Here is a 72,089-nt window from a genome sequence, read left to right as displayed (position 1 = left end):
TTTCAATTATTCAGTGTTTCTGATATCAAAGACCACTACATCCATCATAGCCTTGTTTCTGCATGATAATAAAGTCAGGTCCATACTTGTTAGGAGATATAAAAGTGAGTTCTTTTTCTTCTTTTTCTTTCACAATACAAATAGATGTACTCTCATAGACATGTTCTTTATGTAGGCCAGCTTTGGTAATGAAATTGAAAGATCTTTATTGCATTGATAGATTAGAACTTGCATTGAGAGAGGATGAAGATAAGTGCCATATTAAGTGTAGATGAAAGATTTATTTAATTTTTTATTTGTTTTAACTCCTTTTTCATCAAAAAGAGATTTAAGTGGGATATTTTATTTAATTAAAAAGGAGCAAGTTCTTTTAATTAAATAGGAAATATTTAATTAAATTAAAAGAGAGGCTTTTCTCTTAATTAATTAAATGTAGATGAATTATTTAATTAAAAGAGAGGTTTTCTTTTAATTAAATGGAGACTTATTTTATTTAATTAAAAGAGAGAAAGTTATTTTAATTAAATAGGAAATATTTAATTAAATTAAAAGAGAGGTTTTTCTCTTAATTAATTAAATGTGGATGAACTATTTAATTAAAAGAGAGGTTTTCTTTTAATTAAACGGGGACTTATTTTATTTAATTAAAAGAGAGCAAGTTCTTTTAATTAAATAAGACTTAGGATAAAATGATCAACCTTAGAAATAAAACAAATTGAATTTGATCAAGGAAATTGATTTAATAAAATATTGCAAACCATTGATTGAAAAAATTTGATAATTGATAAATTAAATAATGAGGACCATAGTCTAGGTGACCATTTTAGGGTACATACATTTTCCCCTCTTTGACTATTGTGTGACCAATTTGGGAATACATGTAGTCAAAGAAAGAAATTGAAGTGTGAGGTCAATTTGGGATCACAAAACAACCCATATGTGTGGTCAATTCAGGAACACATCAGGACAAACAATGCAAATAAATTTTGACTTGAAAAAATCGAGGATAAAATTGATAAATCTGAATCAAGGATTGAAGTTGATAATTACTAACCCCCTCGTGATCGAAATTGAAATGTAATAGAGGAGAAACAACAAATTGGTAAATTTGATCAATCAAACAAAAGATAAAGTTCTTGATGTAAGATGAAAGATATAAGAATCACAGAACTAAGGTAGATCAAGCAAGAAATATTATGCCCCAAAGGTGATTTAGAAGAAAAGAAGTGGGGGAAAAATAAAATGGAAGATAGGAGTTTGGAAGATATGGAAAGAAATAGAAGGAAGAAAAGAAAATGTCGCAAAATCAATCAACTATTTTAGATAGAAATTTTGATTGAGATCATGAAAGAAGATAAGGAAATGAAGATCAAAACATGACCACAATTGATTAAAAGTTCACAATAAAGATGAAGGGAGAACCCTCTCAAACTCATAATGCAACCTAAAAATGCAAACTAATATGAAGTCTAATAATGCAACGGTTTACTTGCAAAAGAGCAACTGTAACATAGGATTTTTGTGTTCATCATTCATTAGAGAATGTAAAAGAACTTATTTTTATCATTGGGCCATTATTAATGGACATCAAAAAATTACACAATCATCACTAGTCACAAGAGCAACTATGAAGATATGAATGTAATTTATATCAGATTGTAATGTGGAAAGATTCTAACATAAGCATAAAAGACATAAAGGTCAAGATGACTTCATTGTTAGCTTACCCAATTTAATGTAGCAAAACCATGCTCGCATCAAGGCATAGATGCCAAGATGACCATAAGAATGGTTGTTCAAAAACAATCAAGAATGATGCCTCAAATCTCCTAAGTGTTTCAAGGGAACAACAAGAGACACTCTAGAGTTTAGGACCACACCCACAAGTAGAAAACAAATAAAAACATGCCCCATGCCCCAAGTCCTCTAGCTATGCATCATGAAGAGAATTATTAGACAAGGACACTCAACAAAAATCAATAACAGTCAGCACACAAAGAAAAGATCATGACATAAGTCAAGTAGTAAGTGTTGCATTTAAAATTTAAGTGTGTTAATTGATATTAAGTTCTAAGGATAAGGATCAAATGCTTGCAAGTAGGTAAGATCACATGACAAAATTGGGTAAGACCAAACAAATAAGTGTTGAAAAACACTTGAAGTTAATGAGTGTTGAAAAACACCATTTGTGAGGTGTCCTAAAGACTAACACATCCAAGAGACCAAAGCTAACATAGTTATGCCCCCTAGACAAAGACCAATTCCAAACCAAGGTAACAAGGACAAGGCATGATGGAGAAAGGCTAAGTGTCGAGGACATGTGCTAAGAAATAGGGGTGCAAAGGCCTCAAGTAGCACTCATTTCCAGGTTTTTACCACTTGGGTTCTTTTTTTTTTTGAAGGACTTTTTATAATTTTTTTGTATTTTTGCTACCAAGGTGGCTATTTCCAAGTTTTCACCAAGGCACTTTTTCAATATTTTTTTTTGGAGATACATCAAAGTGCCTATTGCTAGGTTTTCACTAAGAAGATCATTTTTTCAGGACATTTTTCAATTTTTAGACATTTTTACAATATATCATTTTTTTGGATTTTTGAAATACATCAATTCTTTAAATTTTTTTTCGGGATCAATAAATATATACAAAGATGCCCCTAGATAGAATGGGCATTATGGAGATAACTTCTTCAAGTGCAAGACATTTATAGGATGAGGGAGCTGCTCTCCCTCTACTGTAGATAGTAAATAAGCACCAGAACCAAAATCTGCTATGATAATGTAAGGTCCAAGCCAATTAGGTTCAAACTTACCCTTTTGATCTCTATTTTGTTGATTCTTATGATTCACACATAGGATAAGATCTCCCACTCGGAACTCTATAGGGTGAACCTTTTTGTTAAATGCTTTTGATGTACGCTTTTGATAGACCCTCATAAGGTCAAATGATGCTTGTCGTTTCTCATCTAGAAGTTCTCACTCTTGAAGTCTCATGGCACAGTAGTCTTCATTTGAAACTAGACCTTTGAGAGAAACTCTAAGTGAAGGAATCTCAACCTCTAAAGGTAACAGTGCTTCAACACCATATGGGGAAAAAGGAGTAGCCCCAGTAGGAGTGCGAATACTAATTCTATAGGCCCAAAAAGCTAGATTTATTTGTAAATGCCAATCTTTACTATTCTTATGAACTGTTCTATGCAATATTTTAAGAATGGTTTTGTTTGATGCTTCTGCTTGACCATTTCCTTGCGAGAAATAAATAGAGGACCAATGTTGTTTTATCTTGAAATTCTTATAGAGTTGCTTAAGGTCCTTATTTTTAAATTGACCTCCATTATTAGTGATAATCTCAGAAGGCACTCCATATATACAGATAATATGATTCAAAATAAATAGAGAAATTTCCTTACTTGAGGCAACAAAAAGTGGGACAGTTTCTACCCATTTAGTGAAATAATCAGTGGCAGTGATAATAAACTTGTGTCCAGATGATGAGTTGGGATGAAATTGCCCAACAAGATCAAAGGCACAACGCTGAAATGACCAATAAGAAATAGAAGGAATGAGCTCTCTACTTGGAGTATGTATCAGGTTACCATGTTTTTGACATTTTTCACATGACTTTGCAAAAGCTACTGCATTAATCTGCATTGTGGGCCAATAATATCCCGCCCTAAGCAATCTTTGAGCCATGGAAAGACCATTAGAATGTCCCCCACAGATACCCTCATTGATGTCAACTAACGCTTGATTAGATTCATCCTTTTCTAAGCATCTAAGAAGTGTTCCATCTAGACCCTTCCTATACAAATCACCAGAGATAAGGGAATGATGAGAGGTATTTTGAATAAGGTTTCTATGTTCAGATCAATTAAAGGTTCCAGGTATAATTCCATCACGAATGTATGAGTAAATGGCACCATAGCGAGATGACTCATGACCAACAAGGGTACAAATAACATGACTTTCTTGGGAATCATAGATAGGGTGATGTAGCTCTTCCACCAGGAATTCAAATCTTGATTCATGTTGCTCTAATTGAAGAAGTGAAGCAAGTGTAGCCATAGCATTAATTGCCTTATTTTCTATTTGATAGATTTGTTGAAATGAGATGAATGTGAAGTAGAGTCTCAAGGAATCAACCATTTTCTTGTAAGGTACCAATTTATCATTTTTTGTTAGACAATAATCATTGACTTGGTTGATTATCAGCTATGAATCTCCATAGATGTGTAACTTTGTAATTCTCCATTCTATGGCCATTTTAAGTCCATTTGTTAAAGCTTCATATTCAGCAATATTGTTTGTACATGGAAATAACAGCTTGTAAGATTTAGGAATTGTGTACCCATGAGGAGAAACAAACAATACACCAGCTCCTAAACCACTTTGCATACAGGACCCATTAAAAAACATCTTCCATGTTCTTTCAGTCATACACATGAGGTGTTCATCTGGGAAATCAACTTGAATAGGTGCATCATCTTGTAGTGGGAAATCAACCAATTAATCTGGTATGGCTTGTCCTTTGATTGCTTTACGCTCAATGTACTCTATGTCAAACTCTAAAAGGATCATCATTCATTTAGCAAGTCTACCTGTGAGGGCAGCCTTACATAGTAAGTACTTGAGTGGATCTATTTTTTCTATGAGGTGTATAGTGTGTGCAAGCATATAATATTGCAACTTTTGGGAAGAAAACACAATTGCGAGGCAAGCTTTCTCAATACTGGTGTAATTAACCTCATATGAAACAAGAACATGACTAATGTAATATATTGCTCTTTCTTTCGCATGTTCATCAAGTTGAGCTAATAATGCCCCCAAGTGAGATTCTGTTGCTGAAATGTATAGGATAAGTGGTTTCCCTGGGATAGGAGGCATTAAAATAGGAGGATTTGCCAAGTATTTCTTGATCTTGTCCATGCTCTGTTGACATTCATCATTACATATACATTTGACTCCTTTATGTAAGTTTTTGTTGAAAGGTTGAGCTCTATCTGCCAACTATGAAACAAACCTCCCTATAGATTGAAGAGATCCTTGAAGACTTCTCATTTGACTAATGTTTTTAGGAGGTGGCATATCCACAATTGCTTGAACCTTTTCAGGATCCACCTCTATCCCTTTTGCTGAAATAATGAATCCTAGTAATTTTCCAGAGGTGACTCCAAATGCACACTTTTTAGGATTTAACCTTAGTTGAAATTGTTCCATACGATCTAGAATGACTTCTAAATCATCTAATTGTGTGTCTCTTTTCTTAGACTTGGCCAAGGTTTCATCCACATAATCTTCCATATTTTTATGCATCATATCATGAAAAATAGTTGTCACAGCTCGTTGATAGGTAGCTCCTGTATTTTTTAATCCAAAAGGAATAACATTCCAACAATAGGTACCCCATGCACAAGTAAATGCAGTCTTTTCTTGGTCTTCAGGAGTTATCTTAATTTGATAATATCTAGAAAAACCATCCATTAAGGAATAAATCTCATAACTCGTGGTCATATCCACTATCATGTCTATTTTAGGAAGTGGAAAATCATCCTTTGGGCACGCTTTATTAACATCTCTAAAATCTATGCAAACTCAAATGGTTTTTTCATGTTTTGAAATTGGTACAATTTTTGATATCCATTCAGCATAGGCAATAGCTCTTATGAATTTTGCACCAAGAAGTTTCTCTAATTCTGCCTTGATTAAGAGAGCTATGCGAGAATGCATTTTTCTCAATTTTTACTTAACTGGTTTAACACCTGGAGCTATGGATAAGTGATGCATAATAAGATTAGTGTCCAACCCTGGCATATCTAAATAAGTCAATGCAAAATTAATCTTCTTTTCTTGTAAGAATTTAGTATAGGCTTCTTTTTCTTGTGATGACAAAGACTAAGCCAAATGTACCATGTGCGAAGCTTCATCCGTACCCAAATTGACTGCTTGTGTTGGTTCAATAAGTACTGAAGATCTATCTTGAAAATAACTAGGAAGAGAATCAAGTGCCTCATCCTTAGGTGGCTTAGAGAGGTTTTCACCCTTGGATACATCCTTTCTTTTTACTTTTTTTGGTTTTGACACTGCCACATAGTGGTTTTTGCCATCAGAATTCCTTTTCTTTTTCTTTTCTTTTCTCATTATTTTGTGACTAATGTACTTGATAGCTAGCTCTATCATACTAGCAACTAGTTCACTGGTGGAAGAGACTACAGGTTCAATGGCATTCAAATAACATGCTATTTCATAGTCATTTTGAAATGTTAAGATCTCAGGTTCTTGGTTGCATTGGGACCAATCAATTAGGTCAGGATGAACAAGGGATAAATCAATGATAGGTTTAAGATTGTGAATATAGATGATATCTCTAGTGATTGAAGATTCAAAGTCTGTCAAGTAACTTCCTAAACTACCCAAATCAAGATTCATCCTCAAAAGTGAAGAATCATCCACTAAGGCAACATGTGAGTTCAAATCCTCTAGTCCTACATGACTCATTAAATAACTCAGGTTGAGAACTATATGTATGAACAACATCAACATCCATATCAACTGTGGAAGATTCTGAGAAAGAATCCCATTCATACTCATTGGAATCTGTTTCAAAATCTCGACTAGGATGCTTACACCATGAATTCTTGGGATGTCTGGATGTGGAAGCTTCAATACTATCAAGAGTCACACTTTCTTGTTCTAAATTGGCAACTATCTCATGAGATACTAGATTATCTAAATCTCCCTAAAGGAGATTAGCAGAAGGGACCCAATCTTCACACATATCTTTTTGGTTTTCTAAATTAGGTATGTATTCTTGTTCTTCTTCACTATCTGACTTATCAAGGATAGAAGCACCTTTCTTACTGTGATCCACATACCCTAGGCTGATTGACTTCTTAGACTTGCATCCAAATAGTTGATGATCAAGGGGTTCAGCTCTAGCATCCAATCTATTACTAAGAGGACCATGTCCAGGATAACCCATTTTCTTAACAAAAGAATACCCTCTTTCATAAGTATTAGGTGAAGGAGTGAACTCTTCATTGTGCATATACTTCTCTTCTCTATAAATCCAATCTTTAACAAGCACATCTTCTTTCTCATCTTGAATAAGCACTGATGAATGTACAAATGTGTCAAATAATGTCATAGCTGAGGAGGAAGGTTTCATTTCTTGTGAAGGTTTACCATAAGACCTAGGTGAAACTGGTAATGCAGCGAGGGAGTTAAGTTGATATCCCCCTATGCCAAGGTCCATGGACTTAAACTTGTTCTTGCAATCAACTAAAACTGCATTAAAATCATCTGCTTGTCTATTAAGCAGAACATGAGCACTTGCTGAAATCGAGTTGATAGAGAAAGTGTTATCCCCAGGAATACATATCTCTATTCCATTGTAAGGAAACTTAACACACTGATGATAAGTAGATGGTACTGCTTGCATATCATGAATCCATGTTCTACCAAGAAAAATGTTGTATGCAAGGGGTCCAACATCAACTATTTGGAATAAAACATCTTTTTCCATAGGGCCAATTCTAACAGGAAGGATAGCCAACCCCTTTGAACTTCTCTTTGCCTCATCATAAGCTTTGATAGTAATCTTTCTTTTGCTATCAATAACATGTTTAGAATAAACCAATGTCTTTAAAAGACTCAAAGAACAAATATTAAGCCCAACACCCCCATCTATCAACACACACCTAACACAAGTCCTATGTATCATAACCTCAATATGAAGGGCAAGATTGTGTAGATGACTCAAAGATTTATCATCTTCCTCTAAAAAGGAAAGATAACGAGGGCTTGCAATATGATTAACCATGTTTTGGAATTGATCAATGTCTAAATTATTGGGGGCGTTCACCATGTGCAAAGCATCCTCAAGGACCTGCTTCTGTCTTAGAGACAACTTTAAAAGCTCAAAGATTGAAATCTGAGTAGGAGTTCTTTGCAATTGATCAACAAGATTATAAGTTGACTTGGGATTAACCACTAGTTTTGAATGAACATTCTTGTATTGCACTTGTTTTGGCTTACTTGGTTGGTTTGAACTAGATCCTTTGATAACAAGGGGACCTTGACTTCATGTAACAACATTGAGACTTTTGGAAGACACTTGCTTAGGTTTACTTGACTGGTTTGAATTGGGTCCTCTAATGACAAAGGGAACTTGTGATGACTCTCTAGAGTGAGCACCCCTTAGCACCAAAATAGGTTTTTTGCCAAAGGTAGGAGAGTTCAAATTTAAATTATAACCATTGGGATCTTTATCTTCCATCATGTTGACACTTTCTTCTACAACCTCAAGCATATTGACAACATTTTCTGCATTTGTATAAGTATAATTGATTGCAGCCTTTCCATTCTTAGGTTGGGAAGCTTCCCCTTTCTCATACTTGGGCAAAGGCTCTTTGAATGTTGTGTGATCAGCATTGGTATTTAGTCCATCTATTTTAAGTTTTCCATTCTCAATAAGATCTTGAACAATATGCTTGAATCTCCCACATTTTTCAATATTGTGTCCAATGCCATTGTGAAGCTTGCAATAAGCCTTCTCATCCCACCACCATGGCTTAACTTCAGGTATGTCAAACTTTGCAGCATCATAAGGGTGCACAAGATCACGTGCAAGGAGCTTTGTGAATATCTCTTCATATGTCTCACCTAATTGTGTAAAGTTACGTTTCTCTCCTTTAGACCTTTCTTGATATCTTGGTTTGTTACTCTGTTGATTAGAACTAGCCAAATGGAGAACAACTTGGTCTTTAGGGTTTGAGGAATACACAACTCCATCATTGACCACTTGTTTGTTCTTATTCCAATTTATGCTCTTTCCTTTATCCTTGTTGTTGTTGTTATTATGACCATTATTGTTGTTGTTTCCATTTTTTTATCAAAATACCTTGCTCTCTCAAAACATCCTCAATTCTAAATGCAGCTTCAATCATGGTATCAAAGGATTCAAAAAACATCTTCTTAACTTCATACTTCATCTTAGGAACCATATTACTAATGAGGATTTCAATCTTTTCTTTCTGAGGAATAGTCCTAGAATAACGAGAGCATTGTCATCTCCATCTTTGCAAGAAAGTAACAAAGGGTTCTCCTTGATTTTGCTTTGTGTGACATAAGTCCACTAATGAGACAAATCATGAAATATTGTATGAAAAGTGTTGAACAAATATTTGAATTAACTTAGGGAATGTCTTAACAGGAGGAGTTATATTGGTAAACCATTCCATGGCTTGAGCCTTAAGACTCCTTGGAAATAATCTCATAAGATATGAGTCCTCATGATGAAACTCAAAACTCATAGTATAGAACTAACGCACATGATCATTTGGATCCCCATTTCCATCATATTTATCATATTGGGGGATCTCAACTTTTCTAGGAAAATCTTTCATGTCAACACTCTTATCAAAAGGATTTGGACAAATTGAATCAAATGAAAAAGAACTCTTGGGTGCCGATATTTGCTTCATTTGTTTCTTCAATTCATAAATTTCTTCTTTTATGGAAGGATCATGCTTTTGAATCTTTTTATCCACATCAAAGTTGTAAGGGACCTTAGCACCCTTGTTGATTAAACGTTGAAAGCATGCATCTCTATTTTGGTCCATATATGCTTCCATACGTTGCTGAAAATGTGGATCTTGTGGTATAGCCATGAAATCAAAAGAATTATATTCAAATTTGGAGCTACCACCTCCATATTGTGAACCATGATGAGCTTGTTGTGAAGGTTTTCTTGAAACTCTAGGAGATGTTGGTCTCCTATAATAATACTGTCTTGAAGTTTGCCTTCCTCTAGGAGCAGGAGATTGTGAAGATGTTCTTGAATATCTCCCACATTGTGGAGTCTTGGGAGGGGTAGATGGGGGAGAGTTGTTTCCACCACCAATGTGCACATTGTTGAATTGATTTTCAAGTTGTGAAGTCTTGAACAATTCTTGTTATTCTTGATGGGATTTTCTTTCCATCTCAATAATAACTTGCCTTTCTTCCTCTAGGCATTGAAATTATTCTTACTTCTTAGCTTGTTCTTCTAGAAGGGATTTTTTTTCATGATCAATTGATTTGAGTCTTCCACTTTCATAACCTAAAGGTGTCATGAGTGGTGTACATGGTCTTGATTGTCTAAATTGGTTACTAGTAAATGTTGCATTCATGTGAGCACTAGAAGGCTCACCAATTTGATCATCATGTTGGGCTTCCTCTTCTTGATATGAACAATGTTTAATTTTCTCTTCCCTTTGATGTGCATCCAAATACCTATCCTCAATAAGGAGTGAAGTTGGTCTACTTCCACGAGTGGGATCACCACTCAAAAGGTCAACATTATACTCACTACTTTGATTATTCTTGTATGGAGCTCTTGTAAAAATCATATCCATAGCTGAATGAGGTGATTCTAAGGGTGTAATCAACTTAATAAGATCACCACTAGGGTTAGACAAAACTTTTGGAATACTCTCAGGTGACTGAATAGACACAAGTTCCTTTCCCTTATGTCTTCTATGAGTTTGAACTAAAGGTAATTATTCAAAGACAACTTGAGGTTGCTTTCCTTGATCTACTTGATATCTATTTGTAACTGACATGAAAGAAAAGGTACTAATTGATAGGATAACCCTAAGAAACATTGGTACCAAACTAGGATAGTAAAAGCACTAACTTGTCCAAAAGAGATGTGATAAGATAGAATTTTGCAATAGGCATAAACCAACACTGCCACAGAGGTGCTCACAAATTTGGGTGAATACCCTAGCACATATGGACTAGGAGAATGATTTACCCAAATTATAAATAATTAAAATTGATTTTTTTTATAAAAGTGAATGGAAAAGAGATTACTAAGACTCTCCAAGTGTAATATCAAAGGATCCAAGTGTATATCTTTCTCAACAAGGATGGTTTCTAACTCACCAACTTCAAACAAGATCTCTTGTGAAATCAATGACTACTAATTCAATAGGTCAAAGCACAATAACCTAAGGTGCAAAAAGGATTCTAACAATGGGGTAAGTAGCCTAATCCAAATAGGACCAACCTAGGGAAACTAGAAATAATGGGATAACAAAGTTATTCGATCGTAAAGTCTCAACTCAAGAACTCAAATTTTGTTCATTTTAAATATCCAACTAGATGTATCAATAGATTCTTTATCATGAACCAAGCACACATGATAGAAAATAGGGATTTCAAGAAAATAGTCTTCAAACAATGAGCAAGGGGCAAAGCAACCTTGCACATGAATAAGTATGGTGACTTAGTATTTCTACTCCTTAAAGGTTCTACTTGTGTATGTTCTTGACAATGTTTTAGTCGGCATTTAGAACACAAAAACACCTTACCAAGTTGTCTACAAGGATATACATGGCTTTCTAAAAGGAGTCCTCGATATACACAAGGTATGTGAGGCCCAAATCCATAGATGAGAAGAATCCAAAATCACATAACTGAGGGAGACGGTAACCCAAATCTCCTCCTTCACTTCTCAAAGGTATAAAGTTCTTTGAGGCTTAGCCAAGAGTGATATTAAACTCAATTCCCCAGAGAGATATCTTTGGATTCACCTCCCGATATTTATACTCCGCCAGAACATAGGAGTTGAGGTCATCCCAAGGGGTGATGAAATCCCAAAGCAGGCCTCCTAGAAATAAAAACTAAGTAATTCACTATCAAAAGTATTTAGAGCACTAAAGGTGGAACACTTAACTCTTCAAGTAAATGCGAAGTAAGTCCAAAAGTGGAACATTTAACCCTTTAAGATAGTGTGAAGTGAGTCCAAAAGTGGAACATTTAACCGTTCAAGAGAATGTGAAGTGAGTCCAAAAGTGGAACATTTAACCCTTCACACAAACTCAAATTGAGTCCAAAAGTGGAACATTTAACTCTTCACACCAACTCAAAGTGAGTCCAAAAGTGGAACATTTAACTCTTCACACCAACTCAAAGTGAGTCCAAAAGTGGAGCATTTAACTCTTCACACCAACTCAAAGTGAGTCCACACCTTAGAAAACAAGTGAGTTCCAAACAACACAAAAGGGTTGCCTAGTGGAGCAATTAACGCTTCTTTCCTATAGACCCCTCCCCCTTAATGTGGCGTTGATCTTGCAACCACGCGGCAAAAATGAGGGGCCGGTGGATTAGCGAGTCCAATAACCAAAGATAGCAATCTAGATCAATCAAAAGTAATCTAAGACTGCTAATCAATACTACTCACAAATGAAAAAGGGTTGAACAATGGAATATTTAACTTTCCAAGTAAACATAGAGTGAGTCCACAAAGTGGTGCATTCAACTCCCTATGTATACAAGGAACGAATCCATGCCCTCAATCACTTAATGAGATATTTGATATTGGAACCAAGAATTACTTAATTAAGGTTTAAACACAAGCATTTACTTACAAAAATTTGTATGAAAGAAAATCTATGTTCATTCATTTCCCATTAAGAGCATCAATTGAAACGTGTTTTATGAAAGCATGTAAAACACTCAAGCCAAACACATGAGAGGTTTACTTTTAATCCCAAATATAAATGTTTTAGAGATCAAAAAAAATACTTGATAATCCTTGCAATGCATCTTTTCTTTTTTTTACCTTTTGTTTACGCTTGAACGCTCACTCGCAACGAACAAAGCAACAAACAAAACAAGCAAACACAAGATATGCAATATATGTCAACTCATGCAAAACTAGAGTTAGATCTAAAAATTTGATTATTAAGAGTGATAATAATTAGCAATTAACCCAAATGAAAGCTCACATTATGCATTGATTCATTTTCAAAATTAAATGCAAGCTATTCATTAAATGCCATTTTTTTCAATTGATTTTTGACCTAGTCATAAAGATCGGATCTATATGATATGAACTCGGATCCAAAACTCAAAATATAGAAAAGTGACCCCTATCAAAAATTAGAGAGCTTTCCAAAAATGTCAAAATTTTGAAAAAATCTTTTAATTTGTGCCATAGGGAGTCATTTTGTTAAAATAGACTAGTTTTTACAAATTGAATTATTGACCTCTAAAATTGAAACACAAAGAACTAACTCTACTTAAAATTCTAAGATCTTTCTGAAACTATAAATTTTTCTAAAAAATATGTTAATTTACTCCTAAAAATATTTTTTCATTAAAAATAAATAAAATATCATAAAATATAGAAAATATTTCAAAAAAAATCTAAAAATTGGATCGAAGCTTCTCTGATGTATCAAAACCTTACAAAGAAAATTTCAGATCAAAATACATAGCCAGTTGAAAGATATGATCAACTCTTTGAAATCTATGGTTTCTTTGAGTCTTGAATTATTGACCCCTGATATGACCTCTAAAATTGAAACACAAAGAACCAAGTTTGTTTAAAATTTAGAGAACTTTCTGAAACTATAAATGTTTTCAAAAGATATGCTAATTTACTTTCAAAAATGATTTTTTATGAAAAATCAAGGAAAAATCATAAAAAATCAAAAATATTTCAGAAAAATCTAAAAATTGGACCGAAGCTTCCTTGATATATTAGAACCCTGCAAATTTTTTTTTTAGATCAAAATACCCTTGCTCATTGTTTGAAGACTGTTTGCTTGAAATCCTTGTTTGCTATCTTGTGTGCTTGGTTCATGATAAAGAATCTATTGATACATCTAGTTGGCTATTTAAAATGAACAAAATCTAAGCTCTTGAGTTGAGACTTTACGATCGAATAACTTTTTTATCCCATTATTTTTAGTCTCCCTAGGTTGGTCCTATTTGGATTAGGCTACTTATCCCATTGTTAGAAGCCTTTTTGCACCTTAGGTTATTGTGCTTTGATTGGTTGAATTAGTAGTCATTGATTTCACAAGAGATCTTGTTTGGAGTTGGTGAGTTAGAAACCGTCCTTGTTGAGAAAGATATACACTTGGATCCTTTGATATTACACTTGGAGAGTCTTAGTAATTATCAACTTCAATCCTTGATTTAGTTTTATCAATTTTATCGTCAAATTTTTCAAGTCAAAATTTATTTGCATTGTTTGTCCTGATGTGTTCCCGAATTGACCACACATCTGGGTTGTTTTGTGATCCCAAATTGACCTCACACTTCAATTTCTTTCTTTGACTACATGTATTCTGAAATTGATCACACATTAGTCAAAGAGGGGCAAATGTATGCACCCTAAAATGGTTGTCTAGATTATGGCCCCCATTATTTAATTTATCAATTATCAAATTTCTTGAATCAATGGTTTGCAATATTTTATTAAATCAATTCAAATCAATTTCTTTGATCAAATTCAATTTGTTTTATTTCTAGGGTTGATCATTTTAGCCTAAGTCTTATTAAATTAAAAGAACTTGCTCTCTTTTAATTAAATAAAATAAGTCCCCGTTTAATTAAAAAAAAACCTCTCTTTTAATTTAATTAAAAGATCTTGCTCTCTTTTAATTAAATAAGTCTCCATTTAATTAAAAGAAAACCTCTCTTTTAATTAAATAATTCATCTACATTTAATTAATTAAGAGAAAAACCCCTCTTTTAATTTAATTAAATATTTTCTATTTAATTAAAAGAACTTGCTCCCTTTTAATTAAATAAAATATCCCACTTAAATCTCTTTTTGATGAAAAAGGAGTTAAAACAAATAAAAAATTAAATAAATCTTTTATCTACACTTAATATGGGACTTATCTTCATCCTCTCTCCACTTTCTTCTCAACCACTCCACTTTTCTCATTGGTGGATCTTTATTTCACATGGATCATTATTTCTCAACCCTTGATTAAATCTTTTTCCTCTCAATCTAGATTGTCCAATCTTATTTATAAGGGAGAGCCCTCTCCTCATTTTGGAGACACCCATTATTATGCTTTTGTTATGTTGCAGGTTTGGAAAGTGATTTTTGAAGAAGGAGTTTTGAATATTAAAGCTTTTGTGGAGAACTTCTATCTTCTTGTCTTATTCTCTCTTGCATGCATGGCTTCCATCATCATGATCCATACTTTGATTTTCATGTTCGCTTAGATCTTGCATTGATAGATTAGATGCTGCTTTCATAGATTAGATTTCATTTCTTACATTGTTTTGCATTGTTATCATTTAGATTACTTTTTCATTTCCATTTGCATGCATATTAGATCATTGAATCTCTTGTTTCGTGGTGTAATTGCATGGGCACAAACTAGGTTAGACTGAGGGCCTCCATTACAAACCCCTGCACTCCATGAATAGGGAGCTATGAGTTGCCATTCAAGACCTCATTTTTGAAAATCTTGAATATAATGACTCATAGAAGTGTGCCCACATTTTAGGCATACAACTATGTCCTTGTAATTGCTGGCATGATACCTAAGAATGCAGATGCAATGGAGAAAACCCTAACTAGACACTCTGCTTCCCAAGTGTGCTCCTAAACTATCAACTACACTTAGGTAGTATCAAGTGGACCCTTGGTGCACTTGGCACCTTGAAGGTATGTAGTTGGTAAGTAGAAGGTATGCAATGGGTAAAAGAGGTGTTTTAGGTGATAAATATGCATAATGTGAATGATTTGAGTGTTTTTATGTGTTTTCTAAGGTATATGGATGAAATGCAAGTATGAGAATGTAGATTAGGGTTTTGAATTACCTATAATGAAATCCTTAATTACCAAGTGTGCTCTGAAACTACCAACTATGCACGAAAACTACCAACTATGCACATGAAGTTTGTAGTTGGTAAAATAGGGGTGTGTTAGGATTAACCTCAAATAGAAATAACAGTTACATGAAAATATAACCAATATTAGAAAATATAATAGATCACACATAAGAGAACATAAGACACCAAGATTTAACATGGTTCACCCAATCCCTAGGCTACGTCCACCAATCAATAAATCCAATATTAATATGATCTAGTGATTACACCATGATTACAATCTGTAATCCCTTACAACTCAATATTGCCACAAGAACCAAATTTTGCATCACCCCTTATGAAAATCCCTAACCCTAAGATTTTTTATACAAGCTTTTTTCTACTTACAAAATTAGGGCTATAATAATAGAAAAATAGTAGCCGACACCTTTTACAATGTAAGGTCATTTTTGGCTTTGGTGGCACTACCTCCAAAAACCCCCATGGGGGCATTGCCCCTCAACCCCACCTTGTACTATGATAGGGAGCACATCTAGGTTGCTGCCCCCCCAAACCCTCATAGAAATAATCTAGAGGGAAACCAAACCAAATAAACCTCTGAGTCTGATCAGGCTCCATATCACAACAGGGTGCAGTTGGTAAAATAGGGCAAAACTTGATAATCTAGAAGTGGGTATGCAAGATATGAGTATTTTTTGGATTTTTAGGTGTCTAGGAGTGTTATAAAACCTATGAAAGTGCAAAAGGAACTAGGGTTTTGATATGCAAGTTGAAAATGTCCTAAGGAAAGGATGAAAATGTAAATGGGAATGAAGTTTTTGGATTTTGACTAAAGGGTATGAAAGTGACTCTATAGTATGAAAAATGAAGATTAGGATTGAATTTTGGACTTGGAAATGATGTCAAAAGTTGATGTGCATGAAAGTTGGATTATGAAAAGGAAGGTATACTAAGGTTGATAATGACATTTAGGGAATGCAAAATGGGATATGATATCAAGAAGACAAGTTGATGGGGTTTGATATTGGAAGAGATGCTAGGGTTTTGAACTATGCAAGATGGAGTGGTTATGCAACTAGGGTAAGTCAAAATGAAATTTAGGGAGACTAGGAATAAGGTAATGCAATGACAAGGGTGTATGCAAGGTTTTTAACTTAGGATCAAATCTTTGGAAAGTATTTGTCTACGAGATTAACCTAGTGAAGATGGACTTTGGATCTTGACCAAAAAGAGATAAAAGACAAAAAGATCAAGTTGATAAAGATAAAAAGGTCAAATCCATCAAGAAATAAATAGAGTTTGACCCAAAAAAATGATAAAAATGACAAAAGGACTAGTCAAGATCCATATCCCTTAACGTTAGGAGATACTCTAGGACTCATGCTTTGTTCTGATTTTTGACTAAGTTCAAAGGTTTTGGGTTCAAAATGAGGTTTAGGGTAATCAAAATAATGGTTATTTTGATCAGCTATGCAATATGAAAAGGTCTTAATGCAAAATTATTTTTGGGGTGAAAAATGATGTTATGGGTCATGTGCAGAATGAGGACTTATAGAGGCTTCTAGATGTAGTTTTAGGGTCCTAAAATGTAGTCTAGATGCCAAAAAATGGTCATGTAGGTAACCAGGTGCACTATGACAGCACTGAGTATCCTCCAACAACACCAAATATACCTATGGTACACTTGGGGTTAGTTTGAGTGTAGTTGGTAGTTTCATGGTGCAGTTGGGAGACTAGGTTGAATGTAGGCTGAACCAGAACTAGGTTATTATTAGATTCATATGCTAGAGAGATAGATGGTTGGAGATGATGTTAGGATCAGATTGAAGATGAATAATGAGGTTTATGACCTAAGGAATGAATCCTAAAGTGTGCACAATGAAGGTTAGGACATACAAAATGCAGTTCAGGACATGTTGAGAGAGGGTGACCTATCTATGCACCTAATTACACTCCTAAAGTCCCAAAATGTTATCTAGATGGCTAAACTAGATGTTCTAGCAACTAGGTTTGCTCAAACAAAGCCAACTACCCTGATGGTTTAGTTGGGGCTAGTTTGAGCATAGTTGGTAAGCTAGGTTGAAACTAAGGTGTTTTTAGGTTTTGGTGACTTCTAGACTATTGCTCCAGAGAGCCAAATGGTAGAGGACAGTGCTAATATTATAATGAAGGTATAAAAATGTGGTTAGGACACATGGAATGAGGGTTTTAGTGTGCAAGATGAAGTTTTGGCATGCAAGAATGCAAGTTTGGGAGATGTAAGATGCAGATTAAGGGCTGAAATGTAAAGACTAAGGGATGCAAAGTGAAGCCTAAAAAATGCAATATGAAAGATGAGGGATGCAAAATAAGGACTAATGAGATGAAATATGAGGCCTAGAGGATGCAAGCATGAAGGTCAAATAATGATATCCTATGCAAGGATCGAATCTAAGTCATACCAATCACTCCTAAGCTTGCAAGTTGCCATGTTTTCCAAGTTTCAAGTGTTCAAACAAAGTTTGCAATGTTTTGACAAGAGGTGTAAAATTTTGACAAAGTTTGATAGTATATAAGGTTCAAAGTGTGTTGGTTTATGTTGGAAAATGTGTCTTTATTAATGTTTTCCACCCACACAAAACACAATAAATAAGAATAGTTGTTATAAATTGAAAAGACACACCACAAGCTAGGCATTAAGAGTGTATCCACTAAACTCCCATTTTAACTAAAATTCAATCATGCTTATCTAGAGTGGAAAACCTAGGATCTTGGCACCATAGGTTTCCCCTTACACTGCACTCACTTCTCGAGGTTAACAAGATCTAGATCCCAAGGGTCATCACTTCCCAAGGGATTATTTCCTCTACTAAGGACTGCAAGTATTTGGGACATCTTCATAGGCATGGGTGAGCCCTTGAGCTAGTGGATAGAAAGGTTTTTGGCCTCTAAAAAAAGAATTTAATGTGGGCATTCCATTTGGAAAATGAATGATAAACTTCCTCAAATGGTCTCCCAGCCCTAAGAACTAGGGTTTGACGTACCATAGTGGTACCAGAGGAGAGCTATCATGCATAAATACCACTGACATGACATTAACCATATCAAGTTTGTTATAATGGCTAGAATGTTGACCTAGCTTTGGCCTATTACCACTTTGAGGTTACCCATTGGGGCTCACCAATTGGTGAGTCTTTGGTCCAAGGTAGGTCTCTCTATAGATATTGCACTAGTTTTTCTTGCACCCAAGATCCACAAATGATGATGGGAGAGGATATCTCCATGGAACTCCTAGGGTTCTAAACAATGCATAGACACCAAGTAGAATAAGAAGTTTATTTTAGTGCATCAAATGAAGGGTTATCTAATCTAGAAAAACAACATATAGAGTTTGGATAGGCATATGGGCGTTCAACAATGTCCTGCAAAAAAGCATTAGTAGATTTTCAATGAATGTCTTCTCCCAATGATCACCACATGCTACAAATAGATCACCAGTAACAAAAAATCATCTATTCTAGGTCCTTGAATGAAATTGAAATCCTAGATGCAAATTCTAATCAAAATAGGTGCTTTCTATGAACCAACTATGCTCTGATAGAGTAGACTCTGCCTTAGAAGGTCAATGACTTAGGAAGTTCCCAAGTGTTCTTAGATAGTGTCAAGTGCACCCATGGTACACTTGGGGCCCAGAAGATTTTAGTTGATAGTATCTAGGTGTATTTGGGAGAGTGGATGCAAATTGAGCAGAAATGGGGTCAAAATAATATGCAAAACTCAAAATTTTGAAACCTACCCAACCAAGTGTTCTCAGATAGTGTAGAGTGCACCCATGGTGCACTTGGGGCCTAGAAGGACATAGTTGGTTGTTTTGAAGTGCAATTGGTCAGGTGTGAATAACAGATGGGGGTTATGATGACTCCTAGGCCCCTAAAATAGCTTCGTAAAGGTCCCAAGTGTGCCCTAATAGAGAAAAGTGCACCCTAGGACAACAAGCTACTGTAATGCATAAATGAAAGCTTACAAGAAAGTTATTGGGCCCCCTAATTAAACTAGATGTGATAAGAAAGAGAAGATAGCCATTATACCCTTCCAAGTGAGCTCCTTCATTGCACCTACAAGCACAAAGATAAGAAACCCAAGTTAGTTAAGCATGATCTTCATGTTGGGTTCACCAATTGTAGGACCAGAAAATGGGTTAATATCTAACATACAAAGACCAATCACAAAACTCAATAAGTATACGTTAATACCCTCTAGTCTACCGTGAAATATTACTAAAACAAAGAAAGCAACATAAATTAAAAAATCCATCTTTAGTTATAGCTCTCATGCCCTTCTTTCTTCTCCATATGATGTAGCTCCAATTACCTATCATGCAAATAATTGAGAAGCAAAATCCTTTGATGGGGTGATGTTATTGAAAATACTAGAAGAGTGATTTGAAGCTTATGGATTCTAAGAGATGAAGATGTTGAAAAATTCTAAGGATATGGATCTTAAGGATTTTGAAGGACCTAGAGCTTTTAGACCATAAATGGGAGAAATGTGGCTTATTTTATAGCCAACACACAAGAGGAGAGAATTGAACTTGTCACCTTGAATATGAAATTGGAAATAGATTCCTTTTGGAAATCTATGACACATATGAGACAATATGCCAAATGTAAGATTCTATGATGCCTGAAAGTCAGCACGACTATAAATGGAGGAGAATCTATAACATGCATATGACATCTCCAAGCCACTTGTAGGATTTCATGACATGTGGAAGTCAAAATGGCTAAAATGGAGGAGGATCTATGACACATCATGTGACGCCTCAAAGCCACTTACAACCAATAATCTATGATGATGAAGGCTAAATATAGATATGTGTAAGGAATAATAATATATGGATTATGACATATCTTAGCCAAGTGTGAGGAAAGAATCTATGACATAAGATGTCCATGTGTCATGATTATGTGGAATATTTGAATTAAAAATCCATATATCCATACAAATGAAAATTAGTAAAATGGAAATTAGAGGTGGAAAATAGAACTCAATAAATTGCAAATCCCCATAGTTTGTGAAGACGAATCAATTAATTAATGAATATCAATTAATTGAGAATGGTAATTAGGAAGAATGATTAGTAATGTGTGATGAAAATTATTGGAATGAAATAGGATTAAATTATGGGTTATTTAATCCTATAGAGAAAGTTAGTAGATGATTGGCCAATTTGATTAGATAAGATGTGACAATATCCTTTGATGAAATGTGATGATTATGTGAATCGACTAGGATGATGATGGGTAGATCAAAACCATGATCAAATTGATTGATTGATTAAAATTGATAACATGCAAAGGACACATTACATGGATCAAGGGCATGTAACATTTAGCTGACATAGTAAATGCTACAGGATCGAGATTGATTGATAGGGTTGATCATAATAAAATTGACATACACTACAAATGTTATTAAATTGATTTGATGATGTCATGATCTAACACCAAGGGACTCAAAAATTTTAAATATCAAATGATGTGAATGACAATTTGACCTAGCACTGAGAGCCATGATAGTATTAAGGTCAGATTTGGTAGATTTGATAGGTTTTGATAGGTTTCCAAGGCATTGAGATATATGGCAATGCCTAGGTGGCATAGATGATGATTTATTTGGGGTGTTTGACACATTATGGGTTGATTAGGAGTGATTTTGGTAGATTTGAGGTAATTTTAGTTTGATTTGAGATGATTCTAGGTTGATCTGCAATTGATGTGAAAGAGGATACGAATGATGAAGAACAATGTTGAGATATAATCAAGTGGGCCAAATGATCAGAATTAGTAGAATGAGAAAATGGGAAAATTTAGTATGAACATGTGATGAAACCATAGATGTGAGCAATTTTTGAGCGTCTACAATTACATTTACATGTTACATTTTAATATTACATCATTTAACAATTACACGTGAATTACCAACTTACAATCATCATAAAGCATTACTCAATTCTCATCTATCTTTTCTTACTTGACCATGTCTCCTTCCACATGTCTTCTACCTCTGGATAACCTTGCTTAACCATATTCTATCTTTGTTAGGAGATACAATCAAAACTTTAGCAATTGCTTAACCAGGAACTTTGTCTGAGCACTATCTTCACTAAATCTCAAACAACTCTACATCGTCATCAAATTTTTCCACACACTTAACCATGACATCAGGAAACTCTATAGAAAACTTAATAAAAAACACATAAGATAATATGCATTCCTGAAACTACATAAAACAAAACTCTATCTACTACTCTACTAGTCTCATAGAATAACCAGTATGTTGACATTAATGACACACTCTGTCATGAATTCAACACAAAACCTCTTAATTATGTTTCCAACATGCTAGGATACTCCCCCATAGAAATACCATCATCAATCATGCTAACAATCTCCTCCTTTGGAATAAATAGATGAAAAGCATTTAAATCCCATGAATACCAAAAGTCCTTGCTACAATTGCTCCTCCCTATTCATTTTATCCATGAATGCCATCTATATTGTAACCATCATGGATAAGGAAGGTGTTAATAGCCCTAGTACATTAGCATCTTTTCAAATGTCTTTATCAATCAAATCTATCTCCCCCATTGACATTAATCAATAGTCAAAGATATTTAATGTTATATACTCTCTCCATAATATATCTGCAAATATTCATATTAAAAGATGTTTTGCATAAGGAAGGTGTTAATCTCGCCCATACATTAGCATCTTTTCAAGTCCTCTTCATCAATATTTTCAAATCCCTTTGTCAATCAAATATCTCTTCCCCATGACATCATTCAATAGTCAAAGATATTTCATGTGCTACTCTCCCCATAAGATATCTACAAATATTTGTATCAAAAGATTTTTTTCATGTGCTATTATGCCCCATTGACATCAATGAAAAAGGTACCATTATGTCAATTTACTTTATAAGATAAGCAATAAGCTCAAGAGTCCAAAGATATTATTAAATACCACTTACCAAGAGTCCTTCACAACTTAGCTCAAACATAGATATTCCCCCATAGAGGAAGCATCAAGCATCCAATCCAAGCAATATAAATAGGGCTTTGTTACCACTGGATTGATGTAATCTTTACATCAACTTCTCAAAAGTAGGTTGGGGCATAAACCCAAGCATGCCTCTCAAGTACTCAAAAGTTTCCTCTGGTAAATGTTTAGTAAATATGTCTACTATCTTCTCCTTTGTGTGAACATACTCTAATCTAATCTCTATCTCTACAACTTTTTCTCTCAAAAAGTGAAACTTAATAGATATATGGTTTATCTTTGAATGTTAAAATGGATTCTTTGACATACTTAGTATATTTGTGTTATCATAATGTATGATAATAAGCTCTATAAACTCTATTCCAATGTCCTTCAAAATTTTTTTCATCCATATGATCTGATTATAACTCTTTATTGCTACCACATGTACTCTGCTTCTATCCTGCTATGTGAAATATGGTCATGTTTCTTGCTTAGCCAAGAAATTAGTCTTCTTCCAAAGAAGAATTCTCCACCACTAGTGCTCTTTCTATCATCCATACTACCTTCCTAATCTACATCTATGTATTCACATAAGGTAAAGTCATTTAACTATCATACCATAATCCAAAATCAAATTTACGCTTTAAATAATTGAAAATTCTTTTTATTGTTACATAATGTGACTCTTTAGGATAAGCTTGAAATCTTTCCACAATACCAGTGATAATAGCTATATTAGATCTAATGTGTGTTAGATATTACAGTCCCAAAAAAAAAGATCGGTACTTTAACTGCTCTATAATAAGTGTTTCATCTTTGCTAAATAATTTGTGACCAATTACCATAGGTGTTCCAATAGTTTATAACTTTCCAAACCAAATATTTTCAACAAATCTTTCAAATAATTATCTTGTCATGTGAAGATACCATCTTTGTTCTGAATAATCTGCATTCCCAAAAAAATTAATCTCACCAATCATAACCATCTTAAATTCTTTCTTCATTTCTACTGCAAATGCTTCACTTGCTTCATCATCACCTCCATAGATTATGTCATCCAAAAATACCTCAACATTTAGGTTATTGTCAATATCCTTCAAATATAAATTACTATCTACATTACCTTTAGCGAATCCCAAACTTGACAAATACTTCTCCAATCTTGTATACCAAGTTTTAGGTGCTTGTTTCAATCCATATAATGCTTTCTTCTACTTACAAGCCATATCTCCTTGATCTTTGAAAGGAAAACCATCAAGCTGCTCAATGTATACCTCTTCCTCTAATTCACCATTTAGAAAGGCTGATTTGACATCCATTTGATACACTTTTAAATTATTGTTAGTTCATATGCCAAAAATATTCTAACTACTTTTATTATAGCAACACGTGCTAATGTTTCCTCAAAATCAATACCTTCTTGTTGTAAATAACCTTTACATACCAATCTTTCCTTGTGTCTCACAACCTCACCTTGTTAATTCATCTTATTTATGAATACCCACTTAGTTCCAATAACAATCTTATCCTTAGGTCTAGGAACCAATTCCATGTCAGATAACTAAGAGGGGAGTTTGGGGGGTGTGTGTGAATCTGTTATGTCCAATTATCTCATTTTCCCTTCAAAGTATTTCAATACCTTCAAAGCATCACAAACATTAACAACGCTAACTTTAATTACTTGGTGCATTCTTTAATAAACTTTTCAAACATTTTAAATCAAATTGTTCCTTGTAATATTGAATATCAGTAAATATCTAGTAATTACCTACAAATATCTTAGTTATTACCAAGTTGCAATAAACTATTAGAACATACAAATCAACTTGTAACACAAAAAACACTCACACAAGTTGATACCAAATAAACATAACAATCAATGATTAATTTTGGTTTCTATGTTGAACTAAATGAAACCAATGAATTCTTAAGCTAAACACTTTGGTCTTCCATATAACATGTCATGTTTATCCGAATATTCTAACCTCCAGATGGGATTCATTAACACAATAAAACAAATCATTTATCATGATTTAAACATCTCTATGTTCACCATGGAAAATAACAAATGAGATTTATTTCATTATTATCTATAAATCTTTTTCATGTCCGTCAAAACATATAAAAAATCAGTTCATTTTCATAAAAATATAATAAAAACAATAATGAAATGCCAAGGAAATCTATTTGTATATGATAATTTATGTCAAAATTAAAATGTTCTGTTTAGATGATACCCATGAGTTCTTGCAATATTTTGGGCACTACCCAAGTTGAAAACACATCATTTAATTGACAAATTTACTTATTTTAGCTATGGACATTGTTTATATATAGTGCATGTCTTTATAGTTTGGATGTTGATCCTAGTGATAACCCATCTTCTGTTGAATTCAATGGCATTGTCTCTAGAGGTGAAGTGTTAATGACTTATTTTTGTCATTAGTCTAAATATAATCTTACTTTTTTTTTCATCCAAATATTTATTATGTAGTAAGTCATTGATTGAATAATTAAAATCATTCTTTTTAAGAGATATCTTATTTTATATAGACTTTTTGTTGATGATTGTAAGTAATGTTAAATTCATAAAGATAATATTTTATCTTTCTTGTTCAGTTTTTTCTTTATATCAAAATAAAATTAAACATATTTAGCATATCAGATAGTGGGCATATCTACAACTTCTAATTTTTAATGTTATGGTTTTTTTATGATGTTGGTGTAATATTGGTATTTTACCTTGGTTAATCATCACTTGGCATAGAACACCTTTTGCTTTCAATGAGACCTTGCCTACAAGGTTATCTTCATGATGTAGGGCCACACCACCCGTACCAACTCACAACCAAGATCACAACAAGATGGAGACAAAGAGATGACAAAGGCTTCGTAAAGCATCCATTAATACTTGAAATTCAGTACAATATTCTCCAAATGAAAGGACTCCAAATTCTTACAGTATAAGAGAGATTCCTCACTAAGAGCTTCCAACTAGAAGAGCTTACAACAAAAGAGCTTACACTTCTCAAGCTTCTACTTGAAGAGCTACACCTTGAGAGCTTCTACTTCTCCAGCTTCCTTACAAGAGATTACATTCGAAGAGCTTGATTACAAATGAACATAAGACTTCCTTAAATAGGCACTTACCACCCAATGCATGATTTATCCACAACATTCTAGAATATCCACAACCTTCTACAATATCCACAACCTTCTAGAATTTCCACCTAAATACAACTAAGAACCACCATGTGGCCCAATTAGAAAATTACATTTTCTTTATGGATCACAACAAATATTAAATGAATGATTTAAATAACTTTCTACGAACTTCTAAGATGCCACCTACACACCTCAATTAATGGAATGACAACTATTTTTCTTATTTTTCTATTTATGCCACCTATGCACCTTGAAAATACAAATTCATTTTTTATTCTTCTTTTCTCCTTTTTCTCTTAATTTTTAAAAAAAAAAAATTTCCTTCTATTTTCGTCACTTTCTCTCTCCTCCACAATTTTTATTTATTTATTTTTTATTTTTTATAAATAAATTTTTGCAAGATGCTCCTGCATCAGACTCCCCTAGTAGATAGAAAAGTGTGTCCCTTACTTTGATGCCAAAAGAAAGATATACAACCATCTTCATCTTCACCACAAACTTCCACCTCAACAGGGACAAGAAAACCAACATGCAAATCTTCCACACTTTTTTTTTTGATGCATGATGCTCTTGCATTCAATTCCCATGGTAGGAAAATTTTTGTGAATATAGATTCACAAAATGAAGTAGCCACTGTTGACATTTTTTTTTTTTTTTCTCTTCCTCCAACACATAGCTAGAACAAGTATTCGGTGCCAATATATTTCCTTCTTTCTTCTTTTCCAACACCTAGTTGGAACAAGTGTTTGTTTCTGAAATTTCTCCTTTGAAATGAACTTTGTCCAAGTATAAATCTCATCCTCATTAAATCTTGTTGAATTAATCACACCTGTAATAAACCCAACAACACCGTACCAATCTTCCTTTGCATACCATACATCACGAACAAGATCCTCATGCAAACCATTGTTAATATATTTCAAACTCACCTCAAATTCAGCCTCATATAATTCATATAAATTTACCTCTTTGACATAGTCATCTTTGCTTGCCTCTTTCATGTGATCAATAATGCATGTAACTACTATACTTGCTTGATCTCCAATTAAGGAACTATACTTTTCCTCCATTGCTGCAATATTCAAATCATCTTGATCTATTTTAGGTTCATAAATCTTGCCATCTTTATGCTCTTCCTCTTCTCGTTCATCTTCTTCAACTTTAGGTTGACAAATAATTTCCTCTTCATCCTCTTGTTCTTCTTTTGGACCACATGTCTGATACTCCACTAGATCCTCTTTCTTTTTCACATCCAAGGAATTATCAACATCCCTTTTTTGGTAATGCGCTCTTTGTTTCTGCAACTCAGCTTCTAATTCATTCATTTGCTTCTGCAAATCAACTAGCAATGCCTCTTGATTTCTTGCTCTAATTTTATCAAGTTGAGGAATCTGTAGAATCCATCCAATCAAAAAAGTCATCTTCTTCTTTCTCTTCTCCATAATCAAGTCTTTAGAAGACAAATCTAGCGCAACACAAGAACCTTGTGCAAACTACCTCACAGTCGGTGATCTGTCTACACAATCAAGAACTTCTTGACAAACTTCACCCAACTCAAGGTCCTAGTGCAAACTACCTCACGTTCGACAATTTGTTCGCACACTCAGGAACTCCCACTCTGATGCCACTGATGTAGGGCCACACCACCTGTACCAACTCACAACCAAGATCACAACAAGATGGAGACAAAGAGATGACAAAGGGTTCGTAAAGCATCCATTAATACTTGAAATTTAGTACAATATTCTCCAAATGAAAGGACTCCAAATTCTTACAGTATAAGAGAGATTCCTCACTAAGAGCTTCCAACTAGAAGAGCTTACAACAAAAGAGCTTCCACTTCTCAAGCTTCTACTTGAAGAGCTACACCTTGAGAGCTTCTACTTCTCCAGCTTCCTTACAAGAGATTACATTCGAAGAGCTTGATTACAAATGAACATAAGACTTCCTTAAATAGGCACTTACCACCCAATGCATGATTTATCCACAACATTCTAGAATATCCACAACCTTCTACAATATCCACAACCTTCTAGAATTTCCACCTAAATACAACTAAGCACCACCATGTGGCCCAATTAGAAAATTACATTTTCTTTATGGATCACAACAAATATTAAATGAATGATTGAAGGAACTTTCTATGAACTTCTAAGATGCCACCTACACACCTCGATTAATGGAATGACAACTATTTTTCTTATTTTTTTATTTATGCCACCTATGCACCTTGAAAATACAAATTCATTTTTTATTCTTCTTTTCTCCTTTTTCCCTTATTTTATTATTTTATTATTTTTCCTTCTATTTTTGTCACTTTCTCCCTCCTCCACAATTTTTATTTTTATTTTTATAAATAAATTTTTGCAAGATACTCTTGCATCAAAACTTCATATTAATCTAAACTATCAATGCATCAATTCATTCATTCATTTGGGATTCAAGAGTGAAAATATTTTTTATCTCTTGATGTGCCCTTGTGATCTATGCCTCTGTAGTGATCTTTCTTAGTGGATAAGGAAGGGTCTTACTACCTAGCACAATTAATGCCTTCATTGAGATGATCTAAGGTTTGTAACATATTATATGTCCCAAATTTTGACCCTTTAATGTGTATTAGAAAAATGTTAAAAATTGTGTGTAATAGTTAAAATTATCCTTTGAATTGATTTAATATTGAATGTTGCAATGTTTATTGTTTGTATGAAAACTCATATTTATTTTTTATGTAGGTCAACCCTAAAGACATTCATAAAGGACTTTAATGAGGAGTTTTTGTACTCTTCTTGAGGCATGTTATCTCATTGGCTCACTACAACAGTTGAGAGGAAAGGATAGTAATTTTGTTAGAAAATTCTCAATATTTATCTTGTACATTACAAATCTCAAAGTGACATAATCAACGAAATCGCACATCAACAACTAGAGTCAACATTAAGGTTTTCATCTTTATCATCCAAAAACCATAATCAAAGCCACCAAAGAAGGGACATAATAGTCAAATTTAGCTAGTATAGCTTGTACCATGTTATTATACTATTCTCATATTCTCACTCATATAGATATTTATTAGTACAACTCATAGGGGTAATTATGAAAGATCTTTATAGTTTTATCAAATGAGAAAAATATTTAAAATAGGGATAATTTATAGTTTTATCTAATGAGGGAAATCTTTATATACTTTTTGAAGAGAATGAAAAACATATCTGTTCATCTTGGTTCCCACCACTCCATTAATTATTGCATTTCATATTCATCATATTAGTCACTTTTTCAAATCATCATTGTCTTTTTCATGTTATAATTACACCACACATCTCAAATCCTCATGTGTGAGTGGTTTCCATTGACCATAATCTTACATACAAATAGTTTTGCTAATTAGAGACCTCTCAAATTATTTTGGATTATCAATGAATCAATCTACAAATGGCTTCAGATAACCATAGACCACCAAAGGGTTAATTTTAGTTAAAGGCTTTTCACCTTAGTAGATGTCAAATTAAATTTTTTTATATCATTAATTTTTTTATTCATTTTCAAGGTTTTCTCTCTAATGTTACTATGTATGGTGATATGGTTATCAATGATAGGTCTGGAAAGTACAACCAATTGAATAAAGGTACAAGCATAATATATTCCCTTGAAGAAATATCATGTTAGATAATCGAAGTAAATTTGATCAAAATAGGGAGACAATCAGTAGATTGGTGTCTAACTTTCAAAGAGAAGGTGATGGGAAATGTTATGATACCTACAAAAGGTATAAGGGTTTAAATGCTATAAGACTCATAATCAAAATGAATAAGATATATTGTAGGTACAATGGTCACATTGAAGGGGGGTTTGAATATCGTCCTTTGGTAAGTTGTTCATTATATTGTTTTAACACTCAATATTCATATGAAATCACTTAATAATGAGATGATGATCATAGTTTCTTTATGTTCATCATTTTCATGTAGGTTAATCTCTCTAGGTTAATGTGTGATATGGGTGACCACATCCTTGAGAATATGGTTTTGAAAGTGGAGGAACATGGAGGTACAGATATGGAAGCTGAAGATCATAATTCCATGGAAGTTGATGATCACACACCAAAAAACATATTTAAAGATGATGATACAAATACATTGATCCGTGACACATTTAGCACTAACGTAACTGATGATGATGATCATCATGATGAAATTGATGTTTTCCATGATATACTTCTACTTAAGACATAAAACATGACCCTTTATGAAGGCTCCCAAACAACTCTTCTCTCTGTTGTATTTTTGTTGGTGAATTTGAAGGTTATGAATGGTTTATCTAACATATCAATGTCATGTATGCTAAGGTTTATATTACACACACACACACACACACACACATAGACACACATAAATATATGTATATACATATATACATATATATGTATGTATGTATGTATATACATAAATAGATATATATATATATATATACATTTACATACATACATACATATATATGTATGTATGTATGTATATATGCCATTATTGTCAATAAATAGTGAAATATGTACCATTAATATTATTTATTCTAATAATTCATACTTTTTATTGTAGATTGATTGGCATGTTTCTTTTACCACCATCAAATGTTCTCCCTCACTCATACTGAGAATTATGTGTCATGATGAAAGATATTGGAATGGAGTATCAAGCAATAGATGTTTGTCCCAATGACTATATTATTTACCATAAAGAACATGAATTTGCAATAGAACTCCCTAAATATCATACAAGTAGATATCAACTAGATCAAGTAACAAAAAATGTGCCTAACAAGGTTCTTCGTTACATCCCTATTATTCCATTTCTGCAATGATTATTTAGGTGCAACAACTTGGCACAATTTATGGATTACCATGCATGCAATAGAAGTCAAGATTATATTATTAAAATTCATACGATTTGAAATTTATGGAAATAGAGGAAAAGTGGCCACAATTTGAAGAACCTCAAAATCTTATGCTTTCATTGGCAGCATACAGTGTCAATCCATTTGGAGAGATAAGATCTATTTATTCGGTGTGGTTTGTTTTTTTTATCAATACAATAACCATCCTTCATGGATCTCAATAAAGAGGGAGCACATTATGTTGGAAAAAATTGTTCTAGGTGTTTTATCATTTTCTAGTTATCCATATGTAATTATAAGTCTTGCAACAAAATGGACACTAATTATATAATGTTTTTTTTGTTCATTTAACTAGGTAAGTACCAAGTTAAAGACATGAATGTATATATTGAGCCTCTTATCATTGAGTTGGTGGCATTATGGAATGGTGTCACTATGTATGACATCTCTAGACTAATTGGACAAAGAGAATTTTAATTCCATGTAATGATTGTATGGAGAATAAATGATGCCCTAGGGTTGACACATTTTTGTGGTGTTAGAAATAATAGGCCACCAATATAACATAGAGGGGGAGTGAGTCAGTTATATGAAAATTTAAATATTTAACCTTTTAAAAAATCTTGACCATTCAAAGTAAATAATAACATTAAAGAGATGCACATAAACAATCACACTAGATATGTTGACTAGGGAAACTCTTGATCAAAGGGAAAACCCCGGTGGGAATGATACCCACAAAAGGATGTACTAATATGAATGTTCCTTGTTAGAGGATGGACCCTGTTAGGAGTTTGTTACAACATTTAGTACAAGAGTCCTTATTAGGAGACTTTGAATCCCTGTTAGGAGATTCCAACCTTGTTAGGAGTTGTGGAAGGCAATTGAACCCACTATCCAAACAACTTCAGGATCATATCGATGAACCCATTGTCCAATTGACCTGGATATTATTCCTTTTAGAATAATAGATGTGTAATAGGATTTTACTTCTTCCTTTGTCTAGTATGTCAGACTCCTCCATCTTTAGATCGTGCAATCAGATTATGAACTCTATAATCAGTAACAATAACCCTTAAGGTCACTTGCATGCATTAGTAAATCATTCTACTCTACTACTTAGTAATTCACAAGTCTTCACTTCTTCACCATGTTTGTAAAACACTAAAATATCTTTCCTTTATACCATGCTCAACAATAAATCCTTGGGTCAGCTTTACACTTTATTATCATACATTAATTAAATGAAATACCCATTTAATCAATGTTGTTGGCTCATAGTTATACATGAACTTTCACACATGTGACTTTTATATATGTGCACTTTATAACATCATCAATGATCAATAAACTATCTCCAATTCACTATGCAATCCTTTACTGCAATTGTAACAAACTGTAGCAATCGTGCAATGGGAACTAATTTTATGATACTTTGTTTCTATACAGTTCTCTATACATCAATCATATCTTTTGTACACTACCGATTTAGGTTTTGTGCACTTGCCAATGTAACAAATACACAATTTAGTACATTTAGGTATCCACACATCATTAGATAGGTAATATAATGTTCTCAATAAAAAAATCATAGTCTGCTACTCTATCAATCTTTTATAAACTTATTACTATGTTGTCATCAATGACAAACATAGTTATAAATACATCATAATAGCATCAACATTCATGCTAACACTCTCCCTCTATGGCATCGATGGCAACATAGATGAGAAACATCTAGTTCCAAGAATACCAACAAGATTTTTCAAATCCTTTTCATCAATCAAATCTTGCTTCATGCAAATCCTTTATTGCAATACTTCTTCCCCATAGTACAATGTTTTTCATGCCATACTTCTCCCCCATTGACATCAATGTCAAAGATAGTACACAAATGGTTCAATTTTCTTGAAAATCCAATAATTTATTAGCACGACCACAAGCTAGTCTATTGCTTTACAACTTTGTATATAAGTCCATAAACAACTCAAGTGTTTAAAGACACTGTTGTATACCAATTATCAATTACCAAGAGTCCTTTACTAACTCTGTTCATCATAGATACTCCCCCTTATAGGAAGCATTAACATTTAGTCCAATCTATTAATAATGCTCTATTGCTTGGAATGATGAACTTTTGAAATAGGCAAGGGCATAACCCCAAGCATTCCTCTTAGGTACTCAAACATATCCTTTGGCGAGGCCTTTGTGAAAATGTTTGCAATCTGTTCCTTGGTGTTAATGTGCTCCAATCTGATTTCTTTTTTGCAACTTTCTCTTTCAACACATGATACTTTATAGAGATGTACTTAGTCTTAGAATGCAAAAAATGATTCTTAGACATGTTAACCTTGAGGTTCTTTGAATTTAATTCTAGTATCCTTCATCATTTTCTTCATCCATATAACTTGATTATAGTTGTTCACTGCTACAACATATTCTGTGTCTACAGTGCTTTGTGAGGTGCAATCTTGCTTCTTGCTGAGCCAAGAAACCAATATTCCACCAAGAAAGAATGCTCCTCTACTAGTGCTTTTTCAATCATCCCTATCTCTAGCCCAATCAAAATTAGTATAAGTGTAAAGAGTAAAGTCATTACTTTTGTCATACCAAATGCCATAATCAGATGTCCCTTATAGATATTTGAATATCCTTTTTACTGCTACGTAGTGATATTCTTTAGGATTAGCCTAAAATCTTGCCACAATTTCAACACATTTTCTATATCAAGTCTACTATGAGTTAGATACTACAATCCTCCAATCATAGATTTCTACTTCTTTTGTTCAATAGTAGGTGTCTCATCCTTGCTTGATAACTTGTGACCAGTTACCATAGGAGTTCCAATAGGTTTATAGTTTTCTAGATAAAATCTTTTCAGAAAATCTTTTAAATATTTTTTCTGAGAAATAAGGATTCCCTCTTTGTTTTGAACAATTTGCAATCCTAAGAACAATTTTATTTCACCTATCATGCTCATCTAAAACTCATTCTTCATATCTTCTAAGAATTTGTTACTGGCTTCATCATTTTCTTCAAAAATGATATCATCAACAAATACAATTATTATCAGCAAATCATCTTCTATTTCTTTCAAGTACACTTTGCTATCTATTGTTCCTTTAGAAAATCCAAGCTTTGCAAAGTATTTATCTAACCTTGCATACCAGGTTCTAGGTGCTTGCTTTAATCCATACAAGGCTTTCTTTAATCTACGAACCATATCTTTTTATTTTTTCAAAGGAAAACCTTCCAGTTTCTCAATGTAAACTTCTTCTTCAAGTTCTTCATTCAAAAATGCTGATTTAATATCCATCTGATATACCTTGAAATATTTATTTGTTGCATATGCCAAGAACATTGTAACTGCTTCCGTTCTTGCTACAGGTGCATACGTTTCCTCATAGTTAATTCCTTCTTGCTGGGAGTAGCCTTTGCATACTAGTCTTTCTTTTTTCTTATTGCTTCTCCTTGTTCATTCATTTTATTTCTGAATACCCATTTTGTACCAATCATAGTTTTTTCCTTGGGTCTAGGAACCAATTCCCATGTGTCATTTTTTATTGTCTATTGAAGTTCTTCCTTCATTTCTTTTATCCAATGATCATCCTTGATTACTTCTACACTTTTTGGTTCTACTTGAGATATTAGGCATAGTTCTTCATTGATTCTACTTCTTTTCATTACTTGCTATTATTTGATTAGCAGGATTATTTCTCATCATATTTTTATTTGGGGTAGAAGTTGCTACTTCAACTCTTATTTTAAGTATTGTGCTTTGTTCTTCTCTTACTTTTTTAGTTTGCACATTATTCTGCAAGTCATTTTTAGTCTTGATAAATAGTTCATTACATCTGTTAGTCATCCCAGAATAATTATCTCCATTAGAGTTATAATCCATCATCTTTTCTTTAGTGCCAAACTTTTCATCTATTCTCACATTTGCATACTTTACTATAGTTTTTGTTCTATAGTTGAAACATCTGTAAGCTTTACTTTTTAATGAATAGCCAAGAAACATACCTTCATCAATCCTTGGATCAAACTTACTGATATCATCATCTCTTTTTGTTGGTGTAAATAAGTATTCACTATCTACACTTTACTTAAGTTTAATTAGGTCAATGCATTATTTTATTATTTGTTATGTTGACACTTAGGAGTTTGTGTATTTTTATGAGTTGTCATGTTGACAACACAGAAGTAAGCAACTCTAATTTAGCACATGGTGTCTACAACACTAGAGTTTGCATAATTAATTAAGTTGTGATGTAGACAACACAATTATTTGCACTTTTAATTAAGAACGCGGTGTTTACAACATTATTTTTCATGCTACACTTTTGTACACTTATCCTCTTATGATTACACATACTCCTATGCTTAATGGAGGATAATCCACAACTGGTGGACATGTGCTTGGTTGTAAGACTTATTAGTGTGATAACTCCTAAACATTCTAGAAGCATTCTAGAGGCCTTTATATACAGACACTCTAGTGTACTTGTACAATCAAATTGAATACTATATTATTATTCTAATCATACTCTGGTCTATTCTATGCTTGTGCTTGAGTTCCTTGATCTTGGGTGAATTTTTCCCTAAGGAAAATTCTTACATGGTATTAGAGCTGAGGGAGATTCTCTTCACATAGCCATTGGAGACCTTTGTTGCTTCACCTCTCAAAGGACTCAATTCAAATATGGAGCATTAGTAGTCATTAGGAGTTTCTAGAGCCAAAGTGAACCTTGTCATTGCATCTGGAGTGTCAATTTGGTGAAATTTGACTATAAATACACCTATATTAAGCCATAGTCAAATTTGAGGCAAATATTTTTTGCAAATTAAAACTCGAAGGCCTGATTTGTAGAATTGGTATGATCATATCAGATCTCTAAATTTAATTTTTAGATCTACATAATTTATTATTTTAGTCTTTGCAATTTCTCTACATTATTTTTTGAATTTGCATATTTTGTTTGGAAATTTTTTGGCCATCAGGCCAATATGAGAGATTTTTTGTAGGTAAAGATTGGTACTTGTTGGTGCTAATAAGATATTAGCATCATATTTAGAAGGTCAAAAAACCCCCAAATTGACTTTTGTTTCACCAAAGTTAGACATCTAAGGTGAAATCTAGAGTTAATTGATTTTTGAAGGCATGGCGGCAGTGATTCAGAAAAGATAATTGTAGTGGTGATTTTCAAACAATGATATCTCCCTCATATGGACTTTTTTTTTGCGAGAATTTTTTTTGGTTTTGGGGTAAAATTTCATGATCTACACATTGGTGTAGGATGTTTGAGCTCTATATTCCTAAATTTTTCTACAAGTCACAATCACAATTTTTGCAACCTCATATGCTTAGTATGGGTTCATTTGGACACATAATCAGCTTCCATTTTTTTTGAGAGAATAATTTTTATTCTACTTTTTGAAACTACAATTAGATTATAGGCTTGTGTGGATAGAAATATCACTTTCAAAAATAGGTCCTATTTTTCATTAAAATTATTGTATCTCTAAACTACATTATAAAGTTCCAAATTTGAACTCCAAAAGGAGGTTGTAAAAAATAAAATTAGAAGCCCACTTTGTCTATTTTAAAAAGTGGCCTATTGTTAATGTAGTAAACATAAAGTGCCAAAATCATTCATTTGAGGGGGGTTTTGATTGAGTGAAAAGGGGGGGTTTGTATTGTATCTCTTGCTTTATGGGTTCTTTTTCAAAGTTAACTCCACATAATTATGCTACTTGGAAAGAAAACATAAAGGAAACATTGGATGAAAAAGGTTTATTGTGTTATGTAACTAGTGCAGCAAAGAAACCTCTTGCTGATGTTGATGATGCTTGAAAAGAAGATTAGGAATCCAAACAAGAAATGGCCCTAGGAACCTTGCTCAAGAATATCTCAAATCCTGTCAAATATCATATTAGGAAACTTACCAATCCAATAGAGGTATGGTCTAAACTTGAAGAATTGTATGGGACAGTAGTTGAAGACATGGCCGACACCATTGAGGACAAACTTGTCAAATTGAATCCTAGGAATTTTGACACCATCAAAGATTATCTTACCTACGTAGACATGTATAGGGAAAACTTAAGGACTATGGTGAACCCATCAAGGATGGAAAGATGATCAAACATATAATGACTCATCTTCCACTTGAATATGCTCTTTTTGTTTCTAGTTATAATACTTGCAAATTAACAATGGGTAGTGCCTACACTAAGCCTTCATTAAAGAAATTTTCAGAAATGTTGATCTTAGAGCATGGCAATTTAGTGAGTATGGGAATTCTCTAGTCCTCCAAGACAAAAGCCTTGATAGCTAATGAAGGGAATTCAAGCGGTAAAAATTCCAACAAAAAGTAGAAGCAGTGGAAAGCTAAGCCACAAGATGACACACAACAATCCTCCTCTAAACAACAATCTTCCTCACATCAATCTTCTTCCACTCAAAAATATTCCTCATGACAAGGCAAGTCTTTTTCAAAAAATAATCATAAGGGGAACAACTCCAACAAAAGGTAGAAGAAAACTTGTGCTTGTTGTAAGAAGAATGGTCATGATGAACATGAATGTAAGGATAAGTAGATTGATGAATTTGTAAACCTAATGAGGAAACACAAAATTGATGTGCCAAATGCCTATAAGGATAAGGGATCTTCGACCATTTCAAAGGGTAAGGGACAAGCTTTGGTAGCAAGTACAAACAATGCTGAGGAATAGGTTCTTGATTCAGGAGCTACACATCATATGGGTGCTTCAAGGGAGCATTTTTCCTCTTGGAAACCATCAAATCTACCTTACATCTATGTGGGGAATGACACTGAAGTGGAAGTTGAAGGGAAAGGTAATGTTGAGTTGGACAATGGCATCTTCAAGGATGTTCTTCATGTTCCTAACCTTAGCACCAACCTTCTTTCCATCTACCAAATAACTCACTATGGATGTGGCAACAAAGTAGAGTTCCTTCCTAATATAGTTGTGGTGGAAAATCTCAAGGATGATTCTATGGTGGTGGTTGGAAAGGCTAATCATGAGAAAAGACTTTATTTCTTCTCTCATTTTGTGCCTAAGTCTACTTCCCTTGCCTTGTTGACTCATTCAAATTCACAAAGTAAACTATGGCATGATAGATTTGGGCATCTCAATCATCGCTGCCATCAACAACTTAGCAGTAAGGATATGGTCATTAGTCTACCTCAAGTCAAATATTCAGAGGGTATATGTCTAGGTTTTGAAGTAGGTAAGCATCCCGAAGAGAAATATGATAAGAGGAAGTCTTGGAAGGCTACTATTGTTCTTGAATTGGTTCATAGTGATGTAGCTAGCCGATTCCCAGTACAATCATTTGGTAAGGCTTGTTATGTTCTCACCTTTATTGATGACTTTTCATGCTACACTTGGGTCTTTTTTCTTGCTCATAAGAGTGAAGTATTTGATAATTTTATCACCTTCAAAGCTCAAGTTGGAAAAAAATCAAGGAAAGCCATCAAGATTCTACAAATGATAATGGCAGGGAATTAGTTATCTCCAAGCTTATAGAGTTTTGCACTCATGAGGGTATTGATCTTCAACATTTAGTTGCGTACATGCCATAGTAGAATGGTGTTTTTGAAAGGAAGAATATAATCCTGAAGGAGATGACCACTTTTATGCTTAAACATAAGCCTCTAGATCAAGTGTTTTGGGAATAATCCATGTGTTGTGCCAATTAAATCCAAAATAGAATTCTCCATAAGGCCTTAGATGGAATTACACCTTTTGAGGCCTAGTGTGGTAGAAAACCAAGTTTAAAGCACTTTAAAGTTTTTGGTTGTCCAACATGGGCAAGCATACCTCTACAAAAGTGAAAGGCATTAGAACCTCAAAGCAGACCTTGTATATTTGTTGGATATCCTAACTAGCTTAAGGCATACAAACTCATGGATCTAGAGATGCATGGAATCTTTTTTGAGAGGAGTGTTCACTATGAAGAAACTTCTCCAAGTTTGGCTTCTTCAACTCCTCCTTCTTCCTCCTTCATGGAAAGTGATAATAGTAATGATTGTAACTTGAGAGATGAGATTCCTTCAACATTGACTTGTTGGACAACACCTTCACAGGGTCCACAAATAGTTGAGGATATTTCTCCTTCTTCCACTAAACCTTGTTTGGCACAACAAACCCTTGATTTAGTAGGTTCATTTGTGGGGAATCCTTCATACACTCAGAGGACAAGGTCACAACAAAAATCATTTCCACATGCTTATATTGCCATTGCTTCAGATCCACAGTCATTTAAGGAAGCATCAGGGATTCCAAAATTGGACAAGGCTATGGAGGAAGAATATAACTCTTTGATGAAAAACAACACTTGGGACTTAGTTCCCCTTCCTAAGAGAAGAAATTTGGTTCAATGTAAGTGGATCTATCAAACAAAATTTGTAGCAGATGGAAGTGTGAATAAGCATAAGGCTAGACTTGTTGCCAACAATTTTTCACATATTCCAAATATTGACTATATTGAGACTTTTGCACCAGTCACCAAGATAAACTCCATTCGCTTGACACTAGCTATTGATGTAGCTCATGGTTGGGTTGTGCATTAGATGGATGTAAAGGGTGCCTTTTTGAATGGTGATCTTCATGAAGAGATTTATATGGAGCAACCATAGGGGTTCATATAGGATTCTACTATGGTTTGCAGATTAAAGAAGTCTATATATGGTCTTAAGCAGGCTCCTCGTGCTTGGTATGCCAAGATGGATTCCTTCTTAATCTTAGCAAGATTCACCAAGTGTCATTCTAATTTTAATCTCTACATTCTTTAGTAAGATGACTCACATTTGATACTCTTGCTTTATGTAGATGACTTGATCATTAGAAGAAGTACTTTATCCATCATTGTTAGTGTCCAGACCTCTTTGCAAGACAGATTTTCTATGATAGAGTTGGGTTTACTACATTATTTTCTTGGTATTGAGATCACATAGTCTTCAGTAGGGATCAAACTTTCTCAACCCAAGTATGCTCTTGAATTGCTTTCATAATTTTGCATGAGTGACTGCAAGCCTGCTCCTACTCCCTTTCTTTTAGGTGTCAAGTTAGAGGCCAAGTGTTCCACTCCATTTGTTGATGCTACATTGTATAGATAGTTAGTTGGGAGTCTTATCTACTTGACACATACACACCCTAACATAGCTTTTGCAATTGGCATGGTTTCTTGCTTCATGCAAGAGTTACGTGAGCTTCATTGGAAATCCATCAAGCTCATCTTGCACTACATATAGGGTACACATACACATGTAATACACTATGCAGTAGGTACATGACTTCAGCTGGTTGGATATACAGACTTAGACTATGTAGGGGACCTTGATTCTCACAAGTCTACTTCAGTTTACATGTTTCACCTTGGTTCCAACCCTATTTGTTGGCATAGTAAGAAACAAAATAACATTTTTCTTTCTTCAATTGAGACAAAGTATCAAGGAGCTATCAATGTAGCTATAGAGGCTCTTTGGTTACAACACATCCTGGAGGAGTTTGGATTTGATCTTCATAAACCTAGAGTCATACATTGTGACAATTAGAGTGCTCTTGAGATATCTAAACATCTAGTTTAGCATCAGTAGACCAAACATATTGAGGTTCATATGCACTACATCAGATAGTTGATATATGAGTAGATCATTGCGTTATAGTATTGTCCTACAATAGAGCAAGTCGCCAACATCTTCACCGAACCCTTCACTGAGGTCAAGTATATTTATTTGTGAGATCTCTTGGGGGTGCAAGGTGTTGCAGAAAGGGGATTCCCTTGACTTCTCTCTTCTTTCTTTTGGAAGGGATTTTTTCCTCATCTAATGTCTTCTTCTCTCTCATCTTCTTTATTGTACTTATCCCTCTTTTTGGAGGAGGGATTTTTCCATGATTTTTTCCCTCATTCTCCACTTTATGAGAGATTGCATTGCATCACATTATATGTAGAGCATTGCTTTTGTACATGGGTACCTAACATGGCCTCGTAGCTAGGACCCATCATACATTTGTGAGCTTAAGTGCATTCCTCTAAGTTGCACTTAAGGGGTGGTATTGGCGTAAATAAGTATTCACTATTTACACTTTACTTAAGTTTAATTAGGTCAATGCATTATTGTAATATTTATTAGGTTGACACTTAGGAGTTTGCATACTTTTATGAGTTGTCATGTTCATAAAACATAGGTAAGAAACTCTAATTTAGCACATGGTGTCTACAACATTGGAGTTTGCATAATTAACTAAGTTGTCACATAGAAAACATAGTTATTTGCACTCTTAATTAAGCACATGGTGTCTACAACATTATTTTTGGTGCTACATCTTTGTAGGCTTATCCTCTCATCATTGCACTTACTCATATTCTTAATGGAGGATAATCCACAACTGGTGGACATGTGCTTGGTTGTAAGACTTATTAATTTTTTGTCTCTTAGAAATTTTAGAAGCATTCCAAAGGCCTTTATATGCAGGCACTCCTGTGCAATCGAATTGAATACTATATTGTTATTTTGATCATACTCTAGTCTATTATGTGCTTGTGCTTGAGTTCCTTGATCTTGGGTGAATATTTCCCTAAAGAAAATTCTTACACTTTTGATGTACCATTTTCTTCCAAGAAATATTTGATTAATGGTGAGTGACCAAACCATAACTCATAAGGTGTTTTCTCCATACCTTTTCTAATTTTTACTCTATTTAGTGTGTATATTGTTGTGTTGATTGCCTCTCTCCAAAATATTTTTGGTACATCATTCTCGAATAACGTAGCTCTTACTGATTCAATAATTAATTTGTTTCTTCTTTTAGCAATCCCATTCTACTCAGGTGCATAGGGTGAAGATTGCTATCTCCTGATTTCATGTTCTTCATAGTAGGTATTGAATTCTCTAGAAGTGAATTCTCCTCCTCTGTTAGATCTTAAGCTTTTGATTTTAACTCCAGATTCATTCTCTACTTTGTTCTTGAATATTTTGAATTTCTCAAATTCTTTTGATTTTTCCTTAAGAAAAGCTACCCACATCATTTTATTAAAATCATCAAAAAATAAAATAAAATACCTTTCTCCGTGGAATTCTCTTGTTCTTGTAGGACCACTCAAATCTGTATGAACCAATTCCAACTTTTGTGTAGTACCAAACTGCTTGCTAGGGAATGAGACTTTCTTTTGCTTAGCCAAGATACATTTCTTACAAATAATGTTAGTGGGCTTAGTGATCTTAGGTAAATCTCTCACAACAAGTGTAATGTTATCAAAGTTAATGTGACAAAATCTTCTATGTCATAACCAACTATTGTCAACTTTAGCTACCAAACATGTTGTTTTAGTGGAGTTTAACTAAAATACATTACCTCTGGTTCTTTTGCCAATACCAAGTAGTTTTCCTTCCTTATTCTTGATAATGCATGTGTCATTACCAAACAGCAATTGGTAACCTTTGTCCATAAGTTGTCCAACACTTAACAAGTTATGTTTCAGTCCATCAACAAAATAAACATCATCAATATTTGTTTTACCATCTAGTGTCATAGATCCACTTCCTGTAATGTGGCAAGCTACATTGTTCCCTACTATGACAATTCCTCCATCATGGCATCTGAATTTGAAAATTTTTCTCATATCACTACTCATGTGATGTGAACAACCACTATTAATGATCCAATCCTTCCTTTCAACTTGTGAGATCAACACACTTTCTTCTTTGATTTCTCTATCAAGATCATCTTCCTTTATAGCTATGAATCCTAATTCATCTTTACTTTTTTCTTTTATCACTTTATTCTTTCTCTTCTTCTTCATTAGCATATAGACAATTGCTGGTCAAAAGAATAGTCTTTACAATTGAGTGTCAACACACTTAACCATTTTCACTATATATGTCGAGTACACAATGTATGCCGAGCCATAATTTCAATAGGTGCTGAGCCACAGTTAGTTCCAAGTAAGTCAGAACATAGTATGTGTCGAGTGATCTAGGAAATGTTCATGTGCCAAGTGATATAGGAAATGTCCAGATACCGAGAAATACAGAACATACATGTGTTGAGCAATACAGTGTTTAACAGGTGCCAAGCAAACTAGGAAAGTAATAGATGCCAAGTAATCCAAGAAATAGTTCATGCTAAGCATCAGTAATGTAATGAGTTCCGAGTAATACAAGATCAGTATAAGAGTTTGTGCTTTCACAAACTAAGATGTAAACCATTTTTAAAGCCAACCTAGAGAAATTTTGAAGGGGAAAAAGGATAAGGATGAATCATTTACATTCCCTATGCAATTTGCATGCAACCAATTAGAAAAATGAAAAAGGAATGTAACCAATGAAGAAAATCCAAGGATTTGAGTGGGAATTTGAGAGTCAATATGGATCGTAGATCCAAACCTAACCCTAAGTCTTTGCATTCTTTATAAGGAGGTCAAATGAACCATTGTATATGTGGATGAGAATAGTGTATGGGAAGATTATAGCAAAATTTTAGTGTGAAGAAAGAAAGACTTAGAGGAATGGAGTAACAATTTCATATCTAGTTGGTTAGAACAACACAAGGGACACAGAACACATACAAAGATTAGATCAAGCAAGAATTAGAACAAGAAGAGCAGATCTAGTACACGAACCCAACAATTTGAGATTGCATTCAATCAGGTAAAATGTTCTAATAGTCTCTCACAATTGTATTAGAGGTTGAAATCCTATGTTTATAAGTTAGCTTAACCGCTAGGTAAAAGAACCTTTAGAGAAGGTGATTAAAAATCCTATGTATTAGGTGGGTTTAACAACCTATTGTAAATCCTTTAACAGGGTGACACTTCATGTAAGTGTTTGTAAATCCTCTAACTAGGTCACTATTGACATAGTGTAAATCCTTTAATAGGGCAGACATTTGATAGGGCACACCATCATAAGTGGTTGAATATTGATTGCTGTAGTGATTTTTGTGGGTGTCATCGCCACCCCAATTTTACCTTCTTATTCCTAGAGGGTTTTTGGGTTACCAAATCTTTTTGTTATTTGTTGATGCATGCTTTCATTTCATGTTTGTTTATATGTTTACATGCATGTACATTGCTTTCAGTTATGTGTGAATAAGGGTTTGAAAGGATAAAAATTGGTTACCTTTGATTCACCCCCCACCCCCTCGCCTCGCCAGAAGTACTCTTCCTATTTTGAATATTCCAACAACTATTTCTAGGTCTTCTAGATCTCAATCTTCCCTTATATTTTCTTTCTCTTTTAGGAAACTTAGATGCATAATGACTATATTCATTACATGTCCAACATTTAAAGATATTCTTACCATCTTTTTCTCTTTCCACAAGAAGAGCCACTCCTTCCTGGATCTTTTCCTCAATAGACTTGTTGTTGCTAGCAATGTCTCCTTGTGCTTTTGTGTTCCTTGCTAGACGTGGTTTAATATTAAATGCACTAAATGTTGTCTCAACTTTTTCTGATTCTCCAGATTGGTTCAGATCAAATTCTTCAACTTCCAATCTACCAAGCAATGTTTCTTTGGTGAAATTAGTGGTACAAGGTAACATTACCCAAATCATCTATGTTATTGTCTTGAAATGTGGTGTCAAAATTTTCAATATCTTCCATATTACTTCATCATCAAAATTCTTTCCACCAAGAGATGTGATTCCTACAACAATCTCAGATATTCTTCCGTTATAGGTTCTCACAGATTCATCTTCCATCATCTTAGCATCTTGGAATGCAAAAAATAGATTTTATGATCTAACTCTTTTTGCATGTATATCACCCTTATAATTAGCTTCTAAGGTTTTCCAAATTTCATGAGATATTTTGAATTATTTTACCTAGTTATACTCACTTTTAGGTAGAGCAGACAATATTGCTTCTCTTGCCATTATGTTGCACATAAATACTTGTCTTTGTTCCTTGGTACAATTTTCAAGATTGTCTTCTTCTGTAATCTTTTTAGGTGTCTTGGTTACAAGCCAATATCCTAGACCCATGCAAAAGAGATGAGTCTTCATTCTATACTTCTAGCTATCATAATTTGTGCCATCAAATCTCAAAATTTTCTTTCTAAAAAAAGTCTCCATGGATCTCCCAAAGTTGTTATACTTTTCTTCAAGGACCTAAGGCTTTGATACCAATTGTTAGAAACAATAGTCCACTAATATAACTAAGAGGGCGAGTGGTGAATCAGTTATATGAAAATTTAAATATTTCACCTTTTGAACAATCCTGACCATTCAAAGGAAACAACAACCATAAAGAGATGCACATAAACAATTACACCAAATATGTTGACTAGGGAAACCCTTGATCAAAGGGAAACCCTAGTGGGAATGATGCCCAAAAAATGATGTATGAATATGAATGTTTCTTGTTAGAGGATGGACCCTATTAGGTGTCTATTACAACATTTAGTACAAGAGTCCTTGTTAGGAGACTTTGAATCCCTGTTAGGAGTTGTGGAAGGGAGTTGAACCCACTGTCCAAACAACTTCAGGATTAGATCAATGAACCCACTACCCAATTGACCTTGATACTATTCCTTTTAGAATAATAGATGTGTAATAGGCTTTTACTTCTTCCTCTATCCAATACATTGGAATCCTTCACCTTCAAATCATGCAATCAAATTTGGAACTCTGTGATTAGTAAGAGTAACCCTTAAGGTCACTTGCGGGCATTAGTATATCACTCTCCTCTGCTGCTTAGTAATTTGTAAGTCTTCACTTCTTCACCATGTTTGTAAAACATGAAAACATTTTTCCTTTATACCATGCTCAATAATAAATCCTTGAGTCAGCTTCACACTTTATTACCATACATTAATTAAATGATATACCCATTTAATCAATTTTGTTGGCTCACAGTTACACACAAACTTTCACATGTGCGACTTCCATACATGCACACTTTTTGATTTCATCAATAGTCAGTAAACTATCTCTAGTTTATTGCATAACCCTTTACTACAATTGTAATGAACTATAGAAATCATATAATGGGAACTACTTTCTGATATTTTGTTTCTATACAGTTCTCTATAAATCAATCATATCTTTCATAAACTATCAATTCAGGTTCTGCGCACTTGCCCATGTAACAAATACACAATGTAGTATGCCCAGGTAACTACACATCATCAGATAACTAATATAATGTTCTCAATGAAAAAATCACAGTCTGCTACTCTGTCAGTCATTTACAAACTTATTATTATGTTGTCATCAATGACAAACATAGTTATAAATGCATCATAACAATGTTCTACAATCCTCCCGCATAGAATCAACATTCAAGTTAACATGTCATATGTTATGGTGAATTCAAGGTGCACATGATAATTCTAATCATTAAAACTAATGTCATGCCCAAAATATCATGGAAAAAAAATGATTTTAAAAAAAAGTTAATTAATCCACTATGTTAATACATGCTACACTCAAGTCAAGGTGCTATAGGAACATCAAGTTTAGGTTGACTAAAACCTAAATATTGAATAAGTCAACCTTAATTTGACCATTTCATAAGTCACATTATTAAGTTCATAAAGTTTCATAAGTTCTATTAGGTTATCAAGTTCTTTCATCTCATTTGGTATGTCAGTTCAATCTCCTAGGTGAACCAATTTTGGATCTTTGATAAGTTCATCAAATACCTTAATCCTTAATTTTCATCATAACAATAATCTATTTTAATGGAAAACATTAAGTATTTCTTATTACATTATTTACAACATTCGTCTTATCTTTAGATCATATTCCTAACCACTACCAGGTTATCAACCTAAGGTTCTTGCAATGACCCTTTGATTCGATAACCCTCAAATTTTGAGTAAAAAGAACTTTTAAGTAAAGGTATAAAACATTTAAAATACAATATTTAATTTCTTTTTGAATATTATATTATAATTTCATATGCTGCTTCCATATTTAAAAATCAAAACAATCGTTAAAACATAAACACCTAAACATAGCTCGGACTTCTAACATTAGTCTAATTTGGCTTTAGCATTACACCCTAAGACTAATGTCCCTAATTATTTTTCCTATTTAATTAAATTTATTATTTCAATTGTAATGATGAAATACAATTTTCTAAAAGTCTATTAAAATATTAAAATATTAAAACTAGATTCCAACATATAGCTTCTAACTATCTCTTATTCCACTTTCATTTTAAAATAATTAAATATTTAAAAAGAATAACATTTACAACTTTATTGAAAAATTAAAATGCTAAAAATAATAATAAATTAAATGAAAAACTGTCTAAAACATCCTAATCCTAACTAATCATTTAACAAATGGGAAATATATACTTTTTTTCCATCCATGCATGGAGAACAAGGCCATGGATAATCCTACCTTCACAAAGATTATGACAATTGTTGGAATTACAAATGGGAAATATATACTTCTTTTTTTTGCGGGGGGGGGGGGGTTGAATAAGAAGTTCAAACTCTAGCACTTGAAACTCTTATATCATATGTAATAAACTGAAATGAAATGTAAAAAAAATGCATCAAAACATATAAACATACAAACACTTGACACCTGATATGATTACCCAGGAACCCTCTAAATGATAAGGTAAAACTGAGGTGGGGATGGCACCCACAATTCTTCACTACTGCAGTAATAGAGTGTCACTTGTTAGGGTTACATAGTTTGACCATTTTCATGATCTGCCTTGTGAAAGGCCTTCCCTGTTAAAGGCTTACAAAGGATTTTTGGATCCTATCTTGTTAAAGGATTTTGAACATCCTATTAGAAGTGTGCCTGGTTAAAGGACTTTTAGAACATTCACTTGGAATGTCACCCTGCTAATACAGTTGTTAGAAAGTAACAGTAGAATGTTTGATCTGATAACTTACAACTTTGCCTTGTTGATTTTAGATCATAGTTCTATCCTTCTTGATCCTCTTGATATGTTATAACATTGTTGTATCACTTCTCCTTTATTCTGCAAACTGATTATGCAATTCTTTCACATTTCTAAGTCACCTTGAACACTTTCAAATCAATTCACCCCTTCTCCTCCTTCTATTCTTTGCTCACATCATTTCTTCATACATACTAAATTATGGGGCTTCATCTTCCTTAAGAAGACTTTGGTCACTTAGGGTTAGGTATGAATCTACAACTGAGATTCATTCATTTTGCTACTTAATTCCTTCCAATTTTTTGATTGGTTGCATGTTGATTGCATAGGAAAATAGATTCAATATTATCTTCAAAACTATGAGATCTATACATAAGTTGGCATAAAAATAGTTTGCGTAGTTTTTTGTGCCATCACAAACAACTAGGTCCATTCTATGTTACTCGACACTTGATAATACTAATGCTCGAGACTCATTGTAATTCTATTTGGCTTGGCACTTGAACTTGCTCAACATCAACTATATGCTTGGCACTTGAATTACTTAGCACATGAATGACTCGACACTCATTGCAACTCAGCATCTATACATATTATACTCAACATGTATTACTAGCTTGACATGAACTTAGTAAATATCTTAAGTGTGTTGACACTCAATTGTCAAAACAAAGCTAAGATCAAGAATCTCCCTTTTTGACATGAGTGTCAAAAACACTTAACTGTATATATAAAATCTAATCTCCTTGAGTATAATATATACACAATTTGGCATATATACAAAAATTCAAAAAATTTCAAAATTCTAGAATAGACTTATATACCTCAAAATTTTGTAACTCCCCATAAGTTAATGTGCCTGTTTTGTATCCAAAATCTCTTCTCTTCTCTGAGTAAATTTGCTTCATGCTGATACTCTTTATCTTAAAAGATATTGACACTTTTTTTCTATCTGATATACTCCATTTCTTCTCTTTTTTTGTTTTCTCCCCCTTTGTTTTCTCTCCCTCTTTTAGGTTATCTCCCTCTTTCTCTTTGTCTCCCCCTTTCATATGTAACTCCCTTTGTATATAGATACTCTTTGTCTCTCCCCTTGCATACTTATCTCCCCCTTTATTCTTTATTATCTCCCTTTTTTTTGACACTAATGTCAAAGGGTCTATACACTGATTGCGTATTTTTCCAAAATTTACATGTGAACTTCCATTATAATATGTAGAGTAGCATCCCAGTTGTCTATGCAAAATCTAAGGACTTTATTTGGATAGCTATCTCTATTTCAAGGTGAACTAGTCCATTCAAAGTTGAAAGATTGGGATTTTTCTTTAAAACTATTTTTGCATAAGCTAGTTCCTTTTGGATTATTACCATATGAGAGGTAAGGGAGGCTTGTATATTAATCAACTTGACTCTTATGTTAGTCTCTTCTACTATTAACATAGCTAGTTGATTCTGTGTTTGAAGCACTGAATGAAAATGCTTCTCACTTTGAGCTGGGTTCTTAGGTAAGTGCATAACTAAGAGTTTCAAATTGGTCTTTAGGCTCAAAATCCTATGGCTCATTTCTTGTGTGAAGAGTGTGGGATTACACAATTTTGTGTACAATGAGAATATGTTCTCAAGTACCTTCTTCACTTTCTCAATTTTGGTAGCCAATTCAACTTGTGATAGTGCTATTTCACTAGATATTTTCTCATTAACTTTTCCTTGAAATTTCCTCTCAGATCATTCCATAAATTTAGTATTAGTATCCTAGTCTTCATTAGTCACCTGTTCCACAATTAATGGTAGTTGTTCTAATATGGGCTTGGATTCTTTAGGTGTTTTCAAGCTAAAGGAATCCAAAAAGATTTCCTTAATCTCTTGTAATGCTTGCCTTTGTTTATACTCTTTTTGAGTATTTCTTGAGTTTTCTTTCTCTCCAAGGCTTCTTGCATTATACTTATCTATTCTAATGTCATGTTTGTGTAGTCATATTTAGGTATCACTATCTCTTCATCTAAAGTTGCATCACCATAGTGAAATACCTTGGCAACCTTGGATGAGCTGGAGCTTGGTGCTGAAATCTGCAGTGGTATTGCATCAACGCTTAGCATTTGAAGGACTTTTGTTGGACTACCAAATGTTGGTAAATTTACCAGTGTTTGTATGGCTTCTTGCTCCTTCTCCTTTGGTGTGTCCTTTTCTTTAGTCTTGTCTTGATCAATTATTAATATTTGACCTACTCCTTGTGTTTGTGTATCAGTTATAGATACCTTTGTTTGTCTTGTTTGTGCTTCTGAAGTTTTCTCCTCTTGACCAGTCTGTGTTTGTTGTTCAACCATGACAACTTTTACAATAGTATTAACCTTTGTAGATGTATCATCTAATGTTTTCTCTAAAGGTTAACCACTAGTAGCTGAAGGGATGATGGAAGGTGGTTCTTGTGTATTCATCTTGTATCTTGTTATATTAGCTATTTCTTTTTGAACTTCATCCATACTGAACAACACAGGGTTCTCACATAATCTAGCTTGTAGTGTGGTTTGGTCAAGAATCTTCTTTAGATCCTCTATAGTTAATGGATTGATGTTCTAAGGTGAACCATAAGGAACATCCTTTACTTTTATAGTTTTTGTAGGTGTGTTTGTGTCATGTGGAGGGCTCATAGCTGGCATTTGTGCATCTTGCACACTCTATTCTATTTGATTCTCTTCATCTGTTGCCATTCCATCTGGCATCTTTGGTGTCTCCTCCATAGTGGTGTTTTCCTTTTCTTTTTCTACCTCTTCTTCCTTGTCCTCATATTCCTCATTATTTCTACCCTCAAAGGGATCTTCTTCTCTTGCTTTAATTGTAGTCAAGCCATATATCAATTTTGACATTTGTGTGGATTTCTTGACAACATCCTCAATTTTTTTTGTAGAATGCTAAAAGCTCTATATTTGGGTGCAAATTGATTTCCATACTTTTTTTTGCCTTGGTAATTTGTCCCCTTGATAAGTCTAGCATCACTTGTGCTAATTTTGATTCCCTTACTTCTTTCTCCATGTTTAGGTAGTTATGCCACTTATTCTCTACAATTGAATACAATTCCTTTGGCATTGTGTTATCCAATTCAAGAAGAGTGTTCCTGAATTTTGCTATCATGGCATACACTGACTCTTCTATCATATTTTGGTCTTCTCTACCAAGTTTTTCAAAATTAATACCTTTTAGCCCTGTTAAGTCTTCATTATCTCTAATATTATCACAAATATTTTGAAGATCAAATTTAGGTGTATGACTTACCACTTTAAACTGACTTGTATCCTCAGACTCTATCTTCTCATCATTTGTCTTTGGTTGTGCTATGTATTTTCTTCTTGGTTTCTTTTGCACTAGACCTTTCTATTTAGTACCCTTGGTTTTCTCTTTTGCTTACTTCTTAGCTTTTTGAGTAGTTTCCCTTGTACTAGCTCTTGTTGTTGGAGTTGTAGGCTTTGTTGCACTTGGTTTGGTAGCCCTTTTTTCCTTTGGTTTGGCTGTAGGTTGTGCCTTAGCTTTCCTCTTCTTTGGTTCAAGCTTTGTTGGTGCTTCCTCAGCTTCTTCCTCCTTGGCATCTTCTTCTTCCTAATCTTCACCCTTGCCTTGGGTTAAAGCAAAAGGTTCTTGACCTTGGACCTCTTCTCCCTTTTCATCTTCTTCATCATCGTCTTCATCATTATCTCTTGCACCTTATCCAAACTTAGCCTTTAGTTTCCTAACCATTTTATCCTTCTTTTTCAAAGTTGAGGTTGTCTATAATTTCATCTCAACCTTTAACTTGACAACATCATAATTACCAAATTTTTTGGCACTTTTGTCAATTTCTTCTACAAGAAGTGCAGTGTTAGCAGATGAGGCTTCATCAACATTAATTTCATATCCTAGAGGCCTTAGCCATCTAACTCTAGGTACAATAGCCTAGATGCAAGTACAGTCAATGTCTACAAGGAAACAAATATCATTGTAGTGTTGCTCAACTAAGGAAACAAGAATCCTCAACCTCTATTTCATAGACTTCTTAAAATCTTCAAAATAACTTGTCATTACTTATTTGAAATTTTCTCCCATTTTGATGCAGGAGCATCCTTGGTTACCTTGCAATCCTGCACTTTTATTCCTTCTGCCGGTTATTACTGAGTTCCAGTTTCCAGTTCTTACCAAGTTCTAGTTTCCAATTCTTACCGAGTTCCAATTTCCAATTCTTACTGAGTTCCAATTTCCAGTTCTTATCGAGTTCCAGTTTCCAGTTCTTACCGAGTTCTAGTTGCCAGTTATTAGTAAGTTCAAGTTTCTAGTTCTTACCAAGTTCTAGTTTCTAGTTCTTACCGAGTTCCAATTTCTAGTTTTTACCGAGTTCTAGTTTCCAGTTCTTACCGAGTACCAATTTTCTAGTGTTCACTAAGTTATCCAGTGTGTGTCAATTTTTTTGTATTTTTGGTTCTTCTTGCGAGTTGACTTGCATGATTTATTTTGTTTGTGACATTTATGTTAAGATATTTTCTTGGGATGTGTCTAGACCATTTTTGGGTTGGCCTTCCTATTATGTAATGTTCTAGAATAATCTGTAAGCCATTTTGGCAAGTATATATAGAGTTTTTACGCTTATAATTAGGCAAATTTTTGAGAGAAGAAGTTTTGGGAGAAGCTTTTGAAAAGAAGATTAGAGATCAGAACTAAAAGTGCGAATTTGTAGTTGGATCTTTGAATGTGAATGTATTTGTAATTGGCCGTAACCTAGAAGGCCTTCCAGCTGGACATGTATGAAGATATTTTGATGAATCAATAGAAGTATTTTCTCTTCTCTCTCCTTTGGTTATTGTTCTTTGTGTTCGTTTCTATTGTGTTAACTCTTGCAGGGTGGTTTGGATAGCTATTTGAGCCTTTGGCCCTACTTATCCACCCTCTTGTCTATGTCAGTTGGTGTCAGAGCTTGAGGTTCATCCTTGTGGATATTGGATCGTGTAGAACCCTAATTTGGATTTGGTTGTAGGGTGGCAGATCTGTGGATTTGACCTATAACTTACAGAGGGTTATGATCTTGCAGGAACTTGATTTGTAAAGATGGTTCGTGGTAGAGGAAATAATGTTGATAATTCTATATTGGATTAGTTGAGACAAATTGCAGCCATATTTGATGCTTTGGAGATGGCCCAAAGGAGAGGAGCACATCTTGATGATGTAAGTGATGATGAAGTAGCAACACCAAACCATAATCCAAAACCTGAAGAAGATCAAGATGAGGAAAGATTGTTGTGAGTATTGTCTAGGAAAATTCAAAACCTATTGTAGAAGTTGTTCCTTATGATGGAAAATTGGACACCAATGCTATGTTGGATTGGATCTTTGATAAGGAGAAGTTCTTTGATTATGAAAACACTCTGGATAATAGAAAGGCAAAGATTGTAGTCACTAGGTTGAAAGGTCATGCATCACTATGATGGGAGCACTTGCAAACTGATAGACAAAGGAGAAGATCAAAACTTGGACAAAGATGGTGAACAAGGTAAAGAACAAATTCCTTCTTGCCAATTACCAAGTTAGCTTGCTGAGAAAGATGCAAAATTTGAAGCAAAAAGACATGGTTGTGAAATATTATACTAAGGAATTCTATAGATTAGACATCAGATCTGGTCATGTGGATGATGATGTTGAGAAAATTGCAAGGTACATTAATGGATTGAGATTTGGAATACAAGATGAAATAAGTTTTGTGAAGTTGGAAAGTGTAGAAGAAGCATATCAATATGCCTTGAAAGCTAAGGAGATCTTGAAAAAGAAGCATGAACAAAGATAGAGTGGTAGAGGTGGTAGATTCCAGAGAGGCAGAGGTAGATCTTATGGAGAAAGTGGTAGATCTGGCAGTTCTATGTAGGATAAAGGAAAATCTGAATGGAAGAATGATGAAAAAGGCAAGACTGAATGGAAAAGTGGTAATTCTTACCGAGGAAGAGGTAATTCTTATTCTAGAGGTGGATTTCATGGTAATTGTTTTAGATGTGGCAAAGAAGGGCATAGATCCTTTGAATGTAGATCCTCTGAAAGTAGAAAAGATAACAAAAATGTTGTGATTCAAGAAGATGATGAGGGTTCACCAAGTGGACCTGAGGCTAGAGAAAATTTGATGGTGAGAAGAACCTTATGTAATAAGGGAGGTGATGAGGAACCAGTTTTAAGGAGAAGTCTTTTCAAGACAAGATGTAAGATGGCTGGAAAATGCTGTAAGGTGATCATTGATAGTGGAAGTTCTACAAATTTGGCATTAGAAGAGCTAGTTACAAAGTTGGAGCTGCAGAGGTTGAAACATCCCAAACCTTATCATGTTTCATGGATCAGAGATGAGCATAAGATATTGGTAAGTGAGAAATGCCTTGTGAAGTTCAAAATTGGACATTACTTTAATGAAGTTTTGTGTGATATTATGCCCATGGATTGTTGTCATATTTTGTTGGGTAGACCTTCGCAATATGATAGATATGTTTTACATGATGGAAGATTGAATCAATATACTCTTTGGGTAAATGGGAAGAAACAAACATTGTTGCCTTTGATTGAAAGTCCATAACCAATATATATACCCCTTAGGCACATGGATTACATTAAATTTGGCCTCTATGACCATTTTAGGACCTATATGATTGGCTTCAAATATTTGAACTTAAAAAAACCTAACAATGTAACGTTTCCATTAAATCCTAATTAGGGTAATTAATCTAGGTTACTAACTAATCAATCTTCAATTAATGGTTTACTCTGCCAACCCTAATTAATATACTGATACACATATACATATTATGAGTGTCAAGTGACACCATAAGCTTCACTATTACATAACATTAGACATGTGATAATTTAGAGAATGATACACATGCATTCAGATTATGATACACATAAAACACTTTACAATGAGGTTTGAATCACTTTATTGGATTCAACTTTAGTCTTATAGTTTGCACATAGGGTCAATTAATGATTCTCCAATAAATTCCATGGTTGATTATTTTGCACATTCAATTCAAATATTATTAGTTTGATAACATCACATTCATATATTTAAACCAAATAGCATAATCAAATCAGTCAAAACATTAGACTTTTATTTAAATAACCTTTTTCTCATTTTTGCATATATATATTTGATCATTACTAACTATAGAATTAAAGTATTTAACATATTCATAATTTTGAATCATTTACTGAATTACATCATCATAATTCATGTCTATACATAAACATCAAATAACATATTTTAAGCATTTTTAAAGTAAAGCATCACATGATATAAAATAATATAATAATGTCTAGTCCAATAGATAATATCTCACCATATCGAGTCATAAAGTGTCAAAATAAAATATATCAGATGTATTATGATGGATTGGGGTGAGGCCTCACAACTAACTTATTTGATCCAATTATATCATTATCTTGTAGGTCTAATCAATTGAAAAATTTGCATCTCTAGTTTGTGGTCCAAAGATAAAATCTCATCATTCAAAAAGTTTAGGAAAATAGGTGTTTGATGAGCATAGGCATTTCCTCTAAAGAAGTCATAAGTATTGAACTACCAAAAAAAAAATTTTAATGGGAAATAAGAGACGACATCAAAGCCACGAAGAATGACACCTCACTTATAGAAGTTGGAATAAAATAGAATAAATCATCGAGGTGATGTTATTCCATTGAATGGTTTTTGTTTGAAATTTATATTTTGATATTGTCTTTTGTTTACTAACATTGTAATTGATGCTTGTGAAGGTTGTCAAGGCATTATTGAGCACCTTCAAAGGAAATTTTTTTGATTAAGTAAAATAGGTTTTATAGGGATCCTGAAACCCAAAAGTTTTTACATAATATCTAAAATAGAAATATAAAGTAAAGTCCAGCTTCTATGCATCTGCTTAAAAAAAGCCAAAACCAAAAGATAGGCCTATGATCAAGAAACAAAAGGTAGCTACCCTAGATAAGGATGAAACAAAAAATGAAAAATAAAACTATTAGTTCTCCCTATCTAGAACCTACAGAGTCTCTATAGCTTCATTGGCCTTCTGGTTGTCTATGCTCACTTGGTCCTGGTTTTGATCATCCACCAATCCCCTAGTCTCTTTCATTTCTCCCTCGACATGCCCAAAGTCCATACTAGCCTTATCTTCTTTTTCTCTACCAAATCCAACATTCTTCAGTGATTCACCCAGACTATTGATATTCTCATTCAGTGTGTTCAAAGTAGCAATCACCTAATTAGCTAGGTTCTGATTAGAACTCTCCATCCTTTGAACTCTTTTTTCAACCATTGAGATTTAATCCTCCTGTTTAGCATGGTGTCCCAGGTTGCTGCTTCTCATATGGCCATCCTTCTGGCTCCTTTTCTCCTTGAGCTCTTCTATCTCCAAAAGGGAATGTTATCCCAAACAATTTAGTAGGTTACCCTATTACAAGAACCTAAAAATCATGCATTTTTTTGATACAATACATATTGCAAAGAATATACTAGAGACATTGTGGAAAATATTGGATGGAAAATGTGACAAAGATTTTTTTAAAAAATTTATAGTAACATTCATGAATCCAAGCATGCACTAAAATTTTTCATACAATCAAATAGCAATACAGATTAAATTAATATGAGTGCCCTTCCTTGGTTATTAATAGAGCATAAAAGTGATGCCATAAAATAAGTCATAAGAAAAACTAGATTTCCCATAGGAGTTGCTGCAAATATAAGCAGTCTAGTATCAAAGAAAGGTAATTTTGGGTTAGAGTTGAAAATGCATGATTAGCATACCTTCATCAAGGTAAGTCATGTTCTTCTCTACTTACAATATATTTTTTAAATTTTGTGTACTTTTCATTGTATTCTATTAGAAAAGAATGAAATCACCTATTTATAATTGTTGCAATGTGTGCTACCCCTATCTCTCCCTAAGAACTTTAACAATAACATCAAAAAAATGATATATGATCTTGAAAAATATGTGAGGTAAGTAGTGATATTTGTTCAATTTTTTGTTTATATTTATTATATTCATTATTTTTCTCATATTTATATATATTTGTATCTTGAATCTCTTGTAGGTGGTTATCATCTAAGGAAATCCTTTAAAAATATATAAAATATTGGAAGACAATAATTCCTCAACTGATGTGTAAAATGTAAAAGTGTCTACCTCCAAATTTTTTCAATTCACAAGAACACTACCTCATACACCAAGTTGAAGAGATTGTATTGCGTGGCCCTATACAAATAAGGTCAATGTGGATGGTGGAGTGGTATTTAAAATTTTTGAGGGCTTTGGCTCAAAAAAGAGCACATCTTGAAGGTTCAATGGAGTAATTTTAAATGTAGTACTAATAATCTTGTTCTTACAAATGAGTACTAATCAGAGTAAGGGAAATTAGAATGCAGTACTTGAGGAGTCCAAGAGGAGGACCCATTCACTATTGATTATGTGTTAGCCCCTATCCTATGGTTGTAGTTCGAAAGTCACTTTGTAACATTTTCATTAGAATTACAATGATTGGGATCTCACCAACCTCAGACTCCTTATTTAGTGAGAAGAAGGATTGAATTGATGTAGCTAGCTAAAAGTTATCAAGTAATTATAAATATAATTTTTTTATTATAACAAGAGATCAATAATGATTTATATATTATACTCTTTTATTTATGTCATTAACTAAAATATTGATGTGTTATTTTTATAGATTTTTATGACTAGTGATGTACCTGATGGCCCTAAGTAGGGTGCTTCAAGTAAATGACATGTTCTATCCTCCACTAGTGTTTTTCTCAAAATATATGTTTATTATGCTCTAACAAAATTGTCCATGTTTTTTTTATGCTACAAAAATCTTATTTTTCAGCACATATTAATGATCCTATATTGACACCACCTACAATGAGGAATGGAATGCCAGATGTATTGTTGCCTACAATGTTAGTAATATGCATCATGGCCATAGATGCTACTGCACCACCTATAAGTACATAGATCCATCTTTTCCTCTCTCATTTTTTAGGTGTATATTTCATTTGATCTATATATTCTTTCATGGAGACATTTTATAAAATTGGATTCATTTTATTTAATAAGAGATGCCACAAAAAATGATGACAAATTTGTTGGATGTACCTATATTAAATGTATGGGAAGGGTGGTAGGTTGCATCTTTCTCATTAGTGATGAGGATGTACTTCCCTTGAAATTTTCTTAGGTTCTAGGTACTTTAAATATTGGTCCTTTCTTACAATCTTATACTCATAATATGCTACTTAAGAAAGTAGGGCAATAATTATTGATCCCATTATTATTTTGCAAGGAATAAAGTTTTATTGATCCCATGATTATTTTACAAGGAATAATGTTTTCTATGAAAAATTTAATAATGATTTGTTGTGTATATTCATTCCCACCATACATAAAGGATGGAACATTCTATCCAATCTAAAATTCCCCAATCAATTTTTTTTATTTTATATCATTGCTAGAATAATTTTCTTTTGATCCATTTATATATGAAGCTAATAGTTTTTAAAGATGGCAAGCCAAAACTCTATAATTAAAGGATGCTCTCATTGAGAGCATGATAAACTATTTTGGCCCTTGTACTTTTCATAGAATTATCCTTCTTAATAAAGTAGGGTAAAACTTGAGATATATTAGTGACCATTGCAGGGCTACATTAGAAAATAACCCTAACTACAAGCGCCCCCTTGCATTCCTATTTTAGAGTGAGAGAATCTTAAGTTGGATAGGGAGGAGAGATTTGATAGACACCACCATAGACATGAACTAGTAGCCAATTAAAGAAGGTATTGATACTATTAAGAATGTAATTATATGTGTACTAATTATTGTTTGTATTTATATTATCTAACATATTTCAAAATTTTCATAGATTGCATGACACATCAAAGACAACAGATGTGAGAAAAAAAAGCACGGGAAACACAAGCTCGACTCTGTTGGTTATTCAAAACATGTTGCATGAGTAGTATGTATTAGTAAATTAAAAACAATATGAAAATATTTATAAATTGTAATTAATTTGGTTTTGATAAAATAATGTGACAAAATTTCATGATACCCAACAAAAATGTAGGGTATGGAGTTAAAAGGAAAACTCTCTGAAGCCTACAAACATGGCTATGGAGTTGTGGTGGAAAGATTACGAGTTGAAATGAGTATGCAAGATTTTACTAATGGATCCATTATAATATTTGAAATTGATAACTTTAACCATAATTGTATTTGATGTTAAATTTCAACATAAATTGAGTATATTTATTTTAATTAAGAAAACAATGATAATAATTCCCATGACATTGGAATGCAACCTAGTGGCAATCTAGGTACACCAACAGAACATGGTGAAGTTGTTGGTCTGGATGTGCATCGTAGTGGTTGAGGTATACATTTGGCATTTTATTTTTTACATATTAATTCAAGTAAAAATTTAATTTTGAAATCAATGTACTAATACAAATTTCATTGTTTTGGGTCATGTTTGGATTAATGTAACATTTTTTATTGCAATTGCAGAGGACATAGATGTCACATTGTTCATGATGAGTACATGGAGGTTGAGGGCACCATGCAAGATGATGCAGATGGATCAAGTAAAGAGAGCCATGGTTATATTCTTTAATGTAGTCAAAAAGTTGTAACATTCATAATAAAATGGTCTTAATTTAACCCTTATATTTGTTATTGCAGAGGAGCTCCCTTTCATCATATGCAAAGGACTAGGCATGCACGACATAGATCATGAGTAGAGCATGAAAGAACTTATGAGGCGGAACATGAATTTGATGACATGGATGTTCCTCTTCAAGATTTTAGGTTACATTCTAAAAAAGGTTTGAAGCAAAGAAAAACATAATTTTCATATAATGTACAACTTAATTGATAATGTTTGATTTTTATGTCTCAATGGACTTAATTATGTGCTAATGAATGTTCATCAATTATATAATGTGTTAATGAATGTTTATGATTGTTGCATGTTAATGAATATTATCATGTCATAATTAATTAATGTTACATTTTATTTATGGCTGAAAGAATGACGTTAGATGTTAAAGGGAAATTTAGATTGGATTTAAGAGTATGGGAGGGTGGAGCCAAATGAGCTTCCATCTTCACATGGTTGGCTCTTATATTTAGTAGAGAAGACTAAAGTGTTCTCAAAACAAGTGAAGCTCAATAATGTTGTTCCTGATCTACGGTCTTAGATGTACCTAAACACTTGCCTCTAATTATTATAGGCAAACAAAGATTAAAAATGATATCTTTTGGTTGTTATTATTCATTCTAAGAATTTTTTTTTTGTGATTTCATTTTTCTTTGATATTTTTTCGACTTTGTAATTATTATCTCTATATTAACATGACAAGGCTTGTTAATGAAGGTTGAAGATCAATGAGGGGGCATAAATAGGACACAAAGAGAGCCTCATCATGGCTTACAATAAAAAAATGTGTGGTTTTCAAGTTAAAGCATAAGTGAAATTATAGTTGAATTAATGTGTATAGCAACCCGAACTACTTTCACGAGTATCCCACATAGTCTCATGGATCATTAGGTATAGCTCAATACACCATATGGATCAAATTAATGTCTTTAATCATTTACAAAATATCTCTCTCATTGCTAGTTGTGATTGTGGTTGTGGATGCTTATATAAAATTATGTAATTTGGGTGATTCATTATGGTATTTTATAGGGTCCTCATGTTCTTGAACATTACATTCAAGACATCAAGCTTGACTATAACACAAATAGGTCTATGTCATTAGTCTTTGATCCTCCCACAATGGCCATAATTTGAGAGTCACAAGAGTGATTTTCTATATTTTGTAATTTAAAAATTGCAAAAACAAATATGAACATGTGTTCATATTTTATGCTTTGTTATTCAACATGTAGAAGAGAGCAGTTGACTCTTGTGATTGTCAAATGTAGACCATTGTGAGGAGGATAAAAGAGCAACAACGAGTTATTTGTGTTGAGAGAAAGCTTGGCATCTAGAAGGAGATCTTTTAGAAGGTGACAACCTTTTCAAAGACCATGCATAGGTTGTCACAATTGCAAGGAAAAAACATTAAAATAGAAATATAACTCATTTTCCAATAATGACTTGTTGCAACATTGTGACACCTAGTTGTTGCATGTATAGTATCTACACCATATGGTTGTCATACATCAATGTTAGAATAATAATATAGTAGATCCTCTTTTGAAAAAAACTAGTCACAACATTGCAACACCTATTTGTCACATATTTAACATCTTCATTGGATGGTTCTCACACATCAATGCCACTCATCAATTTTTTTGACAAGCTAATATTTGAAAGTTGTGATACATGTGTTGCAATATCAATAGACTCCTATTTTGTGATAGACTGTCCAACGCTTGTGTGATGGAAACTTAGAGTGTCATATTTCTATGACATTTACTATCACAATTGTGATGGAAATATGACACCTTGAGTTTCTATCACACAAGTGACATACTAGATTTGGCACTTCTATTTGTCAATCCTATGATAGTTATCTATCACAATTATGACATTTTCCCATAAAAAATTGGCCTCAAATGTAGTAGTTTCTATAGTGGACTAATCTACATGATCATTTTGGTTCTTTACATTCATTTTCTCTTTAGTATTCATATTAACATTTCCCTCATTGGTATCATTCTACTATTCTGGTACTTATGCATTTTTATCCTCATTGGCCAACACATTTTGTTCCTTTGTCTAACTATTAGTTACATCACTTGGTCCTTGATCTTGGTTAGTTGTGACAACTAGAATAGTGGAAGAAATAGATGTAGATTCTACCTATTGTGTGGACTCATGTACACTAATTTTGAGGTAGTCTTTTACTTGCATAGTGATAGGATTAGGGTCCATTAATTTCTCAGAACTTGGCATTTTTACTAACATGGTCTATAAAATAGCTTCATTTTCCTTCTCTAGATTGGCTTTGACATTTTTCTCACTCAACACATTTCTAACTAGGATCATTTTAGCTTCACCATCTATTACAACTATTTTAGTTTGGACTTCACTACGTTGTACCATAGTGTGAATTGTATCAACAAGATTTTTTGCATCTTCATAAATGTCTTTTGTGTTGTCCAATTCCACATGTTCATACTCATCCTTTTCTTCCTCACTTTTCTATTCATCATTAGGAATTTAACCATATGTTTTCTTCTACATCACTTTTCTCTCCTATACAACATTTTCTACTTTATTATTCAAAATTAAGAAATCCCTCCTCTTAGGAACAAATCTATGATTGAACTCTTTTATGGCTTTTGAAATTTATTTCTTTTTCAATTCAAGCATAACTTGGGAAAGTAATCCCTCCCTTATTTGTCTTTTGATCATTAATGCATACTTCCATTTCTCATCTATTCTACCATAGGTCTCATTAGATTTCATATTTCCTTGCTCTAAAGGCATGTATTTGAAGTTTTCCATAATTTCTATCATTTCTTCTTCTAGTTTTTCCTTATCCTCTTTACTCAACTTATCAAACTTTATAAAATGAAATCCAAATAATCCTGCACTTCCCCTGATATTTTCACATACCTCATCTATTTTTTTGGGTTTCTTATGTACAACCACCCTAAACTAGCCGATGTCCTTTGATTTTGTTCTCTCTTCATCATCATCTTCCTTTGCAACTATAAGCCTTCCCCTCTCCTTCTTCATAGGTTTACTCATCTTGACCTTGTCTAGAGTTTCTTTCAACTTTTTTGAACTCTTTCCTTGAGTTGGTCTGGTAACTTTTACTACTCCCTTCTTTTGTGGCTTAGAAACTACATCAGTAGTTGCCCTTTTTCTTTTTATGGTTATTCTCTGAGTATCAGGGGTAGGCTTGAACCTTTCTTATTTCCTTTATTAGTCTATGGCTTGACCACAACTATCTACTTTCCTTTGCCTTCAGCTTCTTCTCAATCCTTGAATTATCCTTCTTCATTTCCTTGTTCTCCTTCATCGTCATTAGATAGGTCTTCACCTTTATATTTAGAAATTTGTAGTGGTGCCTCTTGCTTGGTAGCTTCACCCAGAAATCTCTCCAAAATCTTTATCATTCCTTTTCTTTTCTTGTACAGCTTAGGTACTTAAGTCTCCATCATGATTTTGACTTTAGCATTTTTATATGTGTTGAATGGCTCCACGTCCTTGTTTATGCATTCATCAAGAAATATTGTGATTGATGTAACTACTTCATCAATGTTTATTTTATAACCTAGTGGTTTTAGCCATGTTGTTCTAGGTATGAAAACTTGGATATAGGTCATACCTATGTCTACTAGAAAAAAATAATTATCATGGTGTTTATCAACTAATTAAATGGTATCCTTGAGCTATTATTTATTTTCTATTTGAATTCTTTAAAGTAACCATCCAATATTGACTCAAAATTTTCTCCCAATTGACTAATAAACTCATTAATTTGTTGGGTAACTAGCTTCTTCTTACTCTAAGTGATGTTACCTTTAGTAGGAAAATAATTTTGCAAATAAAGGAATATGTAAACTAATAGGGAACTAAACTTACACATTGTATTCTTGGCCTTTTTGATGCTTCTTAAGTTCTCATCCAACTATTGTAATTGTAGGTTGGCTAGGTCATAAGAATGACTTTTCTTCACAATCTTCCAAGTGACATCAACTGCAACATGGGGGATGTTGTCTAGTCGGCTTGATTGATAAAACTTGTGAGCTATAACCCATCACAAAAAAGTTTGTCTCGACATCCTTGATGGTAAAAATTGTCATACCACATTTTTCCCATACTGCTATAGTATTCACATCAATTACATCCCTTCTTTGACATCAAATGGTCTTTAATTTATCTATCATAGGGTAACCAATCACTCTTTGAATTTTATTTTTTGTGATCTCCACTGGTCCACCCTCTTTTCATAACTTCATCTCATGAACTTAGCTCAAAATGATCTTTATCCATTCAACTTTAAAAAAATTCAAAAAATATAGGGCTCACATGAGTTCTTCCTTAGAAATATTCTTGTGCTCCTCCTTCCTCTTCCCATCAATGCACAACCTCTCATATGGATTCCTAAGTTTGAAATCACCTACTTCAGTGATCTTACTTATATAGAATGACCTAATATCATGAATCAGGATAACCCTTAGTGGGATAGTAGATAGGGCACCAAACACATCTCCTTTCATTGTAATTTTTAGGTATGCATTAAAATTTGGGGGTTCAACAACTTCATTATGGATCAATTATAGATTACTAACCTTTGATGTTTTACACTTCTCTACTATCAAACTCAATGCCATCTTCTTCAACTATAGTTTGAAACTTGAACTCTTCTTTTCTCTGTATTAATACAAGCCTCAAATCACTCTCAATTACTGATGACCTACCATAAGATCTTTAAAGAAATCGCTCTATTCTTCTCTCAAAATGCTCTTACTCTTTTTTTCTTAAAATATTGAATGAATGGTATTCAAAATGATTGAGAAAATTTATTGTAAGGTTTGAAAAATCAAATTTTAGGGCCTCATAAATGTTTCATACACATAGTGGGTGCACAATAGTTATATCAACCTTCTATACAAAACTTGACAATCATACTTCACACTCCTTCAACTCGGACAATACTAGCACTCTCACTCAGCCTCTTAAACTTTCATACTCCAATGTTGATACTCAACAATTATTAATTTAGCAACTCAACATCCACACACATTACTCATATCACACTTCAAATCTTCCCTTACATATCTAACAATATGTTAATTTGGACTTTTACACTTTCAACATTAGGAACTTATGTAAGATTTAGCAATTTGAAATACAGTTCCATACACACCTATTTATTTAGTTTGAGGTGGGGGAATCACCTAATCCATTAGATTGGATGATCACAACATTACCATCTGCATTGCTTTCTCCTTCAATTTTCTTTTTCTAGGTTTGATTCATCTAGGTTCTAGCTTCTTCAGTATTGACCTTTTCCTTTCCCTTGTTTTATTCATTATTGAATACTAGTGTTCAGTTCATACAATCTTATCTTAAGTGAATAAGCCTCTGACAATTATAGCATACTAGACTAAAGTTTCTCTAGTTTCTTGATCTTCCTCTTGAGATGTATCTTTGCACAATTTGCTGCAATATTACCATAATTTCAACATAACTAAAAATTGACCCAAGTATTGTAATCCTAATTTATAATACTACCTTTCCTAGTTACATTTCCTTGACCTTTAGGTGTCCAACTATGTTTTACATTAGATCTACAATCTTGTGTCTTATGACCATACTTTAGAAATGTGTAACAATAACCTTCATATCTAGATGTAGCTTGTGTCTTACTGGTCTTTGATCTGCATTCATGTGTTTGATGTCCATGCTTGTTGTAATTAAAATAATTACCATTGAATTTAGGATTAGGATTTGACTTACCAATTTTTCTTTTCTAAACATTTGTTGCATGATCTGGTTTTCCATAGTGATAGCATGTAGGCTTTTTGTTCTTTGGTTTTTCATTCCTTTGTTCTCCATGCTTTGATAACTTTCCTTGCTCGGTAGGTGATATGAACTTAGTATAGGCTAATCTAGTAGTGTCATGAGGTCTTCTTTGTGCTCTTAGATGTTCATCAAGTTGTCTCATGGCCTCTCCAAATCTAATTATTCTTTCAATGATTTCCTTTTCAACTCTCAACTTAGCTTTCAGTTGATTTTTCTTAGATCTTAGATTTGCAATCTCTTCCACCTTCCTAGCAATCTCATGATTTGCACTTAATAACTAATTGACCGTGTCTAATTGGTTGTGAGTTAACTTTCTAACTCATTGATCCATTCATCAAGACTTATAGCCATTTTTATTTTGTCTTCATCAACCATTACCTTGTCTACTTCAGCCTTTTTCTTTTGTTCAATAACTTCACATAGCCTGATTGATTGTATTTAATGTTCTTTTTTTAGTGCTCTTATTTCTTCATTCAGGATATTGTTCTTCTCCAATAGATTTGTGATTATTGCATCAGTTTCACTAGATCTACCTTCATCACATAAGTCATCAATGCTTTCTTCCTTGCATTGTGTGTCTTTTTATTGGATTATCATCTCCTTCCTTCTCTTCACGGATTTCTTCAATTCCTCCTATGCATCCTTGAGTTATTCATATGCAAGCTACAAATTAAGCTTTTGATTCTTAATCACCTTTTTCATCTCATAGGATTTCATCTCCAAGATCTCTAACTCTCAAGTGTCTAGACTTCTTTCTTAGATAACTCAAACTTTGATACCAATTATAGGAAATCTAATATGGAAAGTAAGATGCTAGCGGGGGTTCGGGTGGTGAATCTGGATTTATTTAACTTTTACTTATTCAAACATGAATCATATTCAAACTTAACTCACCACACATCTCAACCTTAACCTTTACCATGCAACATCATATATCAACATGTAATGTTAGATCTAGTATCTAATAACATGCATAACACATACAAACAATAGATCAACACATGACACTAGATATGATAATGTAGAAACCCTCCAAGGTAAAGGTAAAATAATAGCGGGGATGACACCCACAAAAAATTCACTACTAAAATAATAAAGTGTGCATGTTAAGGCTACAAACTTTGATCATTTCTAATGACATGCCTTTTTAGGGGTCTACATTAAGTGCTTACAAGATTGTTAAGTCTACGTTTATTAAAGGATTTAACCAATCAAATAAAGTGAGCACTTTGTTAAGAGATTTACATAGGCCTATTAGGACCACTTTATTAATATATTCAATTGATACATTTGTTAGAATGTAATTAGTACCATGATCCTTGTGACACGCCGCTCAAGAACCCCAAAAAATAAATATAACATGTTACAAAGTTTATGAAACTATTTTTTTTAGTTTAAGTTTAAACAACATCAAAGTAACAATGCAAAAGCAATATATACACATACACAACATTTACACAAATGCAGTTACAATACATATTTCATTCCTAAAGGGTTTCTTTGCATTGAATCACTTTTAAGAAAGTTTTATTAATAAGCTTAAGTCTCAATTATAATGTCCATAATCATAAAATGAATAAACACATACATAATCTCATATACACATACATAAAACAATTGATATGATAGAGTACATTTAGATAACATCATGTCATCGGGCATGCAATAATAAATACAAGTGCATCAATATATAATAAAATATCCTATAGGATATCAAAACACATGAAACATAAATACATCAAACTAATAGAAGTCTCCAAGATAAGAATAAGAATGATAATGGTACAATTGCATCAATGAGCATCCAACATCTATCAGTCTGAGGGTGACCGAAATGGTAAGAATACACTACCTCCTGACCACAGGGTCACCTAATTAGACTCCCATTACCATCATGCATAAGAGATAATGTACAATCGACACATAGATAATCAAATCATACAATAATCCTAGGTAAGGAATCCTGATAGAAAAATCTACCTCAAGGGTAAGAAAAACTATTGATAACGAAAAGATAACCAAAGTTGAAAAGACACTCATCTAAACAAACATCACATACTAAAATCAACAACAACTAGCAATTCCAAATCAAATATCAAAACAAAAAATATAACCACCTCCAAATCAATGTCAAGTGTTACAAGCACAATAGCCAATAGATAAAAAATGTCATCAATAAAAGTAAACCATCAATCACTAACTCCAACAATAAATACACCACCAATGAATAATTAACACTCATTAATAATAACTATGATGGTGCTGATTTTTAGTGGCAGAAGGCTGTTGGTTTGGTGGAGGATGCATGGACTATAGTAAAAGGAAAATAGGTAAAGCCATACACTCCCTCTTTTGACATGGCATTGAGGTCTAACAAGAAGGGTTCAAAAGGGAAAGTCTTACTCTCTTGACTCTTGGCCAGTTGTCCCCTGGCTCTTTTGGCCTTTTGCTCTTAGTAGTGTGTTTCATTATGGCATTTTAGGAGCCCCGTAAAAACCTATTTTTGTGGCTGTTGTTGTCTTGTTTTATGTTTTTCCACTTTGGTCACCTTTTGTTTGGTGCTTTGTTTCACCATTGTTGACTCATATAGGGTTTTAGGCACCCTTCAAAACCTAGTTGTCTAGCTGATGTGTACTATTTTATTTGTGATGCCACTCTGGTCACTACTATTTTGTGACTCATTCTTCCTTAGGATTGTAGTTTTGTTTGGTTTGGAATTCATTGAAAATTCTTGATTTGTAAAGGGTTTCAGGGTCCCTTCAAAGATTTTTAATCTTATAAAAAACACTCATTAATAAAATTTAATTGTCAATGATAACTAGCATCTAATTAATAAATAATAACTCATACACCATCAAAAGTAATATTCAACAACTACACCACCAATAAATGTTACAAACAATAGCCCACCAAGATAACGGGGGGAGGTGGGGTCGTGAATTAGTTATCCAATAATTAAAACATTTATCAACCTTAAAAAATATTATCCATTCAATCAAAGTAAACAACAACCATAACAAGATGCACATAGAGAATTACACTAGATATGTTAACTAGGGAAACCCTTGATTAGAGGGAAAACCCCAGTAGGAATGATGCCCACAAGATGATGTACTATAAATATTCCTTGTTAGAGGATGGACCTTGAAGGGGTTTATTACAACATTTAGTACATAAGAGTTCATGTTAGGAGACTTTGAATCCCTATTATGAGATTCCAACCCTATTAGGAGTTGTAGAAGATAGAAGGAACCACTATCCAAATAGCCTCTAGGGCAAGGCCACTAAACTCACTGTCTAACTAATCTCTCAACTATTCCTTGTAGAATAAATGTGTGTACTATACTTTAAAATTATTTCCTCTTTCTTGTCAACGAGACCAATCATTATCAAACCTTATAGACTAGGTCACGAACCTCGGATCCAAGTATCCAACTTTGGATCAGACAATAAAACCTTGGCAATTAAGTTTCCTTCACTTCCGCTCTGCTCTACTCAACTTTGCATTCCACTCTTCATGTTGCATACAATCAATTCTCTTTCATCCTCATGATAAAGGAAATTTTTCTTCCTTTATATCAAATCCATAAAATAATTCTCTGAGTTATTTGTTACACTTTCTCAATTAATTATTATAGGACCACATTAAGAACATGTTACACTTAGTGATAACATTAATCTTTTGCATTGCAACTTGAATATCTTTTTTTACACATATCATTATGATAAGAGAACTTAGCTATGTGATCACCAACATGTCTTCTTCACATCTTTAACTTTGGCTTCTCATAATAATAACTATACTAAGTGATATAATAAGTTTACTAGAACATGTCTTTGTAAACCCTATCTCAGAACAATCTTCACCAAAACTTGCATAACTTCTTCCAAACTTAATATCTTATGCTTCTGAGATTAGCAACATATACTACAAAATTAGCAGTATCTCACTTTAACCTTACTACTAAAAGTACTCAACAATATGTCCATACCAACTTGATCTTTTCATTCTTCTTCTATCAGATACCACATAAAACTACTATGTTGACATCAATGACAAACATAGTCATGATTGTAACTTATCATCATGATAATGATCTAATTGTGTTTCTACAATACTCCCCTATAGGAATATCATTAGCATCCATGCTTCTAAAAATCTTTGCCTTTGGCATTGATGGCAACATAGATGAAAAATATCTATTTCTAAGAATACCAACTACAAAAGATTGTTAACCTTTCTTTTCAAATCCTCTTCATCAATCATTCTCATTAACTATTTTCTTCTTCCTTCAATATAATCAAATTGTTTTTCATGCTAAAAATTCTCCTCCATTGACATCAATGTCAAAGGTTTTATCATCCATCAAACTTTGTAACAGTTGATTCTTACTTAGCTCAAGTGTCTAAAGACATTATTCAAAAACAACATCCAACAAGAGTTCTAGATAACTCTGTTCATCAGAGATACTCCCCCATACAAGAAGCATCAATGTTTAGTCTAGATAAACAATAATGCTTTGTTACACTAGACTAATGCACTCTTGCATCATCTACTCTGATGTAGGAAGGGACATAACCGCTAGCATATCTCACAAATACTCAAAAGTCTCTTTGGGAAGAGGCTTAGTGAAAATGTCTGCAATCTGCTCTTTAGTGCTCATATACTCCAATCTAATTTCCTTTTCTACAACTTTCTCTCACAATATGTGATACTTGATAGAAATGTATTTGGTCACAGGATCATTGAATTCTATCCTTATAGCCTTCAACATCTTCTTCATCCAAACAACTTGATTAAAAAATTTTATTGCTGCAACATATTCTATATCTATTATACTTTGTGAGGTATAATCATGCTTCTTTCTTATCCAAGAAACCAATCTTCCTCCAAGAAAGAAGCTCCATCACTAGTGCTCTTTTTGTCATCCATATTGCCTACCCAATCAACATTAGTATAAGCACATAAAGTAAAATCAATAGATTTATCATACTACAGTCTGGACTCTAGTGTTTCTTTCAGGTATCTAGATATCCTTTTGACTGCTGTATAATGTGCTTCCCTGGGATCAACTTGGAATCTTGCAAAAATTCTAATTGCATTTGTTATATTTTTCCTTGTGTAAGTTAGATATTGCAAATCTTTGATCATAGATATGTACTTATTTTTTTCAATAGTAGGTGTCTCATCCTTTGTGGATAACTCGTGTCTAGTTATTATAGGCATTCCAATGGGTTGACATGTTTCTGAACCAAACCTTTTCAATAAATCTTTCAAATACTTAGTCTAAGAAATAAAGATTCCTTTTTTATCCTGTACAATCACTAATCCTAGAAAATATATCATTTCTCCTATCATACCCATTTCAAATTCCTTCTTCATTTCTTCAACAAACTTGTCACTTTTGTCATCATTTCCTCCAAATATGATATCATTAGAAAATATTACCAAAATCATTAATCCATCATCAATTTCTTTCTAAAACAGATTGTTGTCTATAATACTTTTGCTATATCCAAGCTTTGTCAAATGCTTATCTAATCTTGCATACCAAATTTTGGGTGCTTGCTTCAAGCTATATAATGCTTTCTTCAATCTTCATACTATGTCCTTGTCATCTGTTAAAGGATTACCTTTAGACTATTATATTTATACTTCTTCTTCAAGATATCCATTTAGAAATGCTGACTTGACATCCATCTAATACACTTTGAATTTTCTATATGCTGCATATGCCAAGAATAACCTTACTACTTCAATTGTAGCCACAAGAGCATAGGTCTCATCATAGTCTATTCCTTCTTGCTATGAGTAACCTTTACATACCAATCTTGCCTTGTTCCTTACAACTTTACCTTGTTCATATATCTTGTTTCTAAATACCCATTTAGTTCCTATCACTTTCTTGTTTGCTGGTCTAGGGACCAATTCCCATGTCTCATTTTTTACTATCTAATCCAATTCCTCTTTCATAGCTTGCTTCCAATAGTCATCTTTGCATGCTTCATCTGCATTCTTCAGTTCAACTTGAGATATCAAACATAGTTCTTCATTGAATCTGGTTCTTGTCATCACACCTTTATCTCTGCTTTCAATGATATGCTTAGGTGGATGATTCTTTTTCATATTCTTACCTGAAGTAGGAGTTGTTATCTCAAATCTTGGCTCTACTGAAGGTTCTAAGCTTTGTTCCTACCTTAGCTCTCCTTCATTTTGCAAATCATTGTTACTCTCAAGGAATATTTCATCATTCCTTGGTTTAGTAGTAACATCATCATCTAAATTGTAATCAAATATTCTTTCTTGTATCCTAAATTTCTTATCAACTCTTACATTTGTACTTTCTATAGTAGTCTTAGTTCATAGATTATAACATCTATAAGCCTTGCATTTCAATCAATAACCAAAAAAAATATCTTCATCACTTCTAGTATCAAACTTACCAATATCATCATCTCTTTTGATATAACACTTGCTTCCAAAAATTCTAAAATACTTACTTGTAGGTGAGTGACCAAACCATAGTTCATAAGGGGCCTATTTTGTGTCTTTCCTGACCTACACTCTATTCATGGTGTAGATTATTCTATTCAAAAGTTCTCTCAAAAAAATCTTGCATTCATCATTTTTAATTAAAATAGCTCTTGCTACTTCTATTACTAACCTATTTCTTCTTTTTTCTATACCATTTTCTTTAGGGGTTCTTGGACCTAATAACTATCTTTTGATTCCATTAGCTTCACAAAAGATGTTTAATTTATTTGAAGTAAATTATCATCCTCTATTTGATCTTAAACATTTAATCTTCATGCTTGATTCATTCTCGACTCTATTCTTCAATATCTTGAACTTATCAAATGCCTCAAATTTTTCTTTAAGAAATGCCACCCATATCATTCTAAAAAATTCATCAACTAAAATCATGAAATACCTTTTCACCATAGAATCCTTTA

Source organism: Cupressus sempervirens, chromosome 9 (genome assembly GCF_028749045.1).
Source record: "Cupressus sempervirens isolate cs-2001-9-10 chromosome 9, ASM2874904v1, whole genome shotgun sequence".
Taxonomy (NCBI): domain Eukaryota; kingdom Viridiplantae; phylum Streptophyta; class Pinopsida; order Cupressales; family Cupressaceae; genus Cupressus; species Cupressus sempervirens.
This window is presented reverse-complemented; position numbering follows the sequence as displayed.